General features: G+C 28.6%; 5 protein-coding genes across 11 annotated transcripts; 4 read left to right on the top strand and 1 right to left on the bottom strand.

Moving 5' to 3' along the window:
* The first annotated feature begins 2,966 nt into the window (after positions 1 to 2,966).
* Positions 2,967 to 10,064, top strand: LOC112688803. The gene is made up of 5 exons (XM_025562172.1): positions 2,967 to 3,308; positions 5,688 to 5,939; positions 8,462 to 8,666; positions 8,770 to 8,937; positions 9,762 to 10,064. Exons 1-5 carry the CDS (start codon positions 3,053 to 3,055, stop codon positions 9,889 to 9,891), a joined length of 1,011 nt encoding a protein of 336 aa, XP_025417957.1. The 5' UTR covers positions 2,967 to 3,052; the 3' UTR covers positions 9,892 to 10,064.
* Positions 10,065 to 14,792: 4,728 nt separating this feature from the next.
* On the bottom strand, positions 14,793 to 26,117 carry LOC112688804. Of its 3 annotated transcripts, none has more exons than XM_025562176.1 (12): positions 25,733 to 26,117; positions 18,884 to 19,062; positions 18,103 to 18,243; positions 17,942 to 18,031; positions 17,799 to 17,875; positions 16,828 to 17,717; positions 16,479 to 16,659; positions 16,272 to 16,408; positions 16,080 to 16,204; positions 15,829 to 16,017; positions 15,266 to 15,577; positions 14,793 to 15,103 (listed from the first exon to the last, which is right to left on the bottom strand). In XM_025562176.1, the coding sequence occupies exons 2-12, from the start codon at positions 18,965 to 18,967 to the stop codon at positions 14,933 to 14,935; spliced, it is 2,397 nt and encodes a 798-aa protein (XP_025417961.1). In that variant the 5' UTR covers positions 18,968 to 19,062; positions 25,733 to 26,117; the 3' UTR covers positions 14,793 to 14,932. The 3 variants fall into 3 exon arrangements, with proteins under 3 accessions (XP_025417961.1, XP_025417960.1, XP_025417959.1); XM_025562175.1 differs by lacking the exon at positions 25,733 to 26,117 and adding an exon at positions 19,137 to 19,320 and having other exon boundaries at positions 16,272 to 16,405; XM_025562174.1 differs by lacking the exon at positions 25,733 to 26,117 and adding an exon at positions 19,137 to 19,319.
* A 5,055-nt stretch (positions 26,118 to 31,172) lies between these two features.
* On the top strand, positions 31,173 to 34,539 carry LOC112688805 (importin subunit beta-1). Its single transcript, XM_025562177.1, has 2 exons — positions 31,173 to 31,377; positions 31,440 to 34,539. The coding sequence occupies exon 2, from the start codon at positions 31,453 to 31,455 to the stop codon at positions 34,024 to 34,026; it is 2,574 nt and encodes an 857-aa protein (XP_025417962.1). The 5' UTR covers positions 31,173 to 31,377; positions 31,440 to 31,452; the 3' UTR covers positions 34,027 to 34,539.
* Positions 34,540 to 35,142: 603 nt separating this feature from the next.
* Positions 35,143 to 40,966, top strand: LOC112688806 (zinc finger protein 626-like). Of its 3 annotated transcripts, none has more exons than XM_025562179.1 (9): positions 35,143 to 35,552; positions 35,636 to 35,782; positions 35,853 to 36,020; positions 36,080 to 36,229; positions 38,144 to 38,422; positions 38,487 to 39,242; positions 39,324 to 39,542; positions 40,223 to 40,375; positions 40,458 to 40,966. In XM_025562179.1, exons 2-9 carry the CDS (start codon positions 35,670 to 35,672, stop codon positions 40,828 to 40,830), a joined length of 2,211 nt encoding a protein of 736 aa, XP_025417964.1. In that variant the 5' UTR covers positions 35,143 to 35,552; positions 35,636 to 35,669; the 3' UTR covers positions 40,831 to 40,966. The 3 variants fall into 3 exon arrangements, with proteins under 3 accessions (XP_025417964.1, XP_025417963.1, XP_025417965.1); XM_025562178.1 differs by having other exon boundaries at positions 35,145 to 35,552; positions 40,455 to 40,966; XM_025562180.1 differs by lacking the exon at positions 35,143 to 35,552 and having other exon boundaries at positions 35,691 to 35,782; positions 35,839 to 36,020; positions 40,455 to 40,966.
* A 5,010-nt stretch (positions 40,967 to 45,976) lies between these two features.
* Positions 45,977 to 54,448, top strand: LOC112688807 (zinc finger protein 91-like). Of its 3 annotated transcripts, XM_025562182.1 has the most exons (5): positions 45,977 to 46,809; positions 47,185 to 47,360; positions 49,040 to 49,112; positions 49,168 to 49,360; positions 49,554 to 54,448. In XM_025562182.1, exons 3-5 carry the CDS (start codon positions 49,051 to 49,053, stop codon positions 54,336 to 54,338), a joined length of 5,040 nt encoding a protein of 1,679 aa, XP_025417967.1. In that variant the 5' UTR covers positions 45,977 to 46,809; positions 47,185 to 47,360; positions 49,040 to 49,050; the 3' UTR covers positions 54,339 to 54,448. The 3 variants fall into 3 exon arrangements, with proteins under 3 accessions (XP_025417967.1, XP_025417966.1, XP_025417969.1); XM_025562181.1 differs by lacking the exon at positions 47,185 to 47,360 and having other exon boundaries at positions 45,979 to 46,809; XM_025562184.1 differs by lacking the exons at positions 45,977 to 46,809; positions 47,185 to 47,360 and adding an exon at positions 48,532 to 48,550.
* The last annotated feature ends 7,208 nt before the right edge of the window (positions 54,449 to 61,656 follow it).

Raw genomic sequence — 61,656 nt, forward strand, 5'->3', positions numbered from 1 at the left:
ATAGTACAAAACCCTGACGTTCGTTAGCACGCTAGATTTGTTTTTATAGACTTAATCGCGGTATATTATTTAAATAAATCGAACTATTTGGATTGGTATTTTCAGCAAAAATAAAATAGGTAGCTACATTAGTACGCAAATAATAGCGGCTATTAGAGAATCATCAAGGGAAAATATCACAAACGCCACTTGGGAGTAGTGTTTAGCCTCTAAACACACTGACCATTATTATAACACGATTATAAAAGCATCGCTGTGCAGTAATAGTTTGTCATCGGGATATATTTCTATTGCCGAATGTTGTAGAGGACGGGCATCCCCAGGGTGCTGTTTTGTTGCATTTCTTGTATTAAACTTTTTACCATTATCGATCATTTATGAACCATACATTAAATTAAAATATCGTAATACACCTACGCGTACTACGTTACATTATTTTTGATTTGTCGATTGAAAATGCATGCTGGTTTCCTATTTTTAGTAGCAGCCATAGAAAAATCACTATAGATACCCAGTCTTTATAACTGACGTCCTTAACTCGTCATGAAGTGCCCATTGGGGAGAGAACGACAGTAATAATAAATTAATGCGGCCAGTTGCACGGTCGCGTCACTGCGGTAACATAAGTTATAAATACATATCCGAACACATTCGTGACACGCGTAAAAAGGGGCCATGAAATTATATTGTAAACTGTTCGGGTTGACGAGCACTTGAGTGTTTTACAATACATATTAAATCGGTTTACGTAATAGCATACATTAAAATGTACCGGCTGTCCCGAGTTCGGTTGAAACGGATGGTGTTTAATTTTCCTGGAACTAATTACCCACCCCAACCACTTACTTTTCAATATTCAAATACAACGTAAACACCAAAATAATGTTCAATGGAACTTTTTTAATTAAGTATTCTAAAATACTATACATCTTGGGATTAGGGTAACTTAAAACACATCGACACCACTAAATAAAGTATATATGCTATGAAGTTACTGTAACACTTTAAACACTATATAATAACTTGGAGTGTTTGTTATTTTTACGGATTTTGTACTCGCTGTGCGTATACATAGGTATATTACAACATGCATAATACTATATGATATAGAAATCTTTTGTACGGCGTAAAAAATATATCCCTGAACGTATATCACACATTAATCTAATTTAGAAGCGCAAGGTTTTAAAATAAATAGAAGAAACAATTATTATTTGTTATAACATTTATAACGTTTCAATATTATATATATATATTATTATCAAATGTAATAATTATAGATATTTTAGTTTTTTCTTATTTATTTAAGATAATAAAAACAATTGATGGTATATTAAAAACATGCAAAATTTAATATTATGAATATGAAAAATCTAGAACATAGAAAGGTAATTTTCTCAGCAACTGTGGCACATTTAATACATACGCGCCCTGGGGAAAAATAATTTTTCCGCCCTTCCCCCTTACAGAAAAAAAAATGTATATAAATAAATTCAGTTAAACAATAAAAAAAATTGTTTTTATCAGTTGTTTTGTGATATTGTATTAGACAATTTTATAGTAATACCATTGATTTTATAATATATATATTGTAATTATAAAATCATTGGTAATACATATCCTAACGTTAACCTAATTTTTATTTTTTTTTCAGTCAATATTCCTTTCTTAAAATATATATATATTTATAAATTACAACTTTAAAAAGTGGCACAAATTACCAAAATTAATTTTTAGATGTGGCGCAAATTACATACGCCCATATTTTCGATGTAAAATCTTTGGTCAAAATATTTTTTTATATTCAATTTGAATAAATAATTACACATTCAACTCGTATTGAATATTGTATGATAAACCTCTTAAATAATTAAAATATGTTGTTTTAAAGTAATTTTCCACGATTCTTTTTTATGTAATTTTTAACAATTGAATATGTACAACATGAAAACTATTGTCTATTACGGATGTTATGCAACTATTAAACTACCAAGACGTCCTGTTAAAGTTTAGGAACAATAACCCCTCTTGATCAATCAGAATGATGATTATCTGAGAGTATGTTTACTAAATAATCTTATTTCTATTGGTAATACGGCAGTATACCTATATATGTATACAAAAGTTGATCCAGACATGGCGTTCAAGAAGTAAGCTGATCCACAGTTAATATTTGTTGACAAAATTGACCTTTTGAAGATTTCTTATTTTTTAGTGTGCTGACTATGGATCGAAGTAAATACTAAACTTGGGCAAATTCCCTAGTTGCTACTCCCCAAATGTTGTTACTGGTTTAATTGTATAGTACATTAAAACATCTCTACGCCGGACTTCATGTTAGACGTAATCCTCCATAAAATAAAATAAATGTTAATGTTTTCAATAATAATTATGAATAAACTTAAAAACATATATTATATAATGTGTTTTTTTTTAATTACCAGTTATTAATGTATAACCCAGTTTTAACCCTAATAAGTGGCGTCTTGAAATTACCCGACCCTCTAACTGTTGATCCGTCCCTGTATGTGTATATATATATATATATATATTGTATACATATTATTATGTTCGGTTTTTGTTGTAGAGGTCATACTCGGTGGCAGTATAATACTACGTTAGAAATATTTAAGTATATAATGTATAAAAATATCGATACACAACACACATGCATAACATTTTTTTTTTAAAAAAACATCCAAGAACACCTCGAGTGCAGAGAAAGGATATTGACTACGTCATTAGACGACATGACGGTTATATTTTTGTGTACGACCACGGAGGGCTCATTCTAGTCTCGTTTCCGAACAAACATTTCAGAACACTAGTCGTACAGTAAAAGGTTTAATTTTTTATTAAAACACGCTACTACGGGGCATCGTGCATTTTTGCGTGGCACAATAGCAGCCGGTGAAGTGGTCACTAGGGCGTGGGTGTTGTGCTCACCTCAGTTCACGAATGTTGTGTGTACGCGCGATGTGTACACGGTATCGACCGCGACGTATGGTGTTCCCCGTCGCCGCTGCCCGCACGGTTTTCCGTCAACACCGCGATGCTCTTATTCGCCGACATCGCAGCTAGTCGGATGACGTCCACCGACAGCCGCGATGACGGTGACGGCCCACGACCCGCGACCGCGGACGTGGCCGCGTGTCCGCCGGCCACCAGGCGTCATCAGCTACAATCGTCGGCCGTGAAGAAAATCGACGACGGCGTCGTAGTGTGGGGCATAACCATCGGCTCCAACTGTCAGATCGCGTTGCCCGTCTTCGGCACTCTTTTCTTGGTCGTCGGCGTGTTGCTCACAGGTACCCAACACTGCCGGCCTCTGTGCCGCGCTGCACCGCTCACTGCGCACCGCGTGTACCGTACTGCATTGCGTATGTTTTGCACCGGCAGTCTAGGGCTCCAATGTGATGCACTTGTAACAGTAAGGAAATAAATGAAATTGTTGCAGAGGAGAACGCATTTGACGTGCAGTTGTATTTTACTTGTTATAACAATAGTATGTTCTCGTAAAACTAAGATCTTAAAAAATAACAGTTTAAGTCACATGGGCTCTGTGCAAACTCCGTGTAAAGCACCACAAAAAAACAATTTGATACGAGTGAGATGGGTACATGGCCTGTTGGTATGTTGTAATTTGTACTTTTGTATGTACTCAGTTTATCGAAATAATAAACCACCGCACGATTGAATTTCACGCGGTTCATCCGTTCTATGCGCGCATTATGTGTCATACGATATCTATCATCGAAAATATCGTTTCTTTTATAATATTTTAGTTAAGTTTTTTTTAAAAACTGTTAACGACTGTCTATGCAGGCATTGGCGTCGTGAAATTAATGTACCTACAATGTTTCAACATTTCTGTTTTGAAATTTTATCACGTCCTTGATAAAAAGGAATTATTACAAGATGGTTTTATAAAATATACTATGTTTCCAATATTTTATAAATTATTATCAGGATACTTGGCTGAAAATAAAACGATACAGTACAGTTTATCATGTCACGTCTGAGAACTCAGATTTGTACACACACACACACACACACGTTACTCTGATCCATCTACGTTATACCTAGGTTACTTATATTATATTGAACATAAATGCAGAATTGTATATTCAAAACATGTATTTTGTCCCTATTTTCACTAGATCCTGAGGAAATAACTAGACCGTTGTCAGGACCAGTCTATCGATAACTGTAATTTAAATAGCGATTGCAATTTTCTATCACATTTACTACATTTACGCGTATCCAAATTAATTTGTTGGAATTATTTATCTCGTATTATTAAAACTATCCCATTTTTTTTATTAATATATATATATTTCTATAATTACAATAATTTTTTTGTTCGGAAAAAAGTGTTATGGAAAAAATGATTTAACTCGTGGTATATATTATTTTACCATGCCTTCTGTTTCACAAAAGTATAATAACTAAAAAAAAAATATAAATATAAAATCAATATTATTTGGTTGTTTGGAAATAATGAGCGATAGGTTTATAAAAACAATCATTCTGCACATAAATGAAAATAAGTTTACAATACAATGCACGAAAATCTATCACTGTGTGTTTTTTAAATTATTCTCTTCGGTGTAAAATTCCTATGTAAATGGCTTCTTTTCTCCAAAAATACATTTCTGAATTCCGAACTGAACTGATCCACGGTAATTATTTTTCTAATAATGTACACCATTTAAAAGAACCGGTTATAATCAGTATGATCATTTTTAAACGTCTATTTCTTTATAATTTATTCGGAGAAAATAGTATAGAATTTGAGTATTTATTCTTAACTTCTCTTGTAACTATTTTATTTATTTTAATACATTTTTTCTCAACTGATATAGTGATATCAAACGGTGAATGTCGAAAGAAGAGAGCTATTAAAATATGAAAATATACGTAATATGTAAGTCGAGAAAAATTTAGCACAAGATCAAATCATTAGCTTGAAAACTAAATAATATGTTTTTATATTTGTGTGCATTACAAATAAAAAAAATTTTAAAAATGTCATCCATTGTAATTGAACTACTCTGTGCGTGTAAGCAATTTTATTTTATGGAAATTCAGAGTTGATAAATGCCGTGACGTAGAATATGACAATAGGGCAAACCTAATTGTCACCTACCAATGAATAACTTATAAATATTTGAATAATAATGAATAAAGGTCATGTGGATTTGAGAAAATATTAAATTTTTCGAGAGTTTCGGGAAGAGGACGATAAATAAGAATGTTCAATCAAACACTCCCATAGTACGTGTTTTTTGACTCTTTAGAGTTTAAAAGTGATTAGTAAATATTTACTATAAAAATGTCCATTTAAATTACAATTCACGAAGTTTTTTTTCGCTGATACTAATGAAATTATAATATTTGGCACATGGGCAATGGAAATAAATACATGTCTGTCCGTTAGCTTTTAAACGTCCATTACGATTAATCATGTAGGTTATTACTAATCAATGGATGGAGGGGGGTTAGTATAGTAAAATGGTTTTTTTTACAAACTCTACATGTTCGTAAAATGTTCTTAAAATGTAACACATCATTTCAAAAATAGGCGAAAAGTCCAGCTGAAATCAGTTCCCACAATATATGTGATTCTATCGTGCAAATAAATCATTGACTGTTGATAAAATGTTTTTATATTAATTTTTTGACAGTAATATCTTATGGATGGGTGACCGGCAGTAATGAAGGCGATTCGAAACGTAAGTTGTACACCACTTCGGATAACGGACGATTATTAGGACCGATATGCTTGATCGTGTCGGTGGTAATGTTCATCGCGACCGCAGTACTCCGAACAATCAGCACGAATGCACGTTTCCGGCAGACCCGCGTCGGATTCCATTGTCCCGTCCACGGAGACTTCTTTCCCATCAGCCCCGGGCCCGACCCGAGGAAATTCTCCTGTGAGTAGTTCCACAGAATAATAATATAATAACGTCATCATAATTTATAGTACTTCACGTACGCTTCTTCAATAATATTACAATCATTATGCTTTGTTCTTAACCATCTCACGTAATTGGACTTGTATAAATAAATATTTGATATATCATAATTCGTATTTATAATTTCGAATAATATACAGCACATTACATAATAACATTAGGTATTGGTCTAGTTGACCACTGCCAGGAAGGCAATTCCCCCGCCACTCAAGTGTAGTTGATGCCCGCCACTTATATTTTGTATTTTCGATAACCAATAATTTAAATAAAAATGTACGTTATACATTTATTAAAAATTATACATTATGATAATAATAAATAAAAATAAAAAAGAATAATAAAAATTATGCAGGTGGCCAAAACTCTGCTATGTCCTTCAACATTTCCTTAAATAGATCCCGACCATTTAATTTACTCCGTCACATAAATTCTGACAAATAAGAATCTAGGAAGTTTCTCCTAGTCCCTCTACGTTTCTTGTTGCCCCATTTAGCACTTCCCCACATTCTCTCAACATTCTACGTATGAGCTCCACTTATAGGATCCACAAAGTTATATTTGTGGTTTACTGTTGAATGTATATAATGGCCGGTTTGTTGTATATTATTATAGGCTCACCAGGAATCAGATATAATGGTCGATCCAACTCGTATACGTTCGCAAATTATTGGCATTAATGTATTTTCCGACCGATGGGTACACATGCGACGAAACACTCATTGGTCTCACGACTTGTGCCACCAAATTCCCATTTCTGTGGCAGTATTCGACCAGCATTATTTTTGCGTCTAACAAATAAACTTTCGTCGATCTCGACAATACAACCAACACCTCCTATTTTGGAATTACCTTGAGAAATTTTCCATACACAAACTTCCCTCATAAAATTATTCCAATCTACTGCAGTAGATTTGCTCATTCCAAATTCACGCTTGCAAAAGTCCACTGATGTCAGTTCATGTGCCCAACCATAAATGAAGTGAACAATAGTTGGCAACTTTACCTTGGCACTTTGTATCCAATTATTGGTCTTGAGACCTTTTTCTGCTCGACATGATCTTAAATGACATCGCCACCAACCCCTTTGTGTATCCAAAACCATCTCGTATCCACTGTCACAAGTCCTAGTCTTATGGATAATATTTTGGTTTTGCAAAAAAATTATTGCAGATGAAACATCATGCACGTCACAATAAATTTGTCGGAAATTCATTTTCTTATTTTTCAGATGACGACAACTGAATAACTGAGGTAGGTACTTCATAATATTATATACGGCACCCGCTGTTTTACCTATCTTATATAATTCATTTCATTACACTGATTTTACTAAGTATAATTCTTAAAATATCTATTTTAATCTATAATTAATTTTTATCTATCATATTTTATACAAATACCTAACGTATATGATTTCGTACCTTTTTTATCTGCACTCTGCAGTATATCAGTATATTATACATTTTATAAAATCAAAAATACGAGAGATAGGTTGGTAAGTGGCGGGCGTCAACTAAACTTGAGTGATGGGGGTCAACTAGACCAGTATATAACATTATTGTTCTGGAAATATTTTATTTTGAAAAACATTATGGTTTAGTGTGCGTATTGCTCATATAAATTGTAATTGGGGTCGGAATGATCACTCAAAACAACGTTAAGTATAATTCTAGTTATCAACGTATTCACATATTGTTACCAATATTACACAATATACAACTGCGATATTACGCGTTTTTGCACGTAGGAAGTCGAGCGCTTATCGCGATGCAGTGGAAATGACTCGTATACAGTGCCGTATTTAGTAATTTTGTGCCCTGGCACAAAAAAAAATTAGCGTCCCTCTAAGCCTATCCACGGAAAATATAGGAGATAGATCCTCATGAACATTTTAGATATTCTAAAATCAATGCTATTTTTGTGTAGTAGGCACGCCACCGCACGCTGCACGCGATAACATAATACGCCGTATTATTATAAATAACTCATGTTTATTGACACAACAATGTTTATTTATGTTTTTTTATGTTGTTTATTTATTACAACAAATTTGGTAACTGATATTAGGTATATTAATAATATTCTGGATCATTGATATATATAGCTATATTGCTATAAATAAATTAACATTAATTTATGATACTGATATTAAAAACAAAAAAAATAATAATTTCAAAATAATTTTTAAAGTTCAATAATTCACAAGTGAGCAAATTTCCGACCACAAAAAACTGGCACCCAGGGCAGTTGTAGCCGGTGCCCCCCCTCCCCTCTTAAACACGGCGCTGCTCGTATAGCTATATATATATATATATATATATATATATATATATGCTCGTAATGGAAACGTACTAACAAGTTTTTACCGATTTATTTCTGTTAATCTAAAACACGCCTTCATGAACGTGTATTTTTAATTTGGTCCATGCAATTTATATGTATGCTACAAAAAGTTCTATACAGCGTGTATCACGTTTCAGTTTCTATGGAAAACATCGCGGAAACGCCTTGGATTTGCAAGTGTTTGAAACGGTTTAAAGCGGATTCGCAGGAAACTTTGGCCGCCGATGACTCACCTCCGCAATGTCCTCATCACGGCGTGCACGGAAGCGTTCGAAGCCCGAGTCCGACATCCACTTGTCCGACTCCGAAACCGTTTCTAATATTCACTGACTCTGCGCACGGGTAGGCGTAATTCATATCAGGCCAACCCGATTTCTCCAACCCCTCGTCTTTCGTCAAGTGTGTACTACGTATGGTGTGATTTTAATTATCAATAATTCCACAGATCTGGCAAGGACCTATACAGTGGAAACACATTGTTCCCGGACGAACCGTTCGGCTCGATTCGCTCTCTGTCGGTTCCTAACAACAACCTAACGGTGGCATGTTTTCCCGTCCAAAGTGCCACCGACCAGTACTTAAACGTGCCTGGAGAATCGTGGTCTCACAAGAGGTAATATGATGACTCTTAGAGAAAGCCTCCGCCAATGGGTGATTTTTCAAACTTTAGCCAGCTTAGGGTTAGGGCCTAACCTAACCTAACTTAAAAGCCTAACCCCCTAACCTAACCAGCCCAGTAATCCCTAAAATCAAAAAATTGAAAATCGCATTAATACACACCAAATGTATACGATTTTCAGTGTGTTCTACACACATTCCTCACGCGAGTTATATTACCACTGACTAACGGTAACAAGGTATTCTCAATGTCACTGTAATATTAAATATTTACATAAATAAGTAAAATAATCGTGATTTATCATCATACACGCGATCATCGCCGCAGAGACTATATAGGTACTATGAATGCAAAAGCTAATTTATTTCACTACATGAATTTTTTCTAATCATAAACAACGTGACGGAAACCGCGTGATATCTCGTTGGTTACAAAGACATATAATTTAAATTTTCCAGTTGTTCAATGCACGTTTATATTACACTTGAACCGTGACCACGAATACCCAGACACGATCGATTAACGAACGCATACCGATACGTTATATTTCGATCCGAGTCGACTCATCAGATTCGATTAATTAATCCAGTGTAATCGTTTGATTGTTATGCAGGTAGTGTGGTTATTAAATAATTACCGTTTAATTGCATATAGATCTTATATTATGAAGTTTTTAGTTTTAATGAGTTAATCGTAAACATGAACTCGGTATATAATTGAAATCACTGTAACTAATCATTGAAAAATTCACTCCTCAAAGAATTTTTTTTCTGGAACGGTAAACAATATATAATTACGGTTTTTTTTTATTGCTATAGATTGAGTTGTCCAAGTCTACCGTCCGCAGGGGAAGAATTTCCACAGTCAACTCATAAACCTTTAACACCACAGGTTGTGAAGGTGTCACGTGAAATTAAATTTGTCATGCCTATGGACAATAAATCATAAGAAATCAAAAACATAAACAGTTTCTGCAAACTTCAGTTGCTATTTCAACGGATAGTGGCTTGTATCTATAATTAAAATGTATAATATATAATATTAAATAACTTGTGATTTTACAGAATTGGGATAAATCTATGTTTAATAGGTAATAATATACTTTATAAATAAGTTTTTTACTTACTGTATACATTCGATGATCAACAATTTTTATGATATCTTTAATTGAAGTTATACCTATTTTAAAGAAAAAATGATTTCTAAATATAGTCAACTCAAAAAGATAATTTCATTTTTATCTAGATAAAAAAAAAGATATTTTCAAAAAATATTATTTTTTGGTCAATATTCATATTCTAATAATATCTATGAAGACTCAATTATAATCATTATTATCAATAGTTACCTAGGTGTTTAATGTTTATTGTAGTAATTTAATGTACCATTAAGCAGTATTTATATATAATGTACAATATTTAATGATAGTTAATCACTAAAATTTTACACAAAAAAAAAAAAAAAAAAAATGAAAATTGCTCTGTACGTATCAGGATGAATACAGAATACATTAAAAATTATTTTAAGTTAACAGTATTGTTTTCCATATAATATTATTTTGATATTTTTCGTTATTCTATAAGTAGTTACGACTTTACGGGATCCAAAAGTGAAGTAATGACTATTCAGCGTGTGAGTTACATGTGTATACTAAAATCAAATACCTACTATATTTAGAACTTCCATGGAAAAATAAGAATAAAAAAGTAAGTTTAAAAATACCAAAAATATTTTCCCGACATGAAAATACAAAAAAATTTCATAGCAAGAAATAATAATTACTTATTAACAATTCACGAATTATGATTATGAATACAAAATCTATATGTATAAAAGAAAGTCAGGTTATTTACAGAATTTATAATTTAAGAACGGCTGGACCGATTTTGATGATCTCTGATTTGTTGGATTCGTCTCCGTACAAGAATAAAAATAACTCTAATCTTGACAAAAATACAGACAATTATCTAGATAACTAAAAATTTTATCTTAGATAAGTAATTAGATAACTTAGCGTTATTTATCTAAATAAGATAAAGGATGACAAAAAATCTATCTAGATAATTTATCTAGATAAGACCCAACACTGCTTATGATGGTCGATTAATATCATTAATTTACATCAAGATTAATAATTTAAAAACTATAACGTTTTTTCTGAATTTAATAGTTGAAGGTCAGTATACTGTTTCATGTTTTCTGTTCAGTATATATCTTATAATAGCAACACCTTAATTTATTATTTTTAATTTCTACATACATATAATTTATTTCTTGGAAATGAATCTATCGATAACTTACCATACTGTTATTTCTCATATAGTTAATAATAAGTGTTCAGTCTTTTACTATTTTTGTAAAGCTTTTCAATAGATTTTATTACTAACACTGATTACAATTAACAAATAAGAAATAAAACAGACTACTATTAGAACAATAGTCTCTTTTATAGTTTATGTAGATATAAAATACATTTTGTTCCAAATAATCTATACTATATAATCAAAATACCTATCTCAATTTGAATTTGGATTTAATTTGTGAACTGATTACAATAAAATTATAAAATGTATTGTTGATTTCATTATACTATACTTGTTGTTACATCCTACAACGAAAAAAAATCTGTTTAGTTAGTTCTATAATGGATACCAATGAAACAATGAATGATGATTAATATCGTCTCTATGGGTTCACCATGGAGGAGGTTAGTGACTTAAACTCAATTGTTTTTAATCTTAACGTGAAAAAGTCATACTTTAAAAATATAATCAAAAAACTTCATGTTTTTATTGAAAATGGTGCTATATTATTACATTTGATCCTTTAAGTTAACGGATTTTTAGATTTTTACAAAATATTTTAAAAATGTTAAAAAACGAACTTTTCTATAAATGCTAATAAAATATGTACTAAATTTCAATTTTAATTACTAATAACCAAAACTGAAATTTAGTACATAATAACTTGTTAGGTATTTTTTTTATCATTTTTGTATCATAAAAATCACATGAATAAAACTTCACTTTATCATAGTTGAAAATTAATAATATCAACTTTTTTTTTTTAATTTAACATTAATTTGGTATACTTGTATATTATTATTTACTATATCGAACAAATTATTTTAAAATTGAATATCATTTGCCTAATTAGGACTAAAATCATTAAATTATAACGTATTTACATTAATTCATAGCAATTGGTATAATATTAAATGATTAAGTTAATTTAATAAGATAGTTTAGATAAATTAAATATCATTGTGCAACTAAGTTATGATAATTTGTTTTAGTAAAACATCAGATTAATAAATAAAATATATCAATGTTATATAAATATCATTATATTCAAGAAAATATTGAATCATGATTTTTGCGGTTACTTTAGCAACAATGTTAATAACATCGGAATGAATATCATAAACCGAATGTCTATGGCTACATACCGTTATACGTACTTCCTTCTAATGCAGCGTTTCCCAAAGTATGTTCTGCGGAACCTTAGGGTTCCGTGGGACAATGCTAAGGGTTCCGCCAGATGTATGTGATTATTGAGAAAATTATTTTATATTATATTTGGAAAAAATATTATTTTAGGATTTAAAAAAAAAAAATTGTAAAATTGTGAAATTGTGTGAAATTGAACTCATTTTAATAAAGAGTAATCATAAAACAAACATAGAACAATATTAACAGTATCATTAAAAACATTTTTTAGAGAATTAGTTGAGATTAGAGTTGAATTGAAATTAAAGACATTAGGATTCCGTGATTATAAAAGTTTGGGAACCGCTGTTCTAGTGCGTAGTTTTAACAAGGTACTACAATATATCTGTTTACATATATGTGTTTTTTTCTCATAACGGTAATTTGTCAATGGTATTAATTTTCAAGTGAACCATATTTTAACAACATGTTTTCTCAAGAATAAGGTACGAGTTAATTAATTTTTAATTTAATAGCAATTTATACATTCACTGATTCTACATTAATTCAATTATTATAAAAACCAAAATGTAATAAACTTCAATAATATTGCGAATTGTATTGGTAGGTTCAAAAAATATAAAATAATACTTAAAATATAACATTGGCGTTTATTTTGAGGGTTGCAATTTTCAAGTGATGCAATGGTAAAGTACTATCTATATGAAAAAATACTGGTAAATTTGATGTTGTTTTGGCTCATAAAATTTAACTAAATTAAAAATTAGGATATTTTATTGTATAATTAACTATAATTCTTATCAATATATAGATGGGCTGATAAGTTATCGTTTGTTCTAATTTCCATTAAATAATATAAATAAAAATAAAATAAGAACTACCATGATTCAAATTATATTTTGGTATTCAGGTATCGCTAATAACATGTAATACGAGAATAACTATAAACAGAAATACGCTTGAATGCATATTATGACCCGTGTTAATACAAACATACAATCAACACTCAGATGGCGGAAAAGAATAAGCGATTATATATTGTAGGTCATAAATTACTGACTAAATATATATTTTCCTCATTTCACAACTTGCACCACAAATGACCATTCATATAAGATTAATAAACTGATATGTTTATACAGATGTTTTCCTTCGCCTAAAATTCACATTCAACATGATGTATGTTTTAAGAAACGTTATAGTCAATTTATTTAAACTACTTTTTTAATAGTTTTTTTTTTACTCGTGTGTGGTCCAGTTGAAATTATTTATGAAATAAACTATTATTTATCATCACTTCGCTGTAGGTGATCAATTCTAACCCTGTGTTTTTGATCGACAGCGAATGAAGAAGATCTAAACAATTCTGGAAGTATTTATATAAACGTACCAATAGAATTACATAAAACATACGACTATATACTTTATATTATTATTATTTGACGTTTACATATTTCGCACATAACTATTTTCATATTGTGCCAATGATATGTCCATCTTTACAATTTGTCTCTGTGGTCATTGAAATTGTTATTGATTTTATTTTAATTAAGGCGTATATCTATGAATTATTTATATGCATACCTAAAATAAGCATGCATTTGCAAAAAGATATAATCTATAATGATTATTTTATAAATATTTAATGGGTTTTAAACATAACATTTCAGTGTATATTTATACAATTATTATTTATTCTTATTGAAATTAATTTTTATACCTTGGTAACTATAATATTTATATGTTATAACAATTTAATTATCTAGTTATTTTTGTGTTGCATCAAAAAAATTACATATTTTTTTAATCTGGAAAAAAATTAATTTAATTGAAAAAATATTTTCTGATTAAAATGTTGTTCTAAAACAATTAATTCTTACAAATATTATATGTATTAATCTCAGACTTATTGATTAGTTGTGAGATTTATGTCAAAAACAATGAATATTATTATAAAAAATGGAATTAAAGTTTAAAACATTATTTTTAAACAGATTTGTCGAGAAAATTTAATTAGAACAAATAGTATTGTGTATTTATTATTAATAATTGGGTTAGAATAATAAACCGTTTGATTAAAACATATTGACATACATTATTTGCACATACATATTTATAATACATAATATTATTTATAATATTGTAAATATAATAGTTCCAGATACTATTAACTATAGAGCAGTACTTCCCAAACTTTTTCGACTCCAGGCGCCCTTTTTGATCTAAGGTTTTTTCAGGGCGCCCTTCCCTAAGTCATAGCATGATTAATCATAAAGAAAATGTTAGACCCGATAGTATTTCATGACGGCGCGGCGCCCCTATACAGACATCACAGCGCATTAGGGCGCCGTGGCGCACACTTAGGGAACCTATGCTATAGAGGATAAGAAAAAAACTATGTATTTAAATAATATTTAATATATTCATATACATATATATTTTTAAACATTTGTTCTATAGTTTTATATTTACACGTAACATTTAATGGCATAACGGCTTATACTTTTAATCGGCCAACATTCAGTTGTGCCACAAACGATTCACACGATGGCTAATGTGTTCTCATGCATCCCAGGGAAACCTAATTGAGCTTCTTGCATTATTCTCAATCTCGGTCCCATAGGTATTCCGAGCTTATGCATCCTCTCCTCGCTCATATACGGTAATTCCACTAAACCGATTTTTTCTTTTTCAAATGCTGACGCGTATTTCTATAAAGATAGAACCATATTATTTACATAATTATAGTTCTGATTAATAACAGTTTTTAAACGAACTGTTCATGTAATTAATAAATCATGAATTCGACTTACAATATTTATATTTTAAATTAACTTAATGAAATACAATTTTTAAAAACAAATTTACATTACCTCATAACCTAATTTCTTAAGAAACAGTCTTAAAAGCGGTGGCTCGTCACCAAAGAATTTAGTTAATTTCTTCACTTTAGTCGGACTTGAGTTAGTTTGTTCCGGACAAAGAGATTGAAGAACTCGAGGAACTGAATGTGACCGTATAGACAACATATTTGTCTGTGTTCTTAATGCAGAAAGTTCATTTCGAATTACTTCCATCTCTTGAATCATGAGATGTTGAGTTCTCATTTCCGACGAAAGATGTGCGACACTTCTCGCAAGGGTGACCACATGGGATTCCAAACGTTGGAAACGTTTATTAATACCCTGTAGAAAAAATAAATTGTTGTATTTATTAATTTATATGATAATACAATTTTTTATGCATTTTTCATATTATTTTATTTGTAGAAGACCTTAAAACACATTAATATATAACATATAAAATAATATGTATCATCAGTAGAGAAATTTTTCTTTCATATAGGTTAGATTCAATAAGGTTGAATACTTATTTTCAATTAAAAATTATCATATTATAAACATTATTTTTTTCTATAGTTATCACTAAAATTTACTTTAATGTCCTTAACGGATTTTTTTCGATCATCCGTTGACCTTCGGTGTCTCTCTCGATAAGGTCTACTGCTAACTGACGATGGAATTGAAGACATACTACCATACATTCGACGCCGGTGAAGTCTAGGGTCTGACGGCTGATACCTTGGACCACCGCTAGATTTTCGAACACCAAGTAATTTGAGTACCTGTTGACGTAGTTTATAATTTAAATTATAAATAGCATAAATAATAAATATTAATAACAAACCTCCGAATACATAGTTTCTAATCCTTCTAACTGTTTCCTTATTGTGCGTACATCACTATTTACAGTTTCATCATCACTACTAGCTTCTTCATCAAACATTGAGTCCATATCACCAACGCTACTTGCTAAAGTGATTATATTAAAATAATTCATTTTTGTTAAATTTTTTTTTATCAATATTAAGTTACTTACATTGCAATATTCTTTTCAAATCTTGTCTTTTAATACTACCCGCTTGTCTGTGTGATTTTTCCTTTGGGGCTCGATTCGACCACGGCGTACGTTGGTTTGATGCTTGACCTCTAGATTTTACTGAATATTCACTTCTACTGTCAAATGATACCGAATAATAAGTAAATTGAAAATTAAATACCAAAATAAAAATGTAATATGTCTTACTGTTTGTGCACGGGTGTTTGCATCTCATCGGATGATCCATCAGGAGACAATGGAGGTAAAGGCGGAGTTACAGATGATACACTGTCACTGAGTGTTGATGGAACACTAACCTTAGATGGATCAAGAATTTGTCTTAATTCAGTATCAACATAATCCATCCATTCACTTTGTCCTTTTTTTCCTGTAAAATATTTGCTTTGTAATTACCAATTTATGAATTTCCGAGATTAAAACTTAAATGTGTATTCTTCCTCATTAATTAATTTATAGAAATCATTAATTCAAAAATTTGAAATTAAAAAAAAATCAAACAGAAATATATATTAAATAAAATCATCTACTTTATTACCTTGATTTGTCTGTATTTCCGATGATGATTCAGGGCTGGTTGTAGAATTTTGAGCTTTACCGCTACTATAAACAGTACTACCACGTCCAGAATCAGATTGACCTCCACTTCCCAATCTTCCATCCGAGCTTGCTCCACTTATTGGACCACTTGTAGCTCTCTGCTCATCCAGTTTATCGACATCATCCAAAGAACTCGGTTGAGATTTAAAATCATCACGTTTACAAATTTTTCGGCCTAGGTATCTATCACTCGCATATTGTACATTACTTTGGTTATTATTTTCAACAAGATTATTATTTGATTTTGATCTCGGAAAAGGCACTTGTGTATCTTGGTCTTTAACTGGCAGAGGTGTCTTGAAACAATCTTGTGTTTTTGTAGGAGCTGGAATTTTTTTTTTAACATACAAAGGACTCTGGTTCATTTGTCCATAATTAGACTGGACTCTGACCTCATAATTAGTTCTATGCACATCATTATGATTTAGAGTATCTGGTTTTCTCATATCAATAACTCTGTTAGTTTGTATTGTATGAGGCCGATCATACGTTCTGGAAGGCCCAGGATTTGTTCTACATTGTTCCGGCGTTTGATATATATTTTGATTGGGTACGCTAATGGCTAAATTTTGCATTTGATTATTTACTGCTAAATACACTCCATGTTGAATCAATTGGCTGTGTGGACTCAATGCTGGATCATCTAATTTCACTGGAGTTGGAATTGGAATTTCCGCGTTATTTAAATTTGTTTCTGTTACTTGGTCATTTTTAGACTTTGAAAATCTAGTTGTTATCATATCTTTAATACGAGACGAAAATTTTTTAGAGTTATTTGGATCTTCAGGTGTGGAATGTAATGGCCCAGCTCCATACGCATCAGTACGTCTATGAAAAAATTTAATAATATCATTTTTTAAAAAATAATGATAATTAATAATTAATATTGTTTTAAAATGTAATTATTACTGTGAATATCCGTTAGAGTCGTCTCTAAATATTGGAGATAATTCCGTAGGAGGATCCAAAGATTTTATGGGTTCAGCCTACAAAAAGCAGAGTTTCAAATTATTAATCAACAAATATACATAAATTGTATTTTGTTTACTTACCTTGTAAAGGTATTGATGATTTATATTATCCTTTGTTATAACATAATGATTCGATGAATTAAACTGATAATTATTTTGAGGAACATTGTTCTAAAATAAATATTACTATTTATTTTATTAAGTCATTATAATATATTTAATATTAATTATAGTAAACTTACGGCATTTGATGATTGTTCTGACCATGCGATTTGCACATTAGGTGTGTCTGGTGCAACACTCTTTGGTCTTTTTTTATACTCATTTAAAATAGGTATTTTTAAATTCTTGTCAACATTGCTAAGAATTACTTCCCTTTCAATCTGAAAAATATATCCATTTTTAATTTCCAACTTGAGATTTAATAATGCACCATAGATTTTCTTATAACTAAACAAGATTATTTTTTCCTAAGATGAATGACACCAGCTTTAATAACCTTTATATTTATAATTGGACGTTTTTTTCTTTAAGGAATTCTAACGTCATTTTATGCGTCAAGATTGTAAAACTTATTAGCGTTTAACTAAATTTGTATTACATTATTTTTATTTTTTACATATTCTCGGAAATATCTTTGCACAATAAATAAATACCGCACAAGTCCAACAATTCTGATATCATTAAATTCCTAAAATAGTAAAATGTATTTAAAAATTACCCCTCCCGTGCATAATGTTTACAAAAATTTTAAATTCGCATTTATCAATATACGAGTAGTTTATCGTAGTCATGTTATCGTATTCATATCTTATTCTTACCAATCATAAGCAATGATACTGCACGTGTATACCTTAAATAAGGTACAATTATGTATAAGGTTTACGATCGCGCGGGAACTTTCCCCAAACTGTACCTGGGAACGATTCCCACGCACCATGCCTGTGTTCCCATGATAACAAAAAGAAACGACTATACCTACATTTAAAAGAAGAAAAAATATTTAAATATAGTTTGACTCACCGGAAATTTACTGGAATGGGTGTGTATCTGATTGCTGGTCCCGGGCAACGGTGTGGATTCATTGTACAACGGGTACGGAGGCATTCTGTATGGTGGTGGACCAGTTGGCGTTTGCTGGTAGTTCTGTGGACTTTTCACCGGCTTTGGTGGAGGTACCGGCTTGGTCAGTCCTACAACCCCTGCAAACGATGAATTTTCATTTTAAAATACACGACCGTACGTATTAGCATTAGCATAATTAAATATGATATACAAGGCGGATATGGCAATGTTTCCAGCGAGGGATCTGAAAGAGATTTTCTATCCCGGCTGAGTCGTTTTACTTGTCGGACGGTAGTTCTGCTCGGCCCGGGCCGAGCAGTAGACGAATTGGCGCAAGTACACATTGGCCAGCAGACATGCGTGCGGATCGACTAGTAGGTGCATAATGTGTATCATATATGAAATCTTATGTCACAGACCACAGATTCTAATGCAACGGAGTAAGTGGCCCGTGCCTTATGTACAAATTTAATAGTATATATAGTGTTTTGTTATCACTGTTGCGAGACCGATTTAATTATGCATATCCGTTAAGAAATGTTTAAATGAATCTGCAAAACTATAAAATACTATTTTTCATAATCCCTTAGATACTAGCCTCAGTACTGTTGCATCATAATTATTATTAAAAAAAAAAAATGTTGTTTTTGATTATATCCGATATAATAGATACTAAAAGAATGATGCTTAATAGAAAAACTATTATCCTCGATTGCGACTGCACACATGGCGATTTAGATTCCGTATACTATGACAGCTATTAATTAATTCAGTCTTGAAAAATACACCTGCATTATCGTTTAAAAAAAAAACTGATATTTATTTATTCTCGTTCCGATGTATAAAACCTTTGGTATTATTTATCTTAATGATTTATAAAGGTTTAGTTCAAATCACATTAGACAAATAAGGTTAATAAACAAATCTCAAACAGTCAAACACGTATGTGAATGAAACGATGCATAACGGGTTTGTCAGAAAGAATGTAAGGATTTTTAACGGAAGTTCATTAGTTCCACACGGTACTGTAGGAACTCACGCAACCAGAAATCCGGAGAAGGGTAGAACTTTCTTGTTCAAAACATGCACACCTGTTAAATTTTGCGTGCTTATAATACTATTTAAATACAATTTTGAACGTTAACTGTCATTCTATTTCAATTTAATGTAATGGATCTCATATTATTATATTCGATTTTTTATTTATCAAATGAAAAATTTAAAATTCCATTTTCATGAAATCGACATATTATAAATTATATTTCACTTCATAACGATTGACAAGAATAACCGATGAATGGTGTTAACATAACATGCCACAAACGTATCATTAAAACGGTTTTATACAAACATACGTCTCGATCACGTACAACCCAAAGTATACACTGCATACAATAAATTAGATATGCTTCATTGATCAAAAGAATACGTAAGTATTAAAATACGATACATATTTTTTTCTTTATGATGATCACGCTGATCCTATTCCATTTTACTTTGATCATTACATCGGTATTTTAATATTTTAATTTCGTGTTTCTAAAAGCAGTAGAAACTTTTAAATTAGTGACGTTACAAAGAGAAAAATTAACGTTAAAAATTAACAGTACATACACATATTTTTTAAAATAAAACATAGACATTCAAAAACTGGCTAAAAAAATTAATGGAATTTTTAATATCTAAATTTTATCATATTTTTTAAAATTCACCGCAATAAAACCACCTGTCATCGTATATAGCTAGTGTTTCAAGAACCGACACCATGTTTCAAACGATGACGACGAAGTTAGGGTGATTACGGATTCTCAACGGCTTGAGAAAAACCACCAGACGTCTAATTGTCTATTGTACACGTAACCCCTCAACTTCCGGAACGATGTATATTATAAAAAACAATAAAAAAAAAATGATAAAAAACATATAATTCGAGTTACAGGTGTGCCAACCGTCTGGTCAGCCACCTGCAGTAGTATATTATATGTTTGATCAAAACATATTTAACTGTTATTTAACGATTATATATATGTATATATATATTTATTTATATGCACATATTATAAATAATGATGTCCACTACGAAAAGAAGAATAAGGTGTGGAAGCAGAGTAGGAATTGGTTATTCTATAGTAGTTTCAAGGTGAGCAAATACCTTAGCGGCCACCACTGCTGTCTCTCTTGTTCAATTTGCCCGAGGCGTTTCTTCCTCACTACTATTATTTTTTTATTTTCAAGTTCTATACATACACACACCGCATACACACAAATACGTTTATATTGTAGTTTGATTACACACGTCCAATATGATAAATCGCATTGTAAGCTTGTCGAGAAGTGAAATTCGTCAAAACATATATTACGCCCATCGAGCACCTTTCTCTCATGTACTGTATGGGAGCAGATCGATTTAAAAATATAAATTACTGAAAGCATAAAATATGATCTAAAACACTGTTTAACTATTAATTTATTGACAGTAACTTACAATAATTAAAATATGTGATATGAGGTCAGTTTTATAAAAAAAAAAATAGAGTATATGCATTCCGCATAGCTTTTTCAGCAAAGTTACTAAAAATTTTGTAGTATTCCTGAAGTTATTTTAGATTTCTTGACTTTCTATCAGTTAATTTATCATCACCGCAAAAATAAATTCTTTACTTGTTGTATAAGTATTATAAATATAAATTTCATTATGCAATCAACTATAGAAATCTAAGCTTACTTCTCCTTGGGTTAATTAACTTGTATTTACATAAACAATTTTTATATTTCAAAATATTTATGTACAAATATCTCTCATGAAAACTAGAAAAAAAATACATAAAAACTTACATGTTCGGTTGCATCGTGACGGTTTAAATAATTATAGCTTTAGTCATTACTAAGGGATAATTTAAAACTACTTTATATTTATCTTTTATTGAATAGAAACATTTTTAACATGATTATTGATTTGAAAATAAAAATTTGAAATAATTTTTATTCTAAGCAAAATTAAAAATTTAATTTCATACTAACGCGTCAAATAAGTTTTATTATACAAAAATAAATTGCAAAATATTTGATTTTAAAACATATAAGTTTTTATATTTTATGTATCACCTGTACTAAATTTATTACACCACAGTATGTATTACGGAACAATACAGTATTTTTTAAGCCATTAGACATGATACTATAGTTATAATAATTAAATATGACAATTGTGCAAGAAGATTTAAACCATATTTTATAACATCATAAAAAATGTTATTGCTATGAGTAGATACATTGGTAAAAAACCAACACTTTTTACTTGATTATTTTAGTTATTAAATTGCTAAGTCCTACTTTTATACTAAAATTTAAAGTAAACTGTTGAGTAATTTTAGATTTTATTTATTAGATATTTCAAGTAAAACCCATTAAGTATTATTATTTGATCGTAAGTTGCTAAGTGAATACTTATTATTATTATAACAGGTATATGTGGAATTTATAATAATTTAAATAAATTAAATTAGTTACCTATATTATATTAAACTAATTACAAGCGTTCAATAGGTCTTCGATCACATTAAATTACATATTAAACAATAATTTTGAACTGTATACCAGGGTTATTATTAACATTCTCTTTTTTTATTATAATCGATGGTCACGCAACTTTTAAAATGTTTTTTTTTCTTTTCAAAAATGTTAATTGCCGGTCTAGGGAGGTACAGTATCTGTGTAGAGACTCTCATCGTGCCAGTTGTCTAATAGCTATAATTACAATACTGAAGAAAACTTGTTCATTTGTTGAGGCTTCGAAATTGTGCAACAGTTTATACTACACGATGGAATTAAAACTTCGAAACCGAGAACAATAACATGTTATGGGAATGCAATTAAAAATTGTTAGAATTTCGAAAGCTAGTTGTGAAGGCGTTTTACTTTTTTGGGTATGAACAAGGGAATGTTTCTATGGACATAGATTTTTCAGATTAACTGTTTCGTTATTATACAAAAAAAAAAAAAAATGAAAAGTGAAAGTGGTGTTATTTGGTGTTATCGTATATAGTATGTGGGTGTACTAACTACTGAGTCATTATTATTAATTTTATTTACAAATTAGTAAAACCGTATACTTTTTAAAGTTGAGCCAAAATACCTTTATTAAAAAGTAGTTTATAATTTGGCATTTTTTTTTATTAATTTTAAAGAAAATGTATACACACAATTTGTACAATAAGTCAATGGAATTGATAAGGGATTTTGATTCATAACATGAATATTATGATTGAGGAAGTTACCCATTGATAATATTTTACATAATTTTTAGATTTGGTGGTCTAGCTGTAAGAGTGATTATATATTTATTTTTTTTTTTTTTTAAGTAAGTCACGATTTAAATTTCTTTTTAGTTCATGAGGTTGTTCGTCAGGGATATGATTGATGGACATGATTTATATCAGGGGTTTGTAATCGATACAAGTTTCATATGAAAACGTTTATAATGCAGTCTTGCAAGTTCATAAACGATTTTTATTTGTAGATCGTTATATATCTTAGTTTGTTGTATACTTAGAGGCTCCAGTAATAATACGAAAAGTTTTTTTGGAAAAACTGAATAGGACGAATATTTAAGGATTTGGTTGGGCCCCAGATTTGTATACCATAAGGTTAGAAGTCAAATTATGTTTTTGTACAGAATAATTTTTAATTTTACTTGTAGTTTTCCTTTACAGAGAGGTTGGAAAATATGAAGTCTAATATTAGCCATTTTTATTTTATTTTCGTATATGGTTTTGTACTTGGCATTATAAAATAAACATTTTATTCAAATAAATTTATTAAATACATATTATACATATAGAATAAATAAGTATGTTGATCATATAATTTTATATATCCTATATAATATGTAAATATATCAAAAATAATATAGTAAAATAATTTTATATAAACTTAATTTGAGTACGATTGTTCACTATAAAATAGATAAATACATCGTAAATATATAACCCATTGTCAGATCATGGTTTTCATCAAATATATCATATATATGAAAATAAAATATTTCAAATGGGCTAAATTCTTCAATAAAATCTCAACCTGGAAGGATAAACTGATAAAACTTGTAACTCGTAGAAAAGTTAAATTTTTTCAAATAATAAAGATTTCATACATTTTTTTAAGTAAAATAATTGGTATTATTTGATAAAACATTTAAATTATAAATTATTTTAATTATATTCCAACTAAAAATTTTAAAATATTTTTAATATCCTACTTTGTTCATAAGTCTATTTGAATAGGTACAGAAAACTACAATAATTTGAGCTTCGCATAAAACCTATTATTTATCAAGTGTAATAAGATATAGTGGATTTATTATATATTATATATTGAATAGTATATGCTATTACTATATGTTACAAAACATTTCAAATATATAAATAATATTCTTAAATAAGTACAATAAACAAGTTCTATTATTCGATTTAATCTTTATTATTATTTTATAATTATATTGATATTTTTCTTTAAATAAAGCTTATACAAATTAATTTTTATCTTAAAAATATAAAACTAATATGAATTTAAATAAAATGTTTTATTTAAGAGTAATTAAATAATAAATTAACTCTTAACAATTAATCAACAGCATTTTTTAGTTAGTACTTACTACTACACACATCGTTATTTTCAAACTTTTCAATATATTCATAAATAATATCAAAACCATACCTTTCTAACAATATATATATATATATATATATATATACCTTTTAATAGCGGAATAAGGTAACAAATGGTTTTAAGTTTAAGTCACGCTACGAAAAAAATTACGTTTCTTACACTATAACACTTGTAAAAATGACACACTAAATAAAGAAAAGGGTTTGCTTCTATTGTACACGAAATATCATGCACTGTGGGGATTTTGTAAACCCTGAACATACGTGGAGAGTATTTCAAAGATTTATGGTGTGAAGAATCATAAAAACATGTTCTACGCTTTAAGACTGTTCAATATTCATTGCTAACGAATGTAGAAACGGTCAAGAATATTAAATAAGAACGTTTGATGACTCTTGGCATTGGTCACTAACAAAAGAGTATTGTTTGAAAATAATGAGTTAAAAATTGAATATCTGAATTTTAAACTCCCAAACATTGTAAATAAAACAATAATAGCGGTAAAATGTTTATCATGCGACTGATACGTCTTACATATTAAATCGTATGCGATTTAAAATATGTTATAAAATGTAAATTTTATATAATACGATGATAAAAACATGTAAAAAAAAGTTAACCAACTATATTATTGAGATAGTAATAAAAATAAGTTGCACAATGAACTATTACCCAGAATACTGGTTTATCAGTAATTTGCGACCAAATCACGTAGGTATCTACAGTTTTTTTTTTTTATGTGCAATGGAATTCCATATAATATTTAACGAGAACTATATCTGGAAATATAACTAGCTCAGTATAACAAAAATCTACAAGCTTATTTCATTCGCAGAGACTCACACAATACACAAAATAAGTTTACTATACGAGTACAGTTATTGTTATATTGAAATATATCAAAATAACATAATTATTGACTGCGTGATATGCACTGTAATTGGTAAATGAAAATTATAAATCACTCTGATGCTTATAATAGAATAATGTATAATACAATTAAAGTAATATATCTGTATAAAATATCATTCGTCTGTATGAAGATACCTACACACCGATTAGGTATAACATTTTTATACCGACCGCCAGGAATTTATTATCAAATTAATATAAGTAAATTCCTAAATGAGTATGACTAACCTTTATCTGTGTGGCTACCCTCCAGTTTTGGAATGGTTAATAATCCAATTCAAGAACATAACAACACTGCACAAAACTTAAAATACTGTGTTCGATGAAATAATAAATCGTAATTACTCGAAATGCGATTTGTTCAATATATTCTATTGGTCTTAATAATACTGATTATAATTCGTATAACTGCCGTGACGGTTAAAAATGAAACGGAAAATAATCACGAAAGTTCGTTGAACGGGAAAAATAATAATAGTTAAAAGTGTAACAATTCTGTACGGGCGCGCCGAAACCCGATGAACCGAACTGATATCCACCTGTTACACACGACGGAACAACATATTGTAACAGAGGCCGCGTTTCCACTATCCTTGCCGGCAACGACCGTAAAGATACTGACACCATGGAATCGGCTGGCGTGGGGGGACGAACTACTATATTGTACCTACACATATATACACATTACATACTGCTATGACGGTATAATATACAATATATAGTTGTACGTACAACCGTTTTACCTGTTGACTGGCACACAGACACAGGTGTCAGACAATACGTATAAATAACGACAACCCTGATCAACGGTTTCGTGTACACCCCTTTTTTTTTTTTAATACGCACAACCCGTGGTCATGGGAGAGCGACTAAATTTACAATTGTAATATAATTTCCAACATTAGATTTCATACAGTTAATTCACTTAATTAATTAAATTTTTTAACGGTCAAATACTCAAATTGTCTTATCACGTCATAATATAAATACGTTTTAACAATATTCGACGTAAAAAACATCTCGTGCATGTTGAAACGTTTATCGATTTATCTATAATATACAAGTATATATACGCTAATAACGTTGGGTCTGAGAATCGGAGACTATAAACACGATAATTAGCATTCCTCGTGTTCAACAATATCAGTTTTAATCAAATATTTTTTAATAAATTGCAATATTTCGAATGGATTGATATTGTAATAGATGAATTTCAACTTCTAAACCACATTATAAAGATATACTTATTTATGCATTAAACTATACAGTCTATACCGATTACCTGTAATAGTAGATACTAAAACTAATTAACTCATTCTTTGCCAATACCATTTACTTATAGTAGAGTCAACTACAAGGATTGAGCGAGTTTTTCAAATTATGATGTATAGTAAAAAAAGCTTCAAGTATGTTATTCGGCCTCATTATTTCAATAAGTATTGTAATTGTAATTTTCAATGTTGGACGCATTAAGACCAAAAATAAAATGTCTGTTCGCTCTATGAATCATCCACATGCTACTAATAAAATATAATTAAACTCAATAGAAAAAAATAAATATAACGTTGAAGTACTACCTATTAAGCAACAGATAAGCATCATCTTAAAATATTATATTTGGTTTATTTGTATTTATTATTTTGAATGATAGCTATAAAAAATTCTGTACAAAAGATGTAAAAATTATTTTTATATAGAAAGGTTGTTTTTGTAGGCCGTAGAACAAATCTAGAAATATTGATCTATTATTTGCATAAAAAAATTATTTTTCTACGTGAAATTGTACAGTAATTATTTCTTATGAAAGAATAAATAATCAACGTATAATATATAATAATATTATATATTATACATATATATATATATATATATATTATATATTATAACATATTATGTTTGTCGCACTCACAAATAAAAGCCTTTAATTTTTATCCAATATTTAATATTTATAATAAAATTTAACCTATGTCGGCATTCCTGAAAATAAACATGCCGATTTTTTCGCCTTTCTACCAAAAAATTCATATTCGTTTTAATTTCCATCAATCTAAATGGTCCTCTCTTCTCCCAAACTATGCCACCTGGCATATAAATAGAATTCTCAATATTCACCTCCACCCTTAGTTTGGTGGTTTAGACATCCTTGGGCACCAATTGTCTTTTTCGCTTATTTCAGATTCGGTCACAGTCTAATTTCCTACCACTCCTCCTGTCTACCTCTTCTCCTCTTTATACCCTTCAACATAAAGAAGCTACTTGTGATATAAATCATCTCTAATTTAATTTCCCTTCTATACATTCTAATATACTATGTCTTTTCTTTTCACTTTTTACAGCTTTAGGTTACCTTTGTTCAGATCTTCTCCTAAATTCACTCACCTAAAGTCACCCTCCTGTTCACCCATTATTACTAACGCATACATTAAATTCATTATCAATGACGGCTTTCTAATTTAGACTTATGTTTATGATAATAACGACTAATTGTATAGATGTAATGTTATTATCAAAAGCAACAAAAATTAAAAATAAAAAATTAAAATTTAAAAATACTATATAAATAATGATAAAAGTTTTAATAATTAATAAATTATTTTATTTGTATATTGATTGATATTTTTAAACTTGTGTATTTTTGATTATACTCCAATGAATACTAATTTTAAACACCATTTATCAACATTGAAAATATAAATAATAATAAATTAGGTAAGTATTAAAATACTTTATGTACTATACGTGTAGTGACACATATAACTTTAAAAGTGAAAAAGATAATTTCACACTTCAATGAAAATATTCTAATCTGTTGAACCGTTTAAGGAAATAATAGTATGTATAAAAGATAGCTATGGCTAATGAACAGTAACGTATCCATTTCGATAATACTAGACGTTTTCTATTTCTCTTAAAAATATTACACATATATATATATATACATTAATGTGTGTAAAAAAAAAATATTATGCTTGGATGACAACAATAATATTAAAGAGAGGATTAGATTAAATGGAAAATCAAAACAGGAAGAAAGTGATAGAATTCACCGGAACAAATACATGTGCAGAACTTAAAAGAACTTTAAACCACAGGGATAGATAGAAGAAAACAAAATTCGTTTAATCTATTTCTATGATTGTTTAATGATAAATATGATACATATTATGTATAAATAATACAGTTATAGATAGTTACTGTATAACAGGTTTTAATATTAAGCACATGTGCAGAATGGGCATTGATTTTATAAATAATAAAAATCGCAAATGAAAACAGTAACAATTATAAACAATGTACCACACATAATTCGTTTTTTAAAATAACTAACAACATATTGTTGACTAATGATTATTCAAAATAGTCTATTCTAACTTTTAAGTATTACTTCTTCAGGTGTACATGCCAAGTAAACTTTAGCTCACTTGCGGAACGGAAAAATGGTTATTAGGTAGTCTTAGTCACATAATGGAGTAGATTAATTTTCTTTATCGATTTAATTTGAGCATGAGCTTCCTGAAATATCTTGATCACTAAAAAAATCAAAAAGATTATAATACGAGTATGATAATTTGGTATTATTATTATTCAGTGACATTTATAGTTTAGAAATCTTGTTGCAATATATTATTTTTATTATTAATTATCATAACTGTATTCATCAATAAAATATAATATGATATTTTTATACTGGCACACCATTACCACCGAACTTATAAGCAATATAATAATGACAAGTTATGAAAATTATTTATAGTGATGATTTAATTAAATACTTTAATTTAATAAACCCAATACATAGGTCCGTAAAAATAAAATATGTTTCAAGTGATACTGATTAATTTCAAGTAGGTAGTTTTTATTTTGAATTTTTTTGCGTTTTATAACAGATTTAAATTTATATGGATTTTTAAGGCATATATTACTGTTTTTAGAGCATTTTTCAGCATTTATCTATAAATTCTTAAATACTAGGGTATTTGATTATGCGTTTCGGAATTTGTTCACTCAAAATTTGTGCGTTTAGTATGTAATTAACTAAATCAATAAACTAATATATACGAGCATATGGATTCAATGTACCTATTTTATCAAAAATAGAACACAATTAATAAAGTCGAAAGACATTTTTCTATTTATAAGAGTTAAACGACGATCATAACAGCAAGTTATGAAATAAATTAAATTTAAGTTAAGTTAAATAAAATGTAAATATTAAACAAATAAGTAGGTAGGTAGGTACCTATTTTGTTATTATTATATTAAATATCAGTTTAAATATTAAATCAGTTGATACCCCTGACCCTTCCTGTGTGCGCCACTGCATATAACAAATATATTATTGGCTATTTAATTTTTAATAAATTTTACATCATTTTTCAATTTTCAAACTTATTATACTCGTCAAAAAATTGTTAGTATGGAAAAATATTTCAACCTATGCAAAAAAAGAGATTCTAAATATTCCAAAACTATTTATACATTTTTCATGCGGCAACTAAAAATACCGATATTATTGTCAGACGTAACGGTTTTCATTTACAAACAATATTAAACAAATCGTACTTGAAATTTCGGGAGTATCCGAATTGGTTCCCATTTGAAAAGGTATTTTATTAGGTATAGTCGAATTGGTTCCCATTTGTGTACAGGTAAAATATTGACAGTTTTAATTTTCAACACAATTTACCTACAATATAAAAAATTAAAATTCAGCGGGCCAGTGCATAGAGAAAAAAAACAAAATTTAAAAGCTATATGTATGACATATAGATACAATTATTATATCGATAAGATTAACTATAGAAATATAATACACTATAGATTACTAGAGACTAGCAATAACTATCAATAACGATTAAAACCCTAAACAGCATTCAGACACTATATTTTATTAAATTTCGAAGTAATTATTAAAGGAAACTTACCAGTAAACAGGAAAGAAGTAACAAATATTTGGAAAATTTTATGACTGACTACATTAATAAAAAGATTACAAGAATTAAATATTTAAAAAAAGTTAGCTTCAAATTTACAAATCAATTGTTTAAATTGTATTTATTATATTTTATTATTTGTATTTAAAGTGATGACAAGTTGACTTCCAAATCAACGACTTAAGATTAGAGATATTTTATCATTTCTTTTTTTAACACACATTAATGTACATTTTTAACCAAGCCTACCTCAAAGTTGACAGTCCTAAGCCTGTAAAATTGAGAAGGAAAATGTGCGTAATTAAACGGAAATCAATTCGGCATGTGGGTTTGGAGCTCGGCAACCAATTCGGTACCAGCCGAAATTTCACTTAAATAAAATTAAAATTAAATAATATACTTTATAAATTCATCGTTTACATTTAGAATAAGAATTTATCGATGTGCTCACTAGGTTTTCGATTTTGAAATCAGCCCCTATTTACATTTGTAATAATTCATTGGATTATTTCTCAAAAATATAATACAAAAAAAAACAAATTCCCGGTCTTTTTCAATTTAACCTCAAATATTACTGTAAACAATATGGTGGTCAATTTTGTGGCACTTAGTGATCAAATTGTATAATATAAACATATTAATACCGCTTTCAATTAAAATATCATAATTAAATTAAATTATTTGTATTAAAATATATAAAATAATTTTATGAAATCGAATTACGTAAATAATTTAACTGGATTTTTTTCCTGCACGCCATTCACGGTATTTGTGATAACGTTTATCGAACAAGAGAAACGGCTTTTCTAGTGAGTTTATGTGATTAATTAATTTTTTTTTTCAAAACCAGAAATAAAAGCACATCTCCTCGTCCGGTGTTTTATTTTTAGTTTTGTATTAAAACGTGTAAACTTTCATTATTACTCTACGAGTAAATAGGTAAGATTCTAGTTTTCTTTATTATTATAATTTTTACTAACACTTCACACGCGCTTGTCAAGGACATTCGCCAACATGAGTGACGATGAAGTTGTTCAAATAACCAACCTTTTGGAGCGCACGATTTCTAATGACAAAGAAGAATTAAATCAAATACAAAAATTCTTGGAACATGCGGCGCAAACAAATCTTCCTGGTTTTCTTAAAACTCTATCAAATGTCTTACTTTATTCTGTCAACAATCCGGTGGCACGCATTGCTGCTGGCCTTCAAATCAAAAATCATATTACATCGAAAGATGAAGCAGTTAAGGTTCAAATGAAGCAACGGTGGTTATCTTTTTCTGAACAAGATCGTTTATTCATCAAAGAAAACATATTCAAGGCCCTAGGTACAGAAAGTCGGCCTAGTTCTGCTGCTCAATGTGTTGCTAATGTAGCTATTATTGAGTTACCATTGAATCTTTGGCCTGGTCTTATTGCATTATTAGCAACAAATGTCACTGATCCTAATTCTTCAGATGTTCTTAGAGAGGCTTCCTTAGAAACAATAGGTTATATATGTGCTGAAACTGATCGTGATGTATTAAAAGCTGAGTCTAATACAGTTCTTACAGCCATTGTTCATGGTATGACCCAACCGAATAGTCATGTTTGCTTGGCTGCTACAACTGCTCTTTATAATTCATTAGAATTTACCAAAGGGAATTTTGAAAAGAAAAACGAACGTGATTACATCATGGAAGTCGTTTGTAAAGCTACTCAGTCTACGGACACTCAAATTAAAGTCGCTGCACTTCAATGTCTTGTTAAAATTGTCTCTCTTTATTATGAACACATGGAACTATATATGACAACACTATTTCCAATTACTTTACATGCTATTAAATCAGAAATGGACGAAGAAGCACTACAGGGTATTGAATTTTGGTCTAGTATTGCTGAAGAAGAGGCTGAAATAGTGTATGAGAGACAATGTCAAGAACAAACTAATGAAAAAAAACTTATGTTGTATGCTGAAGGAGCATTAGAATTTATAATACCAGTTCTCATGGAAAAGCTCACTAAACAAGAAGAAGGCGACGATGATGATGACTGGAATCCATGTAAATCAGCTGGTGTCTGTATAATGTTGCTAGCCACTTGTTGTCAGAGCAATATTGTACAACATGTAATTCCATTCATAAATGCTAATATCAGCAATCCAGATTGGCGTTATAGAGATGCTTCAGTAATGACGCTTGGATCTATTCTTGGTGGTCTTGACCCAAATGCATTAAAATCCTTATTAGAACCTAATATTCCAGTTCTTATACATTTAATGTATGATTCTAGTGTTGCGGTTCAAGATACATCTGCTTGGACATTTGGTCGTATATTTGAATTTGTACCAGATTTAATCATCAATTCTCCTTGTTTAAGTGATGTACTTGGCGTATTCATTAAAGGTCTTAAATCTGAACCTCGTGTTGCTACAAATATCTGCTGGGCTTTCAGCAGTCTTGCCCAAGCTACTGGAGAAGATATGAATGTTTTAACTCCATATTTTGATTACATTGTTCAAGGCCTACTTGAAACTACAGAGAGAGGTGATGGAATGAGATCAAATTTAAGGTCTGCTGCATATGAAGCACTGATGGATATGATCAAGTGTTCACCAGCTGATTGTTATGAAACAGTTAAAAGTACTACGTTAATTGTACTTAGTCGATTAAACCAAATAATTACTTTACAATCTATGAATGAAGATTGTTTGGATATGCAAGGACTTTTGTGCGCAACATTACAAAGTGTTATAAGAAAAATGAGCGGAGAAGATGTAGAAAAAATTGCTGATGCCATAATGAATGCCCTTTTAGTAATGTTGAGTACCAGTAAAGACAGTGGTTTACAAGAAGATGCATTAATGGCAATAAGTCCTTTAGTTGAAAATCTTGGAAAAGGATTCAATAAATATATGGAATATTTCAAAACATACTTATTTATTGGCTTACAAAACAATATGGAATTTCAAGTATGTCTAGCTGCTATTGGTTTAGTTGGTGATTTGTCACGGGCTCTTAGAGAAGAATTGGCACCACATTGCGATCAGATTTTTGCTCTACTTTTTGAAACTTTGCGTAATAATACTGTTAATCGAAATTTAAAACCACAAATTTTGTCTACATTTGGAGATATAGCTCTTGGAATTGGTTCAGAATTCAAGAAGTACTTGGATCATGTTTTGAATGCATTAGTTCAAGTAGCTCAACTTCAGTTAGATCCCAATGATGCAGAAATTGTTGATTACTTAAATGAACTTCGTGAAGGTGTATTGGCTGCTTATGTTGGTATTGTACAAGGGTTGAAGGGTGAAGGGTATACACCCAATCAAGATGTTTATTTATTAGAAGCACACTTACCATTTATGGTTCAATATATGATATCCATTTGCTCTGATCCCAATGCACATCCAGGAATATTAAAGAGTTGCTGTGGTCTTGTTGGAGACTTGTGTACTGCTTTTGGTGCTAAGGCATGCCCAGTACTAGATAATGGAGAAGTACATGAACTTCTATACAAAGGACGTCAATCCTCAGATATAACTGCCAAAAGTCTAGCACGCTGGTCAGCAAAAGAGCTTCAAAAAATCAAGACTCTTGCAATGTAAAATGTATTTAATTTTAAACGTGAGATTCTATCAATCGTTTGTCTTCTCGTATGATTGTCTTTATTTAGTGCCTATGTAATTTTTATTGTATAAATGGAACAAAAACGTGTCTGTGATTTTGTATAATTGAATGAGTAAATGTGCTACTCTGTATTCGTATTCCTACTAGTGTACGGATTTTAAAGTTAAGTGAGAAATTTTTTTTTAATTTACATTAGTTTACAATGATTGAGCTCATTTACTCGGCTCGTATGACTGACTGATTATCAAATAATATTTGTTAAATATTTAACTTGTATATAATATTTGTTTATAAAATGAAAAAGCATAAAGTTGTTTCCGAGTGTCCGTTTTGTTCCGCGTGCGTATTTTTGTATGAATGCAATATTATTTATTTATTAGGTATCTCGTATTTGTTTTCATTGCCTGTCCGCCTGTCATTGAATAGTGTTTCAACATCCAATTAATTGAATAAAATATTTCATAAATAAAGAAAAAATTTATAAATTATAAAAGATTATTATTTATAATTGTAATTAAAATTGTAGTTGTTTTACTTGTAATTATAATATATTTTTGTCTTTTACATAATATTTTAGTTAATGCCTAATCATTTTGAACAATGTTTTTACTTATAATTCCATTTTTTTTTTCATTTAACATATTTTTCAGTTGTTAATTTTATTGCTGATATACACCAATTTAATGTTTCTTTAAAATTAAATTGACTACAAATTTGTAACACTACATGAGAATATACTATACTAATTTAATACATACTGTACAAAATCTTTTTTTTTCAAAACCTATAGTACAAATAAAATTAACCAATTGTTTTTACATTTTCGTTTGTTGTAGAATATTATTTATGAAAAAATTCTTTGTAATCTTTAAAATACAAATTCAAAAAAATTACTATATTTTGTGTCTCTAAGCTGTGCATTATTTTCCTACAATATTTATTATAAATTAATTATGATCAAAAAATAAATGCGTTTTAATATAAATGTTAAGATTAATAAATATTTTATTTTAATCTATGTCTGCAATAGTGAATATAGTTTGTATATTTCATTAACATTTATCCATTTGTAATTCTGCCATTTATTATTACTATGCAAAAAAAAAAATTTCTATTTTAAAAACTCATTTGGATGATCTTATACAAATGTAATTTTCTAGTTTCACCAAATTATAAAGTAGGACATGGCCAGTTGATATTTTGCCATGCACTAAATGCATAACGAACTTGTGTTGGACACACTGTACTTTTTGTTTGACTTGATAACAGATACCTAACAGAATTCTAAGTTTGTTGAATGTTGATCATTTTACACTTAATACCATTGCTATTACATTTTTAGTTACAGCTATATTATATCCAGTTATGTATTAAATGTTTTTGTTATTTGTTTAAATATAAATGTTAATATGTCTATGTACGTATGAATAATGTGGACTATGTTCTATTGTATCAATATCAAATAATCATGAGAATTAATTAAAGGTTTATATAAACTATAAAGGTATAGTCTAAATTGATAAATCGAAATATAAACTGGTTGATAGTAACCAAGATTTTATAGTTCATTCTTAATTTATTAATTAGATATTATAAGAATTAATATTCTTGACAAAAAGTGATGGAGATTGATAGTCGTTTCATAGCATTTGAAAACGATCACACTTATTTAAAAACGACTTATGCTAACAGTAAAAATGCAGCATTTTTACAAGCTACATTTTCAACAGTTGAGTGAGTATTAATTTTAATATTGGAATAATAAAATTAACCCAATGTAACATTATTAGAGATATTTTTCTAGATCCAAAGACAAAACTATTTTATCAAAAACTCCATTGACTAAAATACAAAGTACTGTTGATAAAAATGAATCTATGGAAAAATCTGTCAATTCTTTGAATATACCAAATTCAAATGTATATTTTATTTCCAACTCATTAAATTTTCCTCTACATTCAAATATTCAAATGTTAGTATTGATTATTTTAAAATAATAATTATTTATTTCTATAATATAACACTTTTTAGATCACAAAATAATTTACCAATACAACATATTAACATTGAAAATAAATCAATTATCAGACCTATAAAACCAAAAATAACAAATGATGTGGAAATTATTTCTTCTCCGCAAAGACGATCAAATGCATCTCTAAATAATAAATTACAAAATACGTAAGTAAACAGTTAAATCATAAAAAATTATATATACAGATTATAAAGTGTAGTCGACATTCAATTTGAAAAAATCAAGTAATCTTCAGCATTTTCAATTTGGTTGCCATTATGAATTATTTATTAGAATTATTAGAAATAAATAAAATAATTATTAGAATTATTCTATGATATAATGATACATAATTGTTAATAAATACACATTTTTTTTAAGTTTTTAATGTTTTAAATATTGAATTTTCTTAGTAGTTGTCTTTCTCCCTCTATATTACAATAAAACATTGATCAACATTTATTTTTCTAATCATACAAGAAATTATTACGTCTTATGATGTTATAAATAATTGTATTAAATTGGATACTTCAATGCTATTTATTATTTCAAGTATTTTACTGCAGTTAGTGCTATTAACAGGGATTTGAAATTTTTAATTTTCCCAAATTTTAGATACCTTTTCTTTTCTCTTTTTTTTTTGCAAAATTTTAGCCTATATTATTAAGAAATTTGTTTCTACTACTATATCAACCATCTTAAAAATTATACAATTATTCACCTGACCATTTACGCTGAGGAATGTTTTTTAAGAGCAATGGTACATTGTTTCCAATTTAAAAAAAATAATGCAGTAATACTATTTACCTATTCCAGTATCTTACCTAACTATAAAGTCTTATCAGACTTAGAAGTTTTGACTTTTTTTTTAATAGAAACAAATTATCTATTTAAGTGTATATTTTCAGCTTTATTTGTACAATACGTCCAAACCCTAATAATAAATCAGTAAAAAAAAATTAATATTTACTTAAATGATATATCCTGTTGGTTAGTTCCAACGGAAGACAAATATGTTCGTAACCAGGAATGTTTAATACAAAAATACACAACAACTGACGAACTATTTATTTATATATATATATATTAGTGGTGTGAAATAAATCCGGATTTTGGATTTTCAGTTGTAAAATCCGGATTTCAGATTTTCAAATTCAAATTTCGGATTTGAAAATCCGAATATTTGGGTTTCACATTGTGGATTTCTGTATTCTAAAGCAAGTTTTCTGAAAGTTGTTCATCATAATTTTTCAAACTTAAATTATTATATTTGTAATTAAGTATATATTTTCATTATTACTTGTACTTTTCTGTTAGTTAAACAAAGTATATTTAGGTATTATTTATTATGTCTTTTTGGATAAATTATTCTGATACTTATAAATGTTGTTACTAATTTCATGTATAAATTGAGTTTAGGTCGTAATATCTACATGTTATTGCAATATTGATAATTGTTGTTGTTTTTATATTTTTGCTTTAAAAGTTTTTCTATAAATATATTAATTCATTAAAAAAAAAAAAAAATGTGTATTTATCAAGGCTTTAATATTAGAAATCCATAAAATATATTAATTCATTGTTTCAAAATCCGAAATCTGGAATTTTCTCCGAATCCGGATTTCGAATTTCATGAATCCGGATTTTTGAACTTCAGTAAATCTGGATTTTTCACACCACTAATATATATAAAGTTATAATTAAGACACAGTATTAAGTTTAATTATTACTATAAATGTGGTCGACTGACCTCATATATGTTGCTTGTACTTGACTGTCGGAGCTACATTGGCAGACCGATGGCGAAGGCTGACGATGAATTGCAACTCAGCATTTATATACTTACGAACTAATAAGCAATTCTTTATAACAAGAAAGGGTTCTTAACATAAATTATCTTACTCTTATTATTAGTTATATTATTTCCTATAATAATAATTAAATATTAAACTATTCTACAACTTTTATAATATTTCTTTATTATCAGTAAATAATATTTCAAATGAAATTATCTTAAAGATATCATTCAAAAGTTTACCATATATTTGTTTAATATTTTTATTGCATTTATATTTTTTCAGGACATTAAAAAATAATTTATCTACCAAACCTAAATTGGTCAATGATTCACAAGAGAAATCTTTTATTAAATCTATGAATAATAAAATATTAAAAAATTATGAAAATGGATTATTCACAATCAAACTGTCTTCTAATTTACTAAAGCGTATTCAGAATGGACAAAATTTATTTATGTGTGTAGAATGTAATAAAATGTATACTGAACATAAAGATTTGTTGGATCATCAAATGACTCATGATAAATGTACTAAAAAAATAATTGATTCTAAAGAAAAAAGGTAATATTTAATTATGTTTTATTATTACTTAAATATTTGTATTAATAATATTTGTAATTTTCAGAGAAAGAGAACATGCAAATAATTTTAAAATTTGTGGAGACATTAAAAATGGAAATGAAAAATTTACCAATGACACCCATGATTTCAACAAACAAACCAAACCTATTTTAAAATCTTCAGTAAATTCTAAAAAGCGAAAAGTTATTTTTCAAGGCGAATGCATCATGTGTCATTCAGTATTTCCAGATCTTGGTAAACACATAAGAACTGTTCACCAAAATGACTTAAATAAAAACAAAGGTAGTCATTTACAATACAACTGTTTCAAGTGCGATATGAAGTTCGATACTAAACAGCATCTACATGCTCATGACTTACATGCGCATAAACCTATTTATTCACACACTTGTGAACATTGTTATAAAGATTTTACATACAAAGCAGACTTAGAAACTCACATGGAAACTCATTTTAATGACAGTAAGAAGTACCTATGTCCTTATTGTGATGTTGGTTTTTCTCATTCAAATGGCTTAAGAACCCATTTAGTTAAACATATTGGTTCTAGTACTCCTGAAAATTCAGCTTTTGAAATACCAGATTGTAAAATAGAATATAGTCCGACAAGACCACCTGAACAATTGGATCAGTTATTTGAAGAATTGAATAATATTTCAAATGATGTCGATGATGTTTATAATGATCAAGTTTCTGATGATAATTATCGAGTTAAGCTTGCAAATGAAGAAACTAATAAATTATCAATAATAAACTCACTTACTACAGAAAACCTAAACATTGATAAAGAATTAAACAAGTAAGTGGTTTTTTTTCTGTAAATAATCTATTTTAAATTATGTTTTTTTTTAAAATTATTATTACAATTATTTATATTTAGTGTACCGTTAGAGACTACATTATCAGATAAGACACGCATAAGTTATACTATGTGTCGGATATGCTTGATTATTGTAAGTTATTCAAGAATTGGTAGGCATATGAAGAAAAAACATAATAATGCTGCTCCTTATCAATGTGAAGTATGTCATGCTGAATTCAATCGCAAGCACATTATGGATGATCACCGTCGAAAGCACACAAATAATAAACCACATAAGTAATAACTTTAAAAATATCATAAATGTTATCTAACCGATAAATTTAAAAAAAATTGTTATAAATGAAACAAATAAACAGTTATTGTATGCACTTATTTATTTAACATTTTTTAATATTTTACTATTTTGTATTAAATTACTTCTTTAAAATATCACTTCAGTTGACAATTGATAACCTTAAGTGGCTGTTCCTGTACTAACATTTCCTATTAACAATACTATTTTAAATTTATTTTCAAATAGTTTTTATAATCAGCGTAAGCTATATTACTAAACCATTTGAAACTGATTGATTTGAACAAATAGTCGCATTTAAGAAGTAAATTGTAAGAAAAAAAAACATACCTACAATTCATGATAGAATTTATTATACATTGGATTGAATAATCCACATTCAATGCCACAAAAAAATTATAAATTGTATTATATCTCTACTATCTGACCTTAAAAGTATTTATATTTTGAATTTTTATATTTAAAAATGCAGCCAATATTATTTTTTTAATACAAGGGTATCAACAGATTTTAAATTAAAAACATATTTTGGATTTATTTTAACTTAATCTACAGTAAAATAATTTTTAAATTTATAAAAGAATAAAAATTACTGTTTAATAATTTGAGCATATATATATTTATTAATATTCTTAATTTTAAATTAAAATTATATCTTATTTAGATGCATTCAGTGTTCCAAATGTTTTACCTACAAACACCATCTCAATCGGCACATGATGATAGTTCATAATGGTGACTCAATAGAAAAACCATTCAAATGTTCCGTCTGTGATAAAGCATTTTCTTTTAAGGAATATTTAACACTACATGTCAAGTATGTTTTTATCCAATATATATATTTCTGAAATGCATATAAAATATTATAACTTAAATGTTTTTGTATTTTTTTAAAGTAGCCGCCACAAGGGCAAACATTATATGTGCCAGATTTGTGGCAAAAGTTTTTCTACCAATGCAGCTTTAAATAAACATCAGTTGTGTCATACAGATGAACGACCATTCATGTGTGAACATTGTGGACGAACATTCAAATGTAAAACTCATTGTGACACACATAAAAAAAATATGCATCCAGGAGACCCAGAACTAGCATTACCGCCCGAAAAATTCGAGTGTAATCTGTGTAATAAAAAATTTAGCACAAAAGTATACCGTGATATGCACTTGAAGAGACATAATGGTCTAGGTCATCAATGTGATATATGCTATAAATTGTTTGTTTCTAAAGCACATATGCGAAGGCATATAAAAATTATGCATCGCAACTAATTTTAAATAAATAGAATTAACTGAGATAATTTCTTTTTATGGAAAGTTTGGCACCTATCCATATATTCATTATGTGTATTTAAATTTTGTTATGACTATTTATTTAAAATGTTTTTAATAAATAATTTATTTTTTATTTTTTAAATTTTATTATTTAATTTTAAAGTTATTTTGAGTTACATTGTTCTATGGTATATATCATTGAATATACCAATATAGGTAAATATATCGCTACGTTTGTACAGAATATCCACAAATCCTGAATGAAGACTAGCTTATGTTATAAAAGTTTATATGATGTGTGAGGCAGACATTGAATATTAAATTTATAACTTACAAGACTAAGAAAATGATTTTGATTAGCTTCAAGAGATTTAATTGGACTAAAAGTCTAAGAAGAGCAAATTATTGAATTATAGTCTGAAATTGATCCAACAAAAGTGCAGTAGAGTGAGGGCTAGTGGATTATCAAAATTATTACAGCTCTGATTTATAAATTCAAGAAATTAGGATGCTCTATTTTTAATATAAATATAATGATAATTAAATAATAATGAAATTATTATTAAAATAATAATAGTAAATAGTATGTTTAAATAGTACCTATATTCATTTTTTTAGTAAAAAATTTAAATGTATGTCAATAATAATTCTTAAATCTGTATGTATTTAAATAACCCTGGCTATGTAGAAATAATTGACCTGTATAACATATTGTCTGGCAGAATAATTTTATATTATTTCTAATTGATGCATATTATAGGTATCTTAAGAGTAAATTATAAAAAAGCTTTTTACCAAAATGAGTTTCTGGTCAATACAAATTCTTTAAACATAAATAATCACGGACGACATAATAAAGAAAAAACGTGACATTCTGTATTATAGTCGATTTATAGACAATTTTTTTATATTAGTTATATTAGAAGAAAACTAGCTACATTGTATATACTTGGAATAATAGAATGAATCGAAACTACGGCCTGGACCAATTGGTAGAGGAGACTGAAAGTGCGTCTACCCTTAAAATTAATTGAAATTAGTTGTAATTAATAACTAGATTTTTAACTAATTTAACTAACTAATTTAAAAATAAAAATGTATAGAAATATTTTTATTTGAATTGAAGATATAGTTTTTTTTATTATAATAAATTGAGAGCCACAATATCTAAAACCTATAAATAGTTATTTTAATGGATATAGTATTTTATAATCATTTTGACGATAGTCGCCGTTTAAGTGAAACTGAACCCGGATCCACACTTGCACGACACGACATAATATTTTATCAATAGGTGTAGTTGAATACGCTAATAAAACCGATTCAGCAAGCTCCGTAACGACACGACAAAATGTTCAAGCAAAGAATGTTTTGTCGGAATCGATTTATTTAAAATATACATATTATTATATAGGTACTTAAATGAGTTGATAAATTACATTCGTAAACGAAAATGTTTGCACTGATTACGACAAACCTAATTATTATAGACATAATATATAGATATAGTATTTGTATTATATTGGACCGTAAAATATATTATGTATATATTTAATTATCGATCAATAATGCCATCACGGTTAAATCTTTAAATTTAAAATGTTTAACCATGTTGAGAATTAATAATTTCCGACCGTTGGAAACGAAAATAGGAGTGCGTTTCTTGTCGATTGTATGTGAATTAGACGTGATTTTTGTCTATTGTATCTTGCTAGTGCAAATCGTAACATGTTATTGTTTGGTTAATTGGACGGAGGGGGCAAAAAAGAATAAACCGCATATTATAGGCATTATTGGAACTGGACTTACGACAATAATTTCCGTGCCACCGCGCCGTTGTACGCCTGTGAGTTCACAAATAAAAATAATCGCAGAATTGGATTAGTTTATAAAAAAAATTTAATAGGTATTAAATTAAGTTAAAAATATTAATTAAATATTAAATTATTAAATTAAGTATTAAATATAATTAATTTTCCAATAAAAGGGTTGTTTTTGTTCGTTGTTGTATGAAGTTTATGTTAAATAATTTAAGTTTCTCCAAAATATTTACTATGAGCCGCTACTGCTAATTGGACTATCCGTAACCTGTGTTTAATCAGTGGTGAACATGGATCCAAAACGAGTAATTGTCCGTGTCTAATATCGAAGGGTTGGTGAGTACCCCCTAGTACCAATATTTGTTACACGGCACAAAGTATACAAATACATCGATCATCAAAAAAACATATTCATAATTATTTAGGATTAAAAAAAAACCTGGAAAAAATAGTTTGAATATAGTAGATATTGATAATGAGCATAGTAATTTGTTAAAAAAAAAATAATGAAAATGTATGATTGAATCGTTTATACATGGAGTATTTAATCGATTTGGTTTTATTTCTGGAAAAACAATAGTTGGCATTTTATAGTTATGATGAGAGCCACGACACTAGTTTGACATTAGTTCACATTTAATATTACGTCTACTAAAAGTAAACCCTATAGGTATTTAACTTTAAGATGTAATGATATGCATGTAACATATGTAACATGTTACAAACCAAACCAATAAAATTTATTAGTTTGTAACATGTTATTAGAGATCGTTATTTAATAACGAGTCTTTCGATATGCACACAGACAACACAGTTCAAATTATAAAGGCATAATCCAACAATACACCATTAACATTCTAAATAGGTCAAATCTTCAAAGAACTGATCTGAAGTACATCCTGCCTTACCATACTTCCCTATAGGTTATATATATAGGTATTATATATAACAATGGCACAAAACCCTTTTCGCCGGCTTTTGGTCATAGGTGTGCTCGACCGCCGAGACCCTTCAACGATTTTCTTGTGACGAACTATTACTACGTGCGATTATCGATTATCCACGTTTTACCATACAACAACATATGTCAAGAGACAAACATATAAATAGAGTACAACGAAGAGCACAAATAAAAGAACAAGAAAAAATATGTCACTAAGTTTTATTGTCGATGATATATGGTCACACAATCAGGTCAGAATACTTATAGATTAAACTCGTGCCATTCTTTCATGTAATATTCCGTTAAGAGTAAGCTCAGCAATTCTAAGTTACGTGCATTTTTGGAAAAGTATACCAATAAACAAACTCCTGATCGTTCTACACTACGGAAAAATTAAATTACTATTTATTACGATGAAACTATACAAATTATAAGGTCATACGTAGAAAATAAAAAAATATGGGTCTCTATTGATGAAACGACTGACGCCAATGATCGTTTTGTTGCCAATGTTATAGTAGGGACATTAAAAATAGGTAACAAAGGCAAAATGTTTTTATTAAATTCAGAAATATTAGAAAAAACAAACCACAGCACAATCGCCAAAGCTTATGATAAATCTTTATTAATATATTGGTCCCAGGGAATAATCCACGACAATGTTCTCTTATTTTTAAGTGACGCAGCTCCGTATATGGTTAAAGTAGGCAAAGCGATCCATTTTATTCATTAACATTTTATTCGAAAATGATACATGAAACGTACTTGGCGCATGCCTTGCATAGAGTTGCCGAAGAAGTAAGAAAACATTTCCCAAATGTTGACAAACTGATAAATAACGTCAAAAGGTATTTTTGAAAGCACCATCGCGAATTCAATTATTCAAAACAATAGCACCAGATATTCCACTACCCCCTCGACCTGTATTAACACGCTGGGCCACTTGATTACAAGCTGCCATATACTATTGTGAATATTTCGAACTTATTAAAGATATTATTGCTGCATTAGACGGAGAAGATACTGTTGCAATTTCCAAAGCTCAATTTTTGTTTTCTAAAATAAATTTGAAATGTAACTTAATATATATATATATATATTAAGTCAAATATTAGTACTTTGGCAACATATATTATTCAATTAGAAACTTCTGTATTATCTTTGATTGAATTCATTAACATTGTTAATAAAATTAAAGATGAAATTCAAAAAGCGCCAAATGAAATTGGAAAATGTTTATAAAATTTTATTATATAAAGTAAAATAAAATATTTATGTATATAATTCCCACACCGAAGTCGGCATCCTGCAGACCCCTTTTGTCAAGTGCCAGTGGTCAGTATTCAATTTGTCACTTGGTCGTTAGTGAGTTTGCCTATTTGGAGTTACTTTCATTGCAAGATTGACATAACATGCTAATGACTAGAATTCAGTTCACGAATTCAGCTATTTTGATTTTATTATAATTCGTGGTTTAACGTAAGAAGCTCGTTTAGCATTCATTAATGGATCCAAGCCTATAGTAAATACAACAGTCGAGACGTATGTGAAACAACTAAAGGTACGGTTTTTCAAGCGCGACAGGTCGCTAATATCTGTTTATACGAAAATGGTATGATCTGGTTTGCAAGACGCGACTTTGACTAAGACGCAATTTTGAGTCGGCGTAACTGATGACACCACTGCCTCGGAAACAGTACTGCGCGGCACATCATGACCGTTGCTTATTTTGTTCGATACAATGGGGTTTAATCAACTAGGGTCGCCAACCGTCCTGCATTGGGTAGGACTGTCCTACATTTGTCTAATTTGTCCTAATGTCTAATTCAATGATGCTATAAATTATTTGTAGGACAATCTTATATTTTATAAAAATACCTATTTATATTTTATTATTCTTTTAATTTTATTTAATTAAGGTGGTAAATATCATAGTGTTATAATTAATAAACTAATTTAATAAAAGTGATATAAATAAAATGTATTAAATGTTTTTCATAACTATCCTTATAATATTATGTACTGTTAGTTGCAGTGTTGCTTACTAAACTATGCTGTGCCGTAGCCATGCCCCACCCCATAGGCCGTATTGTTTATAAATATAATCAGTATAAATAACCATATTTTGATGGTATTTTTACTTTTTACTTTGCACCCCAAAATCCTGGGTACACCGCTGAAACATGGTATAAATTGGATATGAAAAAAATTGTCCTATATTAAACAATTAGAAAGTTGGCAACTCTAGCATCAACTTTGATCTTTTTTGCGGCGGATAATGAAATTCTGATACGTGAAAGGTCCAGAATAATTTGATTCTCAGTAATGTTGGAGATCCAAATTATAAAAACATTATAGTAGAGGATAATATTCGGAGACTTATTTCTAAAAGCAGAAAAATAATTTTTAGTGGATGTACCCAACTAAAAAAAAAAAAGGAAAAAATATACTAATCCTAAACCTTGCAAATTAATTAAAAACTTAAAACGAACGCTAAGTGAAAAACAGTTGTGCCGCTCCGACATGTCGTGTTTTGGAAACCACCAAACGAAATAGGTCGCGTCTAGGAAACCGTACCTTGTACCTGTAATACTTGGTGCGTCTACTCAAGAATGCGGAAATTAGTTACTATCACGAATTAAGATATGTTTTTAAATATATATAAATCTTAATTTTTTGGCATAATTAATTACAACGGGATGAAATGCCTCACGTTCAGTGACCATGTTATCAGCGAGAAGCGCGATCATCGACGGAACTGATCAACTACAACCACGGTTTTCAAGAACGCGACAACACCCGCTGTCACAGAACACCGGTAACAACAATGCGGTATAATATTAACAATCTCTCTTCCACACATTCTGTGCGTGCATCGCTTACGGTATTATTATCTTACTCTGTGGTGGTACTATACTTGTCCGCTGCACAACGGAATAGATCGAGTACGCTGCAAGCCTGATGGTGTACTGCACTATTTCGTGCTTTCGCCGTCGAGGTACTGCGGTCGTTTTATGGGAGTCAGCAACAGATTTCCTGAACTGGATCGGATCTTTATCAAATATTAATTTTTTTTTTTTTCTCACCAACGCGAAAACCAGTTCCGGACCACGGAACACCGCCGTACATTGATCCGTTTCGACGTCACAACGAGCCGGCCGTTTGCGGCTTCAGTGGTTGGCCATTTCTACACATAATCCGCGGACATTACGAGTAAGTGTGTGTCTCTGCGTGTCGGTAATCATGTTGCGTTGTCGTGCATTTACGGTCGTTTCGGACGTCCGTTATTACGTTTTCATCAGCCAGTTCGTGGTACCCTGCATAGTCGTGTTTTATCTTTTCTGTTTGGCGTTCATAATCGCCTCTTGCGACCGCCTCAGGTCCGGTACAAAGGTTGCACGTATCTTCACGTACGATGACCTGATTCGCGCACTCGTCGTATCCCGTTGTATCTAGTTCGTTCCGTAGGCTCGTCGGCAAACGTTTCTCATTTTTATGTTGTTTCGGCGGCACCCGGGCCTTATCTATATTTACCGTTACGCAATAATATATATTAATAGTATCGTATAATATTTGTATTCTGCCTAGGAACGTAATATGGCACCCCGCTATGTGTTCAATGGTATGGTGAACAGCGTCTGTACGACCGCCAATCGAATTAACCCGTCGAAAAAAATTGGTACCATCGCGTTTTACTGTTGGTATTTTTTCCTCGAAATAAATGTTACTATATTTCGATGCTTTATCCTGTGTACTGTGAAGAGGTAGATCAACACTTTTAGTTTTCTGCTGATTAGGTGTTTTAATAATTTGCGCATAGTTTTATTCTTGATTTATTATGCATCTGATAAGTATGATTTTATTCAAAGAAATATATCACTGACAAAATATCTAATTATTTGATGTTGAGGTGAGGACAGAAAATTAGTTCTAATACTTAATACATTGCTATTTAAATTATGTATCAAACATTTTTTTCTTCTTTATATTTTGTAATTTTATTGATGCCTGTGTTTGTTAACGTTTCATGTTATTCTATTCATTTATTTTATAAAAATATGATAATCTTAGCATTCCATTATAAATGTATGTTAGATAAATTATATATTTTTTGAGGAGATTTTTTAATTCTTATTTGTAATGAGATTGTCACTGAGAGATTTACTAGCAGGCAATTATTTTAAGGTATATTCAATTTCGCCTGGCCTTTTGCTGGTAGAAACATTGGGAGGGGCTATTAAGAAAATTATTTACATCATTGAGGTGGGTATTATTGTTGACGATATCTTGGTGTGGTTTAAAAATTTCATGGAGTTGCTTAGCGAAAGTATTAGTCTTCTGTTTGTCGGTTATACTATTTAAGTCAAAGTGGTGGGTTATTTTCCTTAGTTTTTGTTAAATTTTTTGTTGCTCTCCATAGTGAGCCGTTTTGAGGATTTAGATTATTTAGGTTAGGTTTTTAATAGTTAGAAGAGAATTATTATATATACTATGTATACTATATACTATATATACTAGGACTACGTTTAATAGTTCAATCAATAAATTGAAGTTAGAAAATAAAAATAATATAACATACATTTAAAAATTATAATAATAACTTAAACTAAGCTTTATAATTCATGATTTATGAGTGATCATTATAGTTCATTGATATATCATTCAGAAGTAAAATCATTTTTATGTAATATGCCTCAATATTCACAGCAACTTTATAAAAAGAAAAATTAAAAAATAAATGCAATTTTAGGCAATAGGCTTGAGTCATTCATCTTAAGTATTGAGTTTTTTTTTCTTAGATAATTTTTATTTTATTTTTAAAATCAATTTTAAATTTAAATTCTTAATATTGTAATATGTTTTTTATATTTATGAATTCTAGGTCTAGTGAAATTTTTCTATCACAGATACCTAACTGAAAGATAAAATTTAAAAATATTTTACTACTTAAGAAGTTAGTACTTACTTAATTTCTTTGCTGCTTTTTATTTTATAGTTTAGAGCTTAAATTATTATATTTGTGTTGGTATTTTTGATTTTAATACAAAGTGATATTAATACATTAAACATGTGTTTAAACAGCCCAACTTTTTGCTTAATTATTATTTTTTTGGTGAATTTATTCTGTATCATAGTTTGACTCATAAATTATTTATCAATTATAAAATTAGAATCTTAATGCAAAAACTAAATATATCTCATTTTTTATTCCATGTGTAAGTTATAGACATATATATATTCTTTTAGTATTCTAAATATTCTGAATTTGGATATAAATACAGAAATTACAAATTAACTTATGTCAATATTAAGTTAGGTTTTTTAAATAAATAGGCATTAGTGGTGATAAAAGAAGATCGTTAAAAATAATCTAACTAAATTATTAAAATGTAAAAACAATCATGTCAGTTTAGTTTATTTATTTGTATTCTATATTTTATAGGTTATTTTTAAATGACTTCGAAGAAAGACGCAATCCAAGTTGATCTCATTGATGAATCTATCAATGTTATTAAGTAATTTGGTCAAACTCTGTTATGTTCTATTTTTAACCAAATAATAATGTTTCAGTAATATAAAGATTGAAGACTCAATTGATGAACATTCATCATGTCTATTTGTTAATAGTACAGCTATGATTTCTGAAGATACAGATAAAATAATTAAACATGAAAAAGATGTATTGGATGATGGTATGTGGGAAAGTACAATGGAAATTCAAAAATCCACAAATCAAAATAACTTGATGGGACCTATAAATCAGGTATTAATAAATATATCTACTCAAATACTCAAATATATTATATTGATCATAAATTTAATTTAAATACCCATAATTATTATAATACTTATTACTAATTTTAATATGTTTGATTAATTTAAATAATTTAATGATATTTGCATTTTATTTTCATTATTTTGCATATTTTTTTTTTATAAAAAAATCTTTTTTTTAGAATGTATCCAACTATAAATCTGACTTAAATCATGAAAATACAACTCCTAAGAATACATTTTCCTGTATAATTTGCAAAGAAAGCTTTCCTTTGCATTTTCAACTAAAGAACCATATGATAAATCATAAAAAATCATCTCAAGTCTATAGAAATGTAAATAAATGCAAACTTTGTGGAAAACAATTTAAACTAAACTTTAGTTATAATAGGCATGTTGAAAAATGTAATTTATTTGAATGTGAAATATGTGGAGATTTTGTTAAAAAAACAGAATATACTGAACACATGCAAACTCATGAAGGTGGATGCTCTGGGAATAAAATTGATTTTATTCCTAATTTAAAATTGTGTAAACTAAATGGTGTTTGGAAAAGTAAACCAAATTGTATTTATAAATGTAAAAGTTGTTTTGAGAAGTTCTATACTAAAAGTAACTTGATAGAACATATGAAAAAACATAATGATAATGATAGTTGTACATTGAATGAAGATTTTTTAAAGTATAAATCTGTTCCTAAATCAAAATTGACTAGAAATCCATTTAAATGTCAGAAGTGTAATCTAAGGTTTGACAAACAATATATATTAGACCGTCATTTAACTCATTGTACTGCAAATTCTAGTAAAATATGGAATAAATTTCGTGGTAACGTCAAGACTAATACAAAAAAAGCATTTTTTTGCAAAAACTGTGGAATAGGTTTTAATACCCGTTTGTTACTGAATAATCACATTGTTTTGGGTTGTAAAAGTTGCAGTAACAAAGATTCTTGGTTTAAAAATATGTTAAAAAATAAAAATCTTAAACAGTCTATAAAATCTAATATAAATAAAATGCATAATCAAAATATAAACAATAATGATGGTCATATAATGAAAAATAATTCAAACGTCACTAAAAGATCTGATCAAATAGATACAGTCCACAGAAATAAATCAACTATAATGTCACATAATTTAAAGATGAATATTTCTGATCTAAATATAAAGAAAGAAAAAATATCATCTTCTAATGTCATAGAAATAGATTGTACCGATCAAACAATTGCAACTAATAGTGATGAATCTACATTACAAACAGTACCTCAGTATTTCATGATGAATGATTATATTTCAAATGTAAAGAAAGAAAGAGACCCTTGTACAAATACTACTGAAAAAAATAAGTTAGATCTAATAAATGCAACTAATTATAATGAATCAACATCTAAAACAGTTTCACATAATGTAACAACAAACAATTGTAGTTCAAGTAAAAAGAAAGAAAAAACAGAGATTGGAAACAATTGTCATAAAATATATACTGCCAATAGTTATGAATCAACTTTATCATTAGTTCCAAGTAATTCAGTAGTAAATGATAGTAGTCAAAGTTTAAAGAAAAATGAAATTATGAATACATTCACCTCTATTAGAAAAAATTCTGATCTAATGATTGTTAGGAATAATTCAAATATTACAAGAATAAACAGTTCAGATCAAATAAATGCAGGAAATAGTAATGCACCGAACATACAACCAAAATCTCTTGCTTCTGTAATGTATGATCATAGTCTAAATATAAAGAAAGAAAAAAATGAAAGGCTTTGCAGGAGAAATGTCACAGAAATAAATGGTAATGCATCAACTTTACTAATTTCAGAATATTCAACAGTTAAACAAGAGCATGTTACTTTAAATGATAATGATCACTTCTCAATTACACCAAGAGAAACTGATTATTTGTCTATAAGGAAATTGTCTGACATTGAAAAAATACCTTATAATACCAATGATTGTAACTTGAAGTCAGCATTCCAAAGTAATTTTAAGTTTCTATGTAAAATTTGTAATAAATCATCATTTAGTGATGTACATACATTTGCATTGCACATGAGTGATCATGCTGAATGTAGCATTCATGAGTGTATTGTATGTAATGAAATTTTCAGTACTGTACTTCTTTGGAAAAATCATATGACTTACCATCAAGAGAAAGTAGATTTAAATTTATCGAAAACCCAATTAAATTGTATAGATATTGAATCTAATGTTTTAAGCATTAATAATTCGGAAAGCATAATACCTCAAGCATGTTCAACAACCTTCAGAAATAAACGAAATAAACAAGTAAAATCAATTTCTAAATTAATATCAAAATTTAAAAACTCACGTTACAAAAATGTAAAAAACTTTGCCAAAATGTCTAAAAAACAGTATCAGTGTGATATATGTTCAAAACATTTTTATTCTCATCTCACATTAACGGTGCATCAAACTGTTCATAATATTTCAAGACCATTCTCCTGTAAGTATTGTAACAGAACTTTTTCATCTAAGGGTCCTTGTACAAATCATGAAAAGTCACATAAATCTGATAAAAATAGTTTGCTTAAAACTGAAAATGAAGAGGAATGTGGACCTATTGAAACCTTAAATGACATAAAAAGTGCAGTAAACAATGTTTACACATTTTCTTGTAAATATTGTGAAAGAACATTTTCTTCCCGAGGTCCATGTACAAATCATGAGAAGTCACATATCTTAAATATAAATAATTTATCCTCGTACAACATTAAAGATAAAGAACATATTGACTCTGGATCAGTTGAATCCCAAAACAGCACAAATGTAGGAAATAATTATGTTGACAAATTTTCTTGTAATTATTGTGATAGAACATTTTTATCAAAGGGTGCATGTACAAATCATGAGAAGTCACATAAATCTGATAAAAATAATATGCTTATAACTGAAAATGAAGAGGATTATGGACCTATTGGAACCCTAAATAACATAAAAAGTGCAGTAAAAAATGTTAACACAATTTCTTGTAAATATTGTGAAAGAACATTTTCTTCCAGAGGTCCATGTACAAATCATGAAAAGTCACATACCACATCTTTAAATTATCTTAACCTATATAATATTGAAGACAAAGAACATATTAAATTAAGATCAATAGGAAATTTACAAATTCCTAAAGAAGAAGAACCTATTGTAACTCAAAATAAAATTGAAACAGAAAATGGCAGTGTTGACAATCATGAAAATAAAGATAAAGTTGATAAATTTGTTTGTTTTATTTGTAAAAAGATATTTACTAAGCATTGTTCCTTGATAAACCACATTATGTTTTTGCATAAAGCAGATCCAAATTCACCTGAACTGCTTGTTAATTTAAATAATATGAGTAACACCAACAGTACATTATCTAAAAATACAACAAAAATGAATAAGTTGAAAAAAGGGAAGAAAAAATTAGTTGGAAATAGTAGATTTACAAATAAACCAATAGCATGCACTATATGTAAGAAACATTTTGTACATAATGGTGCCCTATTTAGTCATATGAATTCTCATACAGATCTTAAACCATACAAATGTCAGTATTGTGACAAAAAGTTTAATATGAAAGGCCCTTTGACTCTCCATGAGAGAACTCATAAATTCAATAGAGGAACAAATAATAATAAAATTTTAAATAAAGTAAAAATAGAACCTAATGAGGAACAAGATATTGGAAATAGTGACAATTTTGAGCTTGCTACAAAAATATTTAATTCAATTGATAACAATGACAATCCATTTGACACTTATGACAATAAGCAAAATCGTATGTGGTTTGCTTGTGATGTATGTGATAAGAAATTTTCTACTCCATTTAAATTGATAATACACAGAAAATCAAATTGTCATGTTGAACCATATGTATGTAAAATTTGTAATAGGTCTTACTCTGTGAGACACCGTTGGAATAGACATTTAAAATCTCACTACATACGGAACAAACTGATCAAAAATTCAAAAAAAAATAGACAAACAAACAATTTTAAATTGGATACTAATAAACTATTTGTTAAACCTGTACAACTGAAAAATCAGTATAAATGTAGTTACTGTAAAAAAGAATATAGTTCAATATCGTATTGGAAAAAACATTTGTCATTGAGTAAAGAGTGTCGTCGGCATTGTAAACATGGTCTTCCAGAATTTAGGTCAATTCAAGCAAAAGATAAATTCTTAAAAACTGAGACTAAAGTATTTGAATGTCATGTTTGTAAAAAAACATATAGCACTGCCTACAATCGAAAAATTCATCTTATAAATATTCACAAAATTTCAGAAAATGTCAGTGATACTCAATGTAAGATATGTGGTAAAAATTACAGTAATAAAGCTAATTTAAGTAGACATTATTCTGTAATACACACAAAGGGTAATAAATGTATTAATTGCACTGACTGTGGAAGAACATTTAAACACATATATTCTTATCAAGAACATGTAAGAATTAAATCCTTAAAGTTGCAACAAAGTAACAAAGCAATGAGTAATACTAATAGAAATTTAACACAGCACATTATGGAAAATAATAAATGTAATATTGTGAAATATTCTTGTAAAATATGTAAAATGGAATTTGCTCATAAAATAATGTTACAGAGACATTCAAAGACACACACAGTTACCATGTATAAATGTAAAGACTGTAATCAGTTATTTAAATCAAATATTATTTTGAGCAAGCATATTTTGAAAAATCACAGTACTAAGATTTCATTGAATAAAGGCAAATATATTGAAGACAATGCTATTCAAAATACTACACAATCAAAAAAAGAGGTACCAGCTCAATGTAAAATTTGTTTCAAAGTTTTAAAAACAGTAAAATATTTATCTCATCACATGAGATTACATTCTGGTATCAAACCATTTAAATGTGACTTTTGTAATATGGCTTTCCGATTTAAATCAAATTGGAGGATTCATAGAAGAAAACACCATTTAGAAAATATGTCTTAATTAGTTTTGTGTTCTCTATTAAAATATATATTATTATATTTTTGGTTTTAAAATCTGCTTATTATTTTAGCTATTGATGTAATATTGAGTTATATTTAAAACTTTGTTGGTTTATAATATGAATTTTTTTCATTATGAAATAAAAATTATAGCCATTAATATTAAATAAATATATTAAGATATTAAATATAATATTTATGTTTATATATATTTTACATAGTTTATATTATTAATCACAAGATTTTTTAAGTATTTAAACTATATAGTACCCCAATGTTATTTTATTTATTAGTAAATTAATTTATTTTATTTTTTATAATATAGTCGAACATGTAATTTGCTTTATTGTCTAATTGTATTTATTTTCATCTGTATGATATTGTAAATTATGTATTACATTTTATTTAACTTAATATTAAAATATTTTGGTTGAACACTAATTTTATAAATAAGCATTATAAATTATAATACATTTTAAATAAATGTAAATGTTGTATTATGTTCATAATAAATAATTTATTTTGTATAAAATAGAAAAATAATTGAAAGTTGTATGTTTTATATTATTAGAGCTTAAGTTCATAATCATTAATTTAGTACACATTGTTTAATTTATTAATTTTTAAAATACAATATTGTTTGTGCTTAAAATTTAATTAAATATAAATTTTTCAAGTATAAAGACGAGATGAGCCTATTCAAATACTAGTTACTTATGGGTATAGTGTTAGATATTCTACTAAATCACATTATACTTGTACTGAATCATACAGATGTTCTATACTTAAGTCTAGTCATGTTTATGATGAGCGCAATTTATTATATCTATGTGACTGTGTGTAATATATGCTTACAATATAATATTAGGTATGTCAGTAAAAAATGTATCTTTATTATTATGACTTAATTATTGTGTTAATTAAATAAACTAAACAACAGCTGAAAGCATATATAATAAAAATATACTACTCAGTTTTAGAAGTAGTGCGTGTGTTAAGTCTGGGCAATTATATTCAGGTTGACTGTCACAGGCTCAAATATTGATTGTATTTTATGTATTTTGATGTATCGTCAAACGGCCGAACTTGAGGCATAAATGTTATCTTTTAGTTCTATTTCCATAACGGTTTCTTATCAATTAATTAATATGATACAAATATTTTGTTGTTATCTTAACAATATTTGAAATCCTTTTAGCAGTGTTACAGCATCAAATTTTAAACGTAAGTATTTATTTTTATTAATTAATTTTATGTTTTGTACATATCGTTTCGAAAATGTCTGAAAATCATATTTATTTAATTGGTTAAGAAGAATGTTGTAATTTATTTTTAAGTACAAAATACTTATATTTATTAAATTTAGAAAATATTAAAAAATATCCTAAATTGGTTTAAGTAAGAGATAAAATAGGTTTTTCATAAGAAAAACATTAATGCCTCATGTTGTCGAAATTCAGTACAACAAAGGGCAAACAAAAAATTAAAAAAAAAAAAACTTCAGGAGGAATAATTTGTATGATTCAAATGCAACAGAAATTAATAAATCAAACCCTTAACAAAAAAAAAAAAAAAAAAAATGTTACATTGAAAATACATCTATATTAATTAATCTTAAAATTATTTACAATAGAATTTCAAAGGTGCCCCAAAATCGGTCATTTAACGGTACTCTACTATCCTTTTCCATCCATATACCTGCACTTATAATTGATAGATAAACGTTGAGCCAACAACTATTGTGTTGTATTTTTCATTATTGAACATTTTACGGAGGAAATACGTTTGGTCGCATTTACCCAAAACAAAACGCTTTAGTGCGTAAATCTATAAAACATTTGGGCGTAATATTTCCCTTTATAATAGTACGTTTATTTCTTTACATATATTAATATTTTGTACTAAATCTGAGTTTATTATCGTTAACCCAGAATACACCACGAGGAGGTTGGCTCAATAGTCTTCCAAAAATATTTTGAGATTTTTTTTATTTATACGTCTTAATTTAATTTTTGTTTATTATTAATTAATTATTTGTTAATATTATTCTATATTATGATATTTTTATGTACAGCATTTTATGTGATTAATTAATTTTTTTCCCCACAAAACGTGGTCCTAATTTTTTTTGTAACTCAATATATTTTTTTCAACTTCATAAGTTTCCCAACATTTTTATACAAATGTTTGTTTTTCTTTAGTTTCTTTTTTTAATTTATTAGTTTTTTTTCAGTGCTGTTTATTTTTAAATGGTCTCCATTTTAATTTCAATCAATACGTTTATAACATTTTGATGATTTAGATGTTGCTTATAAAATTGTTGGTTATAATTTGAATGGAAATATTCCGATTCGTTAGTTGTTCTAAGGTATGTTTTTGGCTCTTCAGCCTAAATAAGAGGTGGAAATTGTGAATTTTAAGATATTTAATTGTCAATTATACAATCAGTAAATTCTGTCACATCGGGCGGTACTATAGATATAAGCTCAACAAAACCAAATTCAACTTCTTTAAACAATGTTGAAGTCAAACCCTAGTATCTGTATCCTCAGTGTAATGTTTCAATAAATATTTACAACTTGTATTTTAAGAAACCAACTAAATATCATTAAAAACTTAAAAAATAATAAATCCCCAGGCCACGACCTGATAACCAATACTATTGCTAAATACCTGCCTAAGAAAGCAATCTTACTTCTCACTTATATTTACAATAGAATTCTTCGTCTATCCTATATCCCTCCCATCTGGAAACACTCAGTTATCATCCTAATCTACAAGCCAGGAAAACCTCCTGACCAACCCTCCTCATATAGGCCTATTAGCTTACTTCCTACCTTCTCAAAAATTTTAGAAAAAATCATATTAATAAGAATTTATCCGATACTTAACGATAAACAAATTATTCCAAACGCTCAATTCGGCTTTAGGAGTAAGCACTCCTCTCTTCACCAACTACACAGACTAGTCGACACTATTGCCTCATCTCTTGAACAAAAAAAATGTTGTTCTGGGGTTTTTCTTGATGTTGCTCAGGCGTTTGATCGGGTCTGGCACGAAGGACTACTGTTCAAATTATTATTTTTACCCACTCCGTTATTCCTCTTACTCAAATCCTTCCTATCAAACCGTACTTTTTCAGTAAGATGTGAAGACGAAACTTCTGACCCACATCCTATAAAAGCAGGCGTCCCTCAAGGCAGTATTCTTTCCCCGACTCTCTATAATATATATACAGCAGATCTACCACAATCTATCAACACTACTCTAGCTACCTTCGCCGATGACACAGCCATAATATCAACCAACTCCGAAATAGCCACCACTACAAACAATCTCCAAGATCACCTAACCCAACTACAAGATTGGTTCAGCTTATGGAAAATTAAAGTTAATGAAAATAAATCCACTTACATCACTTTTACCCTCAGGCCTACAACAATTCCTCCAGTCTACATAAATAACCAAACAATTCCCATTGTCAATTCAGTTAAATACCTAGGACTCCTTCTCGACAAAAGACTAACTTGGGCTAATCACGTCAAAGATAAAAGAACTTCCCTTAACCTCAGGCTTCACAAATTAAGACCACTTCTTCGATCCAAAATCTCTTTAAATAACAAAACACTAATATATAAACAAATATTACATCCAGCAATGACTTACGGAATACAGCTGTGGGGTACCACTAAAAATTCAAACCTAATCAAATTCCAAGCATTCCAATCAATATCTCTGCGTGTCCTCTCTAATGCTCCCTGGTACGTCAGCAACCGCACCCTACATCATGATCTTAACATATCATCAATATCCACTCTTGCCTCTTATCATTATAACAAATTTCATAAAAATACCTTTAACCATCCAAACCCACTCATATCTAAACTCTCTTCTTGCACAATACCTGATTTGCCCCCTCGTCGCCTCAAACGCAAATGGCCGCGTGATTTATTAAATAATGTCTAGTGCTATTATTATAAAGTTACCTCCCCACTAAGTTTAAATTGGAAGTAGTGTCACTGGACACTCCCTTCCCTCAAGATTTTCATGTTCTGTAATATTCATCTCATCATATTTACTTATTATATAAATTCTATATAGATTGTAAATTTTTCTTAAATAAAAAAAAAAAAAAAAGAAACCAACTAAATTATACAAGATTTTCTATTACTAGTTACAGTACCTATTGTGCCCAAACGTGTTTTCATATATACGTCCAAACGTGTTAACAATTTTCAGGTGAATTTCTTATACTGCGCCCAAACGGGTTATCCCCCATTTTACAGCATTAAATCTACTACCCGTCTGGTTTATTTTCCTGTAATCTGTTAAGATCTGTTGAAGGTAACAATTTGTTATTATTATTATGTCAAGATTTTTTTTCTGAAGGTACTATTGCTAATCAGAAAGGTATTGAAACAAATTTCTGTGAAGTTTTCTTACGTTAGCCGATTATAGTGTCATGTGTAACGTATGGTATCTTTTAATATTAACGATATGAGATAATTAAAAGCACTTAAGACTATTATTGATGTATAGGAATTAATAAAATCATAACTTAACCTAACCATAATTTATGGAAAAGTATAAGAGGTCGCGAAGGTCCCAGAGGCAACTCATCATTCTATCTTATGGTTAGGTTATCTTTACACTTAACCACTAAAAAATTAGAGATCGATATAATTATGAAAAGACATTTGCTCTTACATATTAGGTAATATGGACATGATTATTTGATAACTGAGAGATTGTAAAAATCAATACTTAGTAGGTATAGATAAGTAGATGGATTAATTACATCAACTTACTAAGCATCTAGTTAGGTGTTCAAAATGTTACCTAGTGGTATGTGTTTTTTCTCGAATCTACTACTGAAAAATGTGGAATCGTCTATGGTAGGTATCTACATCCTGAATCAGGCGTGGGTCCAAGGGGGGGCAAGGGGCCATGCCGTAGACTCTGGTGAATTTTCTATTATATCTATTTTCGGCAGCACATAAAATGTTTTATATTTCATGTAAAATTAATTTAACCTAAGAATTATTCATATTTTATTTTATTTATTTTTTTGTACTGATAAACTAGGATTTAAATAATAATATTTACCTATTAGCTTACATAGTATGTACACTGTTTTTATCAGGCTGAAATTTTATTAAAGATGCCCCCCCCCCCTCTAAATCTGTTCTAGATCCGCACCTGTCCTGAATGACGTTAACGATTTATGATTTCTCCTCGCTCGTAATTATGCACTGCGACAGTTATACCATTCGGTCAAAAAAATGTTTTTTCAGCACATTCCTTTTGGCCGACGACGGAATAACAAATGTATACTACTGTACGGTTTACATATATGTACTCAGTACATTGTGCTGTCTTAAACATTCAATACGTCATTTCACGTCAAATCAGCGGTTTGTAATAGTAATAATAATTTCAATAGAGGATAACAATCTTTTTTGGTTCCTTTATTTAGAAATAAATCACAATGATCCAAGGGCGTATTTTAGGAGGGGGAGGGCGAAGGGGGCATTATTGGCCAAATATTGGCCAAAAATATATTTTTGTAAATTGAAAACATGATTAAGATCAAAAATAGGCCAGCATAGACTAACAGATTTGGCTTTGCTGCATGTGCATACAAATATTATTGTATCCATTGATGAAACAATCAACAAATTTGCTAAAATGAAAAAATGGAAATTTGGAATTTGTTATTTGACTACTTATCAACCTCATATTTTCTACTTAGATATTTGTTAAATTAATTTACCTATCTTAATTGTTTTTTAAAGTTTTTAAAAAATAATTAATAGGTACTATTACTACTATGATTATTTGTTGTTTTTTTTTTTACAGGATTCAGACTAAAGGCACAATTTTAATATAAGAACTATTTGTATTGTTATTATTAATACTTATTTTATACGTAGTAGGTTTAAAATATATTTATTAAATAAGTATTTAATTCAATTTGGTACTTGAATTTTTATTTATTCATTCGAATGAACAACAGGAACATGAAAAACATCATTTTTTTTTTAAAACCTCCATATATAAGGACCACCTATATATATACAATGTCGGCCTGGCCAAGGCAGCTAGGCAGCAATCACTGCCTAGGCCCCCGTCTTTTTTTTTTTATATGTATATTTAAATTCAACTAAACGTTTGGATATAATAATTACGAGGAACACGTGATCGTAAAGTATATTAACTTTTTATTTTTAAATCTATAGTTAGAATAAGTAAATCGTACTTCTTATTATTTTAGTCAGGTTTTATAATTGTGCTGTAGTTCGATAAATGTAAATTATAATTATTATGGATGAATGATCTTGATATTAAATAGTATTGAAGAACGATTAATTCCAAATGAAAATATATTAAAGGATGTAAATGGTTACATCCAAAAATATACGAATACATCGAAAAGTTTGAAGAATATGCTATGGACATCTTGATAACTGTAACAAATGATCTGATGTTAAATGAGATACTGTATTATTTAAATAGAAACAATTTGCTTCTTATTATTTTAATATTATTCCAAAAAAACATGGCATAATGAACGATAATGATGGTGAAGGTTATATTATAGATGAAGTAGTGATATATGATTCAGAAGATGAACTTGATTCGATAAATTGTAATACCTGTTGGAAATGTATAGCATGTGCTTTTAAAATTATTACCCAACTATTTTGTCGTTAATGCATGTACAACAATTTGAATCATGTTTTTAAATACATAATGCTATTGCCATTAACTCAAGTCACTTGTGAAAGAGTATTTTCTAAGCTTAAAGTAATAAAAACAAAATTAAGATCGTCACTCGATCAGCAACATTTAGAATCATTAATGCTTATGGCTATAGAAAAAGATATTACTTTAAATGTAGATAAAATAAAACTAATAGATGATGTAGAAAAATTGTCAAAAGAAACGACAAGACTTTTCATATGATATAATATATATTATTAAATGTATTTATTTTATACATGCAGAGTTTTTTTTTTTTTTTATAAAAGTTGAATACTTAACGGTAAATTTAAATTAAGAGAATTTTTAATTGTATTCTTTTTTATTTAAAATAACAAATATTGAATCTATATGTATTCCATTTTAATGACCATTTTACATATTTAAGATATATTTAATTTCAATTTACGAGTAATAAATAAATGTTGTAGTATGGGGGTTAGATTAGTTTAATCCTGCCTGGGCCCTTTAGAGCCAACACTGTATATATATATATATGTGTGTGTTTGTATGTGTGTGTGTGTGTGTGTGTGTGTGTGTGTGTGTGTGTGTGTGTG

The sequence above is a fragment of the Sipha flava genome, unplaced genomic scaffold (genome assembly GCF_003268045.1).
Source record: "Sipha flava isolate LNK unplaced genomic scaffold, YSA_version1 40_pilon_pilon, whole genome shotgun sequence".
NCBI lineage: Eukaryota > Metazoa > Arthropoda > Insecta > Hemiptera > Aphididae > Sipha > Sipha flava.

What these genes read in the sequence shown, in the direction of transcription:
- LOC112688806 (XM_025562178.1), top strand. Translation starts at nt 35,670, where the DNA reads ATGGAGATTGATAGTCGTTTCATAGCATTTGAAAACGATCACACTTAT. An exon ending in ATTGATTCTAAAGAAAAAAG is followed by an intron (nt 38,423 to 38,486) that starts GTAATATTTAAT and finishes TGTAATTTTCAG; the next exon opens with AGAAAGAGAACATGCAAATA. An exon ending in TATTTAACACTACATGTCAA is followed by an intron (nt 40,376 to 40,454) that starts GTATGTTTTTAT and finishes ATTTTTTTAAAG; the next exon opens with TAGCCGCCACAAGGGCAAAC.
- LOC112688807 (XM_025562182.1), top strand. Translation starts at nt 49,051, where the DNA reads ATGACTTCGAAGAAAGACGCAATCCAAGTTGATCTCATTGATGAATCT. An exon ending in GAATCTATCAATGTTATTAA is followed by an intron (nt 49,113 to 49,167) that starts GTAATTTGGTCA and finishes ATAATGTTTCAG; the next exon opens with TAATATAAAGATTGAAGACT. An exon ending in TGATGGGACCTATAAATCAG is followed by an intron (nt 49,361 to 49,553) that starts GTATTAATAAAT and finishes TCTTTTTTTTAG; the next exon opens with AATGTATCCAACTATAAATC.
- LOC112688803 (XM_025562172.1), top strand. Translation starts at nt 3,053, where the DNA reads ATGCTCTTATTCGCCGACATCGCAGCTAGTCGGATGACGTCCACCGAC. An exon ending in TTCACTGACTCTGCGCACGG is followed by an intron (nt 8,667 to 8,769) that starts GTAGGCGTAATT and finishes ATAATTCCACAG; the next exon opens with ATCTGGCAAGGACCTATACA. An exon ending in GAATCGTGGTCTCACAAGAG is followed by an intron (nt 8,938 to 9,761) that starts GTAATATGATGA and finishes TTATTGCTATAG; the next exon opens with ATTGAGTTGTCCAAGTCTAC.
- LOC112688805 (XM_025562177.1), top strand. Translation starts at nt 31,453, where the DNA reads ATGAGTGACGATGAAGTTGTTCAAATAACCAACCTTTTGGAGCGCACG.
- LOC112688804 (XM_025562174.1), bottom strand. Translation starts at nt 19,269, where the DNA reads ATGTGTACTTGCGCCAATTCGTCTACTGCTCGGCCCGGGCCGAGCAGA. An exon ending in ATCATCAATACCTTTACAAG is followed by an intron (nt 17,876 to 17,941) that starts GTAAGTAAACAA and finishes TGCTTTTTGTAG; the next exon opens with GCTGAACCCATAAAATCTTT. An exon ending in TTTGAAAAGAATATTGCAAT is followed by an intron (nt 16,205 to 16,271) that starts GTAAGTAACTTA and finishes TAATCACTTTAG; the next exon opens with CAAGTAGCGTTGGTGATATG.